General features: G+C 36.7%; 5 protein-coding genes and 2 long non-coding RNA genes across 23 annotated transcripts; 4 read left to right on the top strand and 3 right to left on the bottom strand.

Moving 5' to 3' along the window:
- Positions 1-5324: 5324 nt before the first annotated feature.
- LOC112273051 (aquaporin TIP1-2) lies at positions 5325-6918 on the bottom strand. The gene is made up of 2 exons (XM_024501388.3): positions 6428-6918; positions 5325-5964 (listed from the first exon to the last, which is right to left on the bottom strand). Exons 1-2 carry the CDS (start codon positions 6762-6764, stop codon positions 5549-5551), a joined length of 753 nt encoding a protein of 250 aa, XP_024357156.1. The 5' UTR covers positions 6765-6918; the 3' UTR covers positions 5325-5548.
- Positions 6919-32582: 25664 nt separating this feature from the next.
- On the top strand, positions 32583-37042 carry LOC112273631 (uncharacterized). 7 transcript variants are annotated; one of them, XM_024502609.3, is made up of 7 exons: positions 32583-33095; positions 33247-33367; positions 33908-35166; positions 35362-35487; positions 35761-35874; positions 36034-36324; positions 36539-37042. In XM_024502609.3, exons 3-7 carry the CDS (start codon positions 33997-33999, stop codon positions 36713-36715), a joined length of 1878 nt encoding a protein of 625 aa, XP_024358377.1. In that variant the 5' UTR covers positions 32583-33095; positions 33247-33367; positions 33908-33996; the 3' UTR covers positions 36716-37042. The 7 variants fall into 7 exon arrangements, with proteins under 7 accessions (XP_024358377.1, XP_024358374.1, XP_090101485.1 ...); XM_024502606.3 differs by having other exon boundaries at positions 33247-33346; XM_090245359.1 differs by lacking the exon at positions 32583-33095 and having other exon boundaries at positions 33143-33346.
- A 200-nt stretch (positions 37043-37242) lies between these two features.
- On the bottom strand, positions 37243-41538 carry LOC149987293 (uncharacterized). 3 transcript variants are annotated; one of them, XR_016499063.1, is made up of 6 exons: positions 40762-41538; positions 40230-40274; positions 39671-39955; positions 39338-39452; positions 38681-38782; positions 37243-38313 (listed from the first exon to the last, which is right to left on the bottom strand). It is a non-coding gene; the product is annotated as an uncharacterized LOC149987293 (long non-coding RNA). The 3 variants fall into 3 exon arrangements; XR_016499064.1 differs by lacking the exon at positions 40230-40274 and having other exon boundaries at positions 40762-41537; XR_016499062.1 differs by having other exon boundaries at positions 40230-41532.
- A 672-nt stretch (positions 41539-42210) lies between these two features.
- LOC112273508 (uncharacterized) lies at positions 42211-44548 on the top strand. The gene is made up of 2 exons (XM_024502402.3): positions 42211-43469; positions 43685-44548. Exons 1-2 carry the CDS (start codon positions 43149-43151, stop codon positions 43886-43888), a joined length of 525 nt encoding a protein of 174 aa, XP_024358170.1. The 5' UTR covers positions 42211-43148; the 3' UTR covers positions 43889-44548.
- Positions 44549-45246: 698 nt separating this feature from the next.
- Positions 45247-49607, bottom strand: LOC112273509 (uncharacterized). Its single transcript, XR_002967046.3, has 3 exons — positions 47713-49607; positions 46287-47459; positions 45247-45924 (listed from the first exon to the last, which is right to left on the bottom strand). It is a non-coding gene; the product is annotated as an uncharacterized LOC112273509 (long non-coding RNA).
- Positions 49608-49781: 174 nt separating this feature from the next.
- On the top strand, positions 49782-56571 carry LOC112273507 (uncharacterized). 6 transcript variants are annotated; one of them, XR_016499059.1, is made up of 11 exons: positions 49802-50428; positions 50832-51716; positions 51827-52002; positions 52182-52350; positions 52541-52593; positions 52799-52942; positions 53084-53188; positions 53407-53733; positions 53913-54182; positions 54408-55600; positions 56243-56571. XR_016499059.1 is itself a non-coding variant. In XM_024502400.3 (10 exons), the coding sequence occupies exons 1-10, from the start codon at positions 50212-50214 to the stop codon at positions 55362-55364; spliced, it is 3300 nt and encodes a 1099-aa protein (XP_024358168.1). In that variant the 5' UTR covers positions 49782-50211; the 3' UTR covers positions 55365-56164. The 6 variants fall into 6 exon arrangements, 2 of the variants coding, with proteins under 2 accessions (XP_024358168.1, XP_024358167.1); XR_016499058.1 differs by having other exon boundaries at positions 56390-56571; XR_016499061.1 differs by having other exon boundaries at positions 50835-51716.
- Positions 56572-59176: 2605 nt separating this feature from the next.
- LOC112273686 (uncharacterized) lies at positions 59177-62094 on the top strand. Of its 4 annotated transcripts, none has more exons than XM_090245205.1 (2): positions 59177-59459; positions 60035-62094. In XM_090245205.1, the coding sequence occupies exon 2, from the start codon at positions 60182-60184 to the stop codon at positions 61820-61822; it is 1641 nt and encodes a 546-aa protein (XP_090101331.1). In that variant the 5' UTR covers positions 59177-59459; positions 60035-60181; the 3' UTR covers positions 61823-62094. The 4 variants fall into 4 exon arrangements, with proteins under 4 accessions (XP_090101331.1, XP_090101333.1, XP_090101332.1 ...); XM_090245207.1 differs by having other exon boundaries at positions 59180-59420; XM_090245206.1 differs by having other exon boundaries at positions 59182-59459; positions 60049-62094.
- Positions 62095-71281: the final 9187 nt, after the last annotated feature.

The following is a 71281-nucleotide window of genomic DNA, read 5'->3' on the forward strand; positions in this document are numbered from 1 at the left end:
AATTATTTTTTATGCAATATTCTTATTTAAATAAAAAAATTCATTGTTGCCATAAAAATTAAAATTTAATTACCTCTTCGATATGATAATATGATCTTTAGCTTTAAATATAAATAATTTTTCTTTTAAAGTATATACTATATTCTTGGTATAATGGAACTTTATTAATAACTTGCTCATAGAATATAATGTTACTATAACAAATTATGCACCTATATATGCATACATACTTAAGCTATTTTTTGCATTAACATGTCTACTTTATGATATATATTTATGTTACTTTAAGATATACATTTATATTTTCTTACATATCTATGAATTATTTAATTATTTGATATCCAAAATAGATCTATTAACCATATAGTAACAATTGGTATACACAAATTAAATCATTTTATACTTAATCAAGTTTTTAAATTATATCTATCAATTATAGTTTTTAAAATTTTATAAGCTCACTAAAGCATTTTAGAGTTGTCTAAATGCTTAAATTGACTATATATATATATATATATATATATAGCTAAAATATATCTATTTTTATATTAATTTTAAAAATATTCTAGATTATAAATTTTTCTATTTTTGATTCTCATTTGTTGGATATGACACTTTTTAAGGTTTCAAATGATGCCTACTTTTTTCTTTGATTTAGCATAATCTTCTTGAACCTTGCAATGTTTTTTTATACTACTAATTTAAGCTGTGTGTTGACCATCTAATAACTGTAAGATTACTCATTAATTTTTTTTATTTTTGAATTTGAATTTGCCTAAAACTTTAAAAATTTATCAATATAAAATACTATAAAATTAAATAATTTCCGAAATAATAATTATTTTTTATAAAATATATATTTTTAGTAAATAAAAAAATATATTAATAAAAATATCATTTCTGTATGAATCATGAAATATTTTTTGAAACTGAAATTTATTTTAAACTCTAAAATTTTATTTTTATTTATTTAAAATTTTAAAATTTAACTTTTTGTTAATAAGTAATTTTTTTGTTAGTCTAGTTTGTTGAAGTACTTTACGGCAAAGTACAAACTACAAATGTTTTGTTTATTCAGCTTTCTATGTGTACTTTAGTTTTTGAATATCTAAGACAAGTTTTTAATTTTATATTTTTTTGTAAGAAGTAAATTTTTTTTAAAATCACATATAAATTAATCAATCTATCATTGGATTTTCTAATTTAAAGTACAAAATGTTTAAAAATTATAAAATTTACAGAAATTTGGATGATGCTAAAAATTATATATTTTATGTTATAATGTTTTTATCCGGTAAAAAGATCGATGAAAATTCTATATAAGTAAAAATAAATCAAGTACAAGTTTTATGCGGTTTTGTTCTAACTTAATAGATAATACATCTAGTTTAATTAGCATGTTAATATTTTAGGTTGCATTTTGCACTTAAAAAGCTTCTACCACCTTGGTTGGACCATAAATTTGTCAAGACGAGATGAAGTAGGTAAAAAAATATTATATTATTAACTAAAAGACAAATTTAATACTAATGTTATACAAAATTAAGCATAAAATAGTAGAATTGATATTTAAGAGACAATGTTTTGTATGACAAGGTCAAAATGTAATGTTGACACACAAAAATAAGAGCTAAAGAAAAATGAAGTTTTCTTTTTTGGAGAGGTGTGGTTAGAAAGTTGATTTTAAAGAATTTCCAAAAGTATAAAACTTGTAAAAAATTATGACATAGAAAAAATTTCAAAAAGACAATCAAGGTCGTGATTTTAGATGTAATATTGATTTAAAAGAAACAAAGTTTTATTGTTAATTCTAGATTAATTTGTGGTATTTTTTATATAAGCTATAGTTAAATTTTTATGGTTTTGTAGATATTTGTGGATGCCATATTCTTAACAAGTTTTTTATTAGTTTGATATTAACATTAAAAGATACTCAATTATATATACAATAAGGTATGAAAATTTGGCAATTTGAAGTTGGTTGAGATTTCTAAGATATTTAGAGATTTCTAAATTTTATGAAGTTGAAATATAAGGTACCAATATAAGACATTAAAAAAAAAATTATGTACTAAATTTTAATAGAAGTTAAAATATTTATTTTAGAGATCTAATAGTTTAAAAAAAAACTAAAAAAGGGAATATATTTAGAGGTTTTTAGAATCTTATAACATGCACAAGAAATGAATTAATCTTTGCTATATATAACAAATTTTACTTTTACAGAAAAACCTTGTTCAACACATTAAATATATTTGAAACAAATATTTATTTATTTATTTATTTATTTATATAAATGGATTATATCAATCTACTTTTTTCACATTTCCATCATAAATATACCAATTGAGTAATTATTCTAGAAATATCTTGTATTTCATCTAATTGATGTATACATAGTATAGCAAGATTGCTTGCCATTTAATGAATATCCCATGGAAATTTTAAAAGGGAGGATGCTTATTCAGTCTTCTGTGGTGAAAAGAGGGTAGCACAGACCGACATCATAAAGTACAACCTATTTGATGAACATCCAAAAACAACTTTCAAAAAACTTAGAGGCTCTAATATTCACCCAAATAGAACTGCAATTCCTACTCAGTATTAACAAATCTAGTGTTATTACCATTACAAGATAGTTAGATATTAATTACTAAAGTACTTCAAACTTCTTCTTCTTCTTCTTTCCTATGGAAAAATATAAGACGCACACAATTATTCCATATTGACATATTGTTCTTGTATATTAAATATTATTCCTGTAAGATTGGTCATTTGCATCATGGCCCAGTAAAAGGCCCGGCCACATGGAGTGATAGCCCAAGTGGGAAAGGCCACATGAGGCTTCATTCATTTTGGGATTATGTCCAGGCCACATGCTTCACAATTCTCACTGCAAAGCCCCCTTTTGCTGCAAATTCATTGTTAAGAAAATGAGTCTTGTCAGGATATATCATATGACTGCCCCATCTCCTACTTTCTTCATATCAGGGCCTTGCATTCAATTTCCAAATAGGTTGGTTATGTTTCATCAGACAAGAGAATTTTTTTATTTTTTATTTGCACAGCCGAAGGATTGAACGTGCAAAAACTATGTGCACATGAAGTTATATATATATATATAGATAGATAGATAGATAGATAGATAGATATAACTTCACTTCTATGGGGGCTATTGAACCAAAAGAAGTCAAAATAAGAAAAATATTTTGTCAGCTCGAATTGATGTTATCTATTCTACTCACATGTTGGTTTCTTGTACCCAAAAACCAATATTTTACATGTTTTCATTGTTGTTTTAATAATTTTTAGAAAACATTTTCCTAAAGCTACAATTTTTGGCTTGTAAAAGGAAAACAATATATATATATATATATATATATATATTTGTGCAACTACAAGCACCACAATATCTAAATTTTAATAAAGTAACATCTAAAAGTTTATACATTAGTGTTGTAAAAATACATGACCAGAAACAAGAAATAATTAGGAATTTTGTTAGTAATCAAGATTTTTTTTGAAATGATTTCTAATCTCAACTAATTCAATACAATAAGGAATTTATATTTAAAATATTAAAATTGAATCACACTCTTAAAAATATCTGATATCTCAATAATAGAAAGTCAATGCAAAAAATTCTATTGATTTATTATCTATTTCTAAAAACAAAATATAGATGTATTTAAAAATTCATTGAAATTAAAGTATTGGTTGTTTTAAAATATTTATTTTATTGAATTTTTTTTATTAACATAAATATTTCCGAGGAAAAAAAATAGTGGTATTTTATTTACAAAAATATGAATATCTTCTTGAATGTTCTCTTGAGGTTTGCAATTATAATCATTTAGGCTTTTATATCATTTTATAATATTTTTATTTCTGGATATTGATTTTTATATTTCTTTGATTGAACTATTTTTATTATAATTGAAGTGTTAATTTGTAATTTTAAGAATTTTTAATTTTATATTTTTAAAATTTATATACTCAAAGACATGTTTCCTACCTCAGTTAACATTGGGTCATTAGATAAGAAAAATTTGCTAAATATTTGTACAATAATATTATAGAGATGCATAAATTAGATGCTTCAAATTACTATATCATTCTAAATATATATAGTTTAGAATGTTTTTAGTAAATTTTATGCTTTTGATTGTATTTTAAAATAATACAATATAACATAAACCATCATTATGCAAGAATATTTCATGATTTCTTTGGTTGTTGTTTTATGTTAATAAAGTAATGAAATAAATAAAACCTATTAGCTCCCACGTAAAACATAGTCAAAAGCACTTCACACATCTCACACGTTGATTCAAAAATTCATGCATCATTCGTTATGTCTGTTTTTTTCATGATTTTTTGTTGGTTTTGTTAATCCAATGACTTCTTCCACATGTGCTGCCACCACAAATTCCATACTATGAAACAACGCCACTTGGCTCCAAACGCGTGCAACCCATAACTCCACTTGGCTCCAAACGAAGACACGCCCCAATAGAAATATGCGACTGACAACTGGATTTGGATATTTACATTTATATATATATATATATATTCTTGTCTTCGCTACATGCTGTTTGGATATGTATTCGGCACAAAATGGATGCAAGCTTCCAGGTTCTAGAAGCTTTGCCAATAACTCATTCTCAAGGCCTTTGTTTACCCAAAATTCAACACTGCACTCTGGATTCAGATGTGGTGCGCACTACGCAATAATTCCATGAAGCCATTAATTAACGTGTGCTGGTTTCTGAGCTCAATTGCAGTCCCATGATACCAGCATCTCATGGCCAAGTCTTGCACAGATTGCTTCAAACACCGTCGCCATCACCACCAATTGGGCTCTTTCCGAGGAGGCTGACAGGGAATCTGGAGGCGTTTTTCGGGTTGAGAAAATGGCTCCGATTCGTGACTCTCGTGAGGGTGAATGCTCATGCTGACAAGCGGTGTCGATTTCTGGGCCTGGGTGACATTCCACCACCAGACCAATGCATACAAAAATGGTGTGAAGAAAATTATGTGGGAAGAGGTGTTGGCAGCTCCTTGAATGACTGTGCTAATGCTGTGAAGTTTGGAGTGAACACGGGGAGCAGATACGATTTTTGTGATGTGAAAAGTGTTTCGAGATGCGGCGCTAGCATTCATCACATAACAACCTTGCAGTGAGTCCAGAGCAAAGTGCACATTGTCACATGAGAAAATGCGGAAGTTCTGATGCACTGTTGATTTAAGTAACAGCGAGTCAGCCAAGGAGTGGAAGCAGGGTGCAAAACGCATCACCAGCACAAGTCTGTGGACAGGGAGTGTACAAGAAAAACGTGTGTAATTACACTTGATGATGATGAACATGTATAATGAAACACGGATATATGAGAGAAACTTGCTGTGCACTTGAACATTCACCTCTGCCACGAAACCTTCATACTTACAATGCGATCTCCGAGTGTACACTAGAGTTTTCTGGGTAAGTTTTCCGCAAGGAGAGTGGAGAATGGATATTAGACTGTTAAACGTTTTGGTGATGAGCACTCTAGAACTCGGTAGGGACGGGCTGGTGGCCGGCCGGGGGGGCGGGGGAAATGAAGACACCGTCGTAGATGAGCGCGGCGAGCGCAGCGCCGACGAGAGGGCCGACCCAGTATACCCAGTGATTTTTGAAGTCCCAGGCTACCACGGCAGGGCCGAAGGATCTCCCGGGATTCATCGACGCGCCGGAGAAAGGGGCGCCCACGAAGATCTGGGCCAGGACTGTGAAGCCGATGGCGAGCGGCGCGATCACCCCGACCGTGCCCTTGTTGGGATCCACGGCGGTGGCGAATACGACGAACATGAGGGTGAAGGTGAGCACAATCTCCATCAACATGGCGGAGAAGCCGGTCATGTTTGCACCGATTGCATGGCGTGCGACGTCCTCACCCGTGGTTACGGCTTTCAAAACCCAGGCACCTGCACACATAGCTACTTAGTACTCCGGCAAAACATAGCGAGACAGAACCTCGAATACTGCCTGTTCTCACAGTGTTCCTACGCTACAATTTGTCTGTGTATCATCGGCGATAGAAGCTAGCTATTCGTGACGGCAACCGAGGATGCCCAAAAACATGATCCGACCATGACATATGTGTCTTTTGCCACATTTGAAGCTGCAGAGGGTTAGAGACTACATCGATCACTGCTTCTGCGAAAAATTACCCCGGACTAAAGTGCAGCAAGACTCTTCCTCGCAGACAGTATGATGATTTCAGAAAGAAACTTTTCTGCGTTGCCACCGAGTATCTTCCACGACTGCAACATACGGTCCCAGACCACTTCCTGACTCTTCAAACTCGGAGCTAGAACACCACAAATACCACGAACAACGCTACGAAACCTGGTGGACGGTAAACTCGGGAGAGATACGATGCCACACCTGCGACAGCGCCCAAAAGCTGGGCAACCCAGTAGAGCACGAGCCGGATGATGGTGATCTTTCCTGCGAGCGCGAGGCCGAGCGACACAGCCGGATTCACATGCCCGCCGCTGATATTCGCCGTGGCAGCCACCAGAACTGCGATGGCCAAGCCGTGGGCGATGGCGATCATGAGCAGACCTGCAGCATCCAAGTCACCCACATGGATCTTCTCGTAGGCCATAACCGATCCAACGCCGATGAAGACGAACAGGAACAGCGAGATGAACTCCGCCACGGCGCCCTTGATCGCGTCGGGGCTCGACGCCTCGTCTGCTTCGCCGAATGCGATCTTCATGGTGAAGACGATTCCAGCGGCGCCAACAAAAACAGCAACAGCTACACGGACACGGCGATGATGCTTCGAAAGGCGTTACGATGCTTGCAATCTGCACACCAACGCTGCTTGGAGTATGACTGCAGTACAGGGGACGGCACAAGAGTGAAGCAACCTACAAGGCTTGTGACGGAGTAGTGGCCGAGGCTCTTATTATACATACTTCTGGGACTGTGCCTGCAAAGCTTTTGGAGTTTCTGTGTGTTTATATATACTATGTGAGATTTCTTTACTAAGCAGTTCCATTGAGTTATTCGTTTTTTTCCCATTTAGTGATAATGGTGTTGCTAATTTACATAACGGAGAAACTTAAATAAATCAATCAATCAATTAATACCGAATCATATTTAAAAGACTCACAACATGTCAAACAAATTTCAAAACAGTTGAAGTTTTTTTTGAGTTTTATGATTTGCTATGATAGATTTTTATCATTGTTTCAAATTTTTAAAATATTAACTTCGTGTAAAAAGCAACTATCAATTATGAATTATAGCTTTAGTATTCTTTAAAATATTTATATATTCTTAAAAGTACAAAAATAAGAGAGAAGAAGTTAAATAAATAATTAATTAATTAAAAAAAGAAAAACAGAAACAAATTAGTTGTAGGCTAATGTTTTTACAACTGTAATTTTCACTGCATTCTTTTAATTTGATTATCACAAATGAACAAACAAAAAAAATTGAAAAAAGTAATTCTGTTTAAAAAGTTAAAGAATCAAATTGAGATATTTGGTATGTTGGTGTGGTTATAATACTAAAAGTTATACATAAAAATAAACCATAAGAAAGGTATTAACTTTATATATAACTGTTTCCTAAATTTCTAAAAACACATGCCTTACAACCAATTTTACAAATATTTGTACCCAAATTATACCTTCTTTTTCATGTTTAAGATAAAAATGAAATAAAATAAAAATGATTCCCTTATACACTTGTTGTAAATTGTTGTAGCAACTGAAGACTAAAAAACAACAATTATTTTGCAGAGGTACTAATTTTTCAATTCTCTACAAGGAATTGCAAGATTTTCTAGTCTTCAAACAACATACTTGAAATGAGAAAAGTCCTAGAAAAATAAATGAACCTCGAACCAAATTCTAAAGTTTGATGTACTATTACAATCAATATATTCCAACTTATTTTTCAATGGGTTTATTGATTTCATTGATTTTATTATTTTTTGATGAATCCTCACAAGTGTTTTATATCAACACTAATTACATCAATTGTGAATCTCATCAACTTCAAATTCAGAATCATTACTTTAAAAAGTCACAAAAACTATGGCAGTACAGGAAAACAGGAAATTGTATTTGTGGATTTCTATGACGCCATTAGTAAAATAATACAGAATTTACATAAAGTTCACAATTTTTTAAAAGACTTGCAGCATTTCAGAAATATTGAAGAACATGTAGAAGTAAATTAATGTATGAAGAATAACTTCAAAACAAAACGAAATAATAATAATAATAATAGTGAAAGCAATCTATAATCTTACACAACCAAAAAAAATAAAAAGAGAATAAATTAAAGATAAATTGGTGAGTTGCACTACAAATGGTAATTGAGAGAAATAATAAAAATAATCATAACAATAACAAGTAAATATTTAAAATTCAACATAAAAACGTAATATTTAAAATCGTTTTCAAAATTCAAAATTCAAAATTTTAAAAATATATAAATATATCTGTTTATTTCTACGAAAAACAATTATGAGAATAGACATACAAACTGTTATTTCCAAAAAAAGAAAATAAAAAGTATAGTATAGTTTATGTTACCACTATATAATCGATAATTTGTAAGCTTAATTTTTTCTCATCTTGTGTTAACTTATTTCAATATACTAGATTTGAAAATACAAGGTTTATCAGCCAGAATAGACTAGTTTCACATGCAGGATCCCAATTCATTGTTTGTCCAATAATCAGATTGCGTTTACAATCTTGACTCAATTTCTAGAAATTTTTATTTTAAACTAAAATTTTATGTTTAAAAGTTTTATACTCAGAAATTGTCCAATTTTATGTATATATATATATATATATATATATATATATTATTTATAAATAAATAGATACTGGTTCCTTAACCATTAAGTTCATATCTTATTCCTATCACACACCTAGAAAATCCACTGAAAATAATACTATTTCAAAAATGAATTTCAATCAAAACACTTTTCTATGAATAGAAATCCTTTGCAATCACGAACATTTTTTAACTTATAAAATAATACATATACATATAATAATAATAAATAATAAAATAGGCTACGATAATTGGAGATTGGGGTACCCAATCCAGGTCAGCTGTTCCACGTGGCAAGCCAGGTGCCAAAATGTCGAGCTGGAAAGGCTGCCTTGGATTGGCCAATCAGTGGTCCTCTCTCTCATTCTCTCCCACGTAAGCCACATGGTGCATGATAAGGGCATCTCTTGGACGATGAATCCCATAAACCCCATTTTGCATCTTTGGCTTTCATGAAACATTCTTTAGTTTATTAGTCTATTAGATTTTAACTTTTTATTTAATGTTTCTATTATTCCACTAACTATATGTAAGAATAAAAAACAAAAAAACAAAACAAATGATCTATAATAGTTGTTTGTGAGTTCAACTTTGTAAACGAGTGATACACAATATGTGTTTAAGCTAAAATTTATCTTATTGTTTTTACTCCTATTTTGTAGTGTTAATAATATAAGGTGTTTGTAAAATAACATAAGTTTGGAGTACAGATTTTAGATGTACTTGGTTGTTTTATTTTTAATAAGGATTTCTTGTTATATGAAAAAATAAAATACTTCAATTTTTTTAAAATATGTATCGATAAATATTCTATATTAGGGAAAAAAATGGATTTGTGCATAATCAAGATTATATGTTATTAGATCACTTCTTGGTGAATTTATTATTTAATTCGTATCATAATCTATAGATTAAATTTATATAGAGAATAATCTCCTTTCATATTAAGGAATTTTAAATTAAGAAATAAAAATTTAAAAAATTAACTATTAAATGCTAAGATAGATCTTTATGATAAGTATTTTTTTTAGAATCAATTTTTTTTGTATTTTATAGTTAAAATAGCAATGAAGAGACTTTTTAAACGGTTTGAGATTAATTCTATGTGGACTTTAAAACTTTACATGTACAATGTAGTTATCTTTAAATATTTTTGAGATTAACAATACTTAAGAATTTATTCTAAATAATTCAATGTTTCAACTTTAGAATAAAATAGAGAAAATACAAAAATCATTACTATAAAATTTTCTTTGATATAGATTTTATTTCACCATCATTATTTTTAAAAGGTAATAAAAATATTAATACATCATTCATTTATTAAATTTTTTATAGAATTTTGAAAAAACATGATAATCACTAAGAGAAATCTCGGAATAAAAAAAAAAAAAAAAAAAAAAAAAAATTAATACATCTTATAAGATTATAAGAAAAAACATATAAATAATAGAATGTTTAATAAAGCTTTAATGAAGAAAATCTCCTTTCAATAAGTATAATAAAGAAGCAACAACAGATTTTTTATATGAAAGGATTAATTACCTTGAGGTAATTATATGTTGTAATCGTGTTATATTTTTTTTATGGTATTCCTAAAAATATATTACAAAAAGCCTACATTTTCTTCTAGTAGAAATAATGAATTTTCATTAAAAATAACTTCTAATTTCTTAATATTGATCCTTAAAATATATTCATAATATAAATACTATCAATTAGAAAAATATTCTAAATAAATATACAACTATTAGACCTAGAATTTTTCAAAATATATTACAAAACATTATAGAAATTAACTTTTTAAAATTTAAATTAGATGTATTTTTTTAAAGTATGTGTCAAAGACAAGAACTCGATAAAAAAGAAATTCAGACAAGTGAGCCTTCACTCAAAGAAAGGTAACAAAATATAAATAAACAAGTATGTATATTGAAAGAGAAACTAGAATGGCTGTTACAAAAAGACAAGAAAACTAGAGACCCTTGAAATTAGACTGGAAGCAAGAAAGGAGTTGAGAAAAGTGAGAAAGGCTTCATTCTTGTCTCTATATATACTATCTAATTAGGGGCTACGTAGCAACGTTCTATAGGACCTCCAATATGTGTTGACTTTGTAGGACACATGCCTTGACTTGCAAGGCAAGTTTTTCTACGTGTGAACTACATTATTAGCTTGGTCTTCAAGCTAACATGTATGGCACATGGCCAACTTGTTGACTACGTTTCTAATCCAAAAAGTCAATTAAAAACACCTATGAAGTCAAAGCGACATCTATGAAGCTTCTAGGAAGCTTCCATATCAAATACTATAGAATTAACTTACTTTTATCTACTTTTACTTACTTCTACCTATTTGCATATATAATTATTGGCTTACATGAGTATGTCCGTGACATTACCCCCCCTTCTAGGGATGAGTTCTACGAAGAGCGGTCATCATATGTTGACGAAATCTATGATGCGATGAATTATATTCACCACATACTCTGATCTTTGTTCTCTTCGAAGATGATTGATAGGGCCTCTCAACCATTGGTAGTGTTCCATACCAGGGCGGAAAGACCACTCAATTATTTGATCATTGTTGAGGCCTTCATAACTTCCTTCCAATAGAACATTTGGAATACCATTAGGAGTTGTTCCTACCTCTAGCAAAATCACCAAACATCGGGAGTCCCTTCCCAAGTCGTGATACTAAACGTGTTGTATCTCGCCATCTATTCGAAGAAGAACATGTCGTTCTTGAAGATCTTCATCTCGATTGCATTGACGTGAAGATTGTGACAATTGTAATGTCTCGTCCAGCAGGTCAGCAAATGAAGGCTCTTGAGTCAAATCCGCTGGTTGTTGGTTCTCCATCTCCTGAGCGTCACAACTACAAAGAAGCTACAAACAAAATTTGAAAGTAGAATGTTATCTTGCCTAGATGTTTTTTCTTTTATAAAGAAGGTTTTCATCTTGATTTTGATGGATGTCGTTGATGAAAAGCCTTTATCACCTTTGCTGCATTTATAAGATTCTTTACTGGCTCCCATGTGCGTTCACTAATATCATATCCGCGCCAATGGACAAGATATTTCAATTTATTTCGGCACCGCCTTGAATCTAAGACTTCTTTTAATTCAAACTCTTCATTATTGTCTACTTCTATAGGAGAAGATGGAGCTTGTCATCTTTTAGGTATGTCCACTATCTTGTATGGTTCAAGAAGAGACACATGGAATACTAGATGGATTTTCATTGACTCCGATAGATGTAAATAATATGCAACTGGATTAATTTGTGTAGAAATAGAAAATGATCTAAGCCTTGGATAGTCCAACTTTTCACAAGGATGAGTGGTCTTGATATTGCAAGGAAGTAGCCATACCTTATCACCCAAGAGGAATGGTGGTTGTTCCTTTTGATAGACATCCGTATTGACTTTTTGTTGTTCTTGAGCCTCTTTTAACTGCGCGTTCATCATTGCATGTAGCTCTGACAAATGAATTGCCAAATCTTTCGCAACAGGATTATCAACTTTTGAAAAGTCAAAAGTATCAAGTCGTGGATGATAACCATATTTAACAAAGAAAGGTATTTGTTTTGTAGAAGAATGTACCGTGTTATTGTAAGCAAACTTTGCCAATGGCAAAAGAGTTGTCTAATCATCTTGTTGGTAGTTAATGGTACATCTTAAATATTATTCCAAAATTTGATAAATATGCTGTGTTTGTCCATCAGTTTGAGGATGGAATGCTGAAGATAGTTTTATATCCACTTTTAGAATCTTGAAAAGAGTCCGCCAAAATCTTGATACAAATTGAATTCCCCTATCTAATATAATATCCTTGGATAATCCATGATAGCGATAGATATTGTTAAGAAAGAGCTTAGCTATTTCTTCACCTGTGATAGATTTTGTACATGGTATAAAATGTGCCATCTTCGTAAAACGATCTACTATCATGAATATAGAGTCATAAGAACTTGAGATTAGAAGATCCATGATGAAGTCCATAGAAACAGAAGACCATGGTTGTTCTTGAATGGGTAATGGCTGAAGAAGTCCAAAAGGTCAATGACAAGGAGTTTTTGATCTTGAGCAAATATCACATGATTGTACAAAATCTTTGATTGCCTTCCACATTTGAGACCACCAAAAATCCCTAGATATCAGCTCCTATGTCTTATTGTATCCAAAATGTCCTGGTGTTGGAAAGTCATGACGAGCTTGAAGAATACGTAAACGTGCTTCTCCTTCTTGAACATATGAGCATCTTTCAAAATAGAGTAGGTTGTTCTTGAACTCGAATTTAGAGGGATCATGAGATTTAGAAGAATTATTCTTGATATCATGAACAAGAAGATCTGAAGACATACTTAACTAGACTTGCTTGAGAAAAGTTAAATCAACAGTCAATGTTGATTTTATTGCTCGAATATGAAATTACTCCGGCTTCAAAAGAACCATTCTTTGTTGCTTAAAAGCTGCATCTTTTGATGCAAGATAAGAACGTCTAGACAAGGCATCGGACAAACCTTATTATTTTTCTGGTCGATAAACAATGATGAACTCAAATCTTGATAAAGACATGCTCCAACAAGCTTGACGATGATTTAATACGCAAACTGACATGAAATATTTGAAGTTCTTGTGATTTGTATATATGGTGACTGGACTGGAAGCGTGTTCTAGATAATGATGCCATTCTTGAAAAGAATCCACAATTGCAAGAAGTTCTTTGTCATAGATCTCATAATTGATTTCTGCAGCTGAGAATTTTCTTGAATGAAAGGCTATTAGATGAAGTTTGTAATCTTCTCCTATTTGTGATAAAACCGCACGTAGAGCAAAGTCTGATGCATCTGTTTCCATAAAGAACGCTTTGGAAAAATCAACTAGATACAAGATTAGTGCAGAAACAAACGTTGTCTTCAAATATTCAAAAGCAACTTTCGCTTCTTGATTCCATTGGAGTTTGTCTTTACAAGTCAAACGTATAAGTAGAGCTGCAACTCGAGAGAAGTCTTTGATGAAGATCCGATAGTAGTTGGCAAATTCCAAAAAACATTGGACATCTCTTACCATTTTTGGAATCTTCCAATCTATAATAGTTTAAACTTTCTTAGGATCCATCATAAGTCCATCATTTGAAATGATGTAACCTAAGAAATCGTCTTGAGTAGTGTGGAATACACACTTTTCTATCTTGGCATAGAGTCCTGCATCTCTTAATTTTTGTAACACACGACGAACATGAAGTTCATATTCTTCTAGATTCTTAGAATAGATCAAGATGTCGTTTAGACAACAGACTACAAAATCATCCAAAAACTCTCGAAAAACATCATTCATTAGATGTTGAAAAGCTGTTGAAGCATTTATAAGTCCAAAAGGCATGACGTTGTACTCAAAATGTCCATATCTAGTTTGAAACGCAGTCTTTCATTCATCTCCTTCTTTGATGCATACTAGATTGTATGCTCCTCGAAGATCTATTTTTGTACAGATCTTAGCTTGATTCAGCTGATCAAGAAGTCCAAATATTAAAGGTAGTGGATACCTTTTCTTGATGGTAATCTTGTTGAGTCCTCGATAATCAACACACATCCGTAATAATCCATCTTTTTTCTTCACAAATAGAATTGGAGCTCCTGTCGGAGATTTAGAATGACGTATGAAATTCTTAGCTATATTTTCTTCAATATACTCCTTGAGTTCAGTCAACTCATTTTGTGATAAACTATAGATTGGTCTAAATGGCAGTTGTGGTCCTTCTTGAAGGCTAATTGAGCAATCATAGGGACGATGTTCCAGGAGTGTATCTACATTTTTTTTTCAAATACATCTTGAAATTCTTGATATTGGCTTGGAATGCCACTTGAAGTCTTTCCACCAGTAGAAACAGGTGTGGCATAAATAATATATGGTGATTCTTTCATAGCAGCATGCAAGAAAGCTTTTGCACCTATAAATACGGATTTAATTGAATTGGACTTATGACTCTCTACTTGATTAATTACACTGTTAGTTATACTTTTAGAGAAAGTAAGAGTTCGGGAAATCCAATCTATTTGAGGATTGTATTTTTTTAACCACGATAAACCTAAAATGATTGGATTAGAGGGAGATCTAATGATATTAAATACTACAAAACTATTATGACCATTGATTATTACTTCTATAGGAAGGATTTCATGAGTAATATCTCCAGAAGACAATGGACGATCATCTATGACTTCTACATGAACAGGTTTAGTTTTCGTTACTAGATATATGCTATGTCTTTTAGTAAATTCTTCATCTAAGAAACACGCTGAGGCTCTTGAATCTAACAAGGCAGAGGCTTTGTAATGTTTAGGTCCTAAAATAACATTTAATGTAAAACAAGGAGAAGGCTCTGAGGAGAGAATTGGACCTTTACTAGATGTTGGGCAAGGTTCCAGCAGCACGGTCCCTATTGTAGCTGGACAAACTCGTTTTCTGACATATTGTCTTCTTTGACAGCCATACTCCTCATTTTGTAGTTGCGTCGTTTCTTTGGACAATATTGAACAATGTGTTTTGGTTCTCCACAATATAAACATAATCCTTCTTGACAATGACGAGTCTTTTCTTGTTCAATAAGAGGTTTAAAACGTACTGCATCAATTTACATATCCTCTACTTCTGAATGTATGTGTTGAAGAGGTGTTGGTGTTGCCATTGAATTATAGTAACGTTGAGGTCGACTTATACGATTCTTAGATTGAAATTCCAAAAGGCGATTGTCGCATTTCACAACAAAGTCAATTGCTTGACTCAATGTTTGAGGATCAAGTAAGTTAAGCATTAATTTTTTTACCTCATATTATAATCCGTAGAAAAATTGGCTAATAAGTGCAGCATCATTCCACTTGATATCAGTTGCAAGTTATCAAAATTGTGAAGCATACAACATTACTGATCAATTGCCTTGTCGTAAAATATGGATCTTATTGGTTGCAATACGAATTGCATCATGTTCTCCATACATGGATCACAACTCCGCCAAAAAAGCCTCTAGATTATCCAATATTGGATCTCGTCATTCAAGAAAAGATGAAAACCACGATAGTATTGAACCTGAAAGAAGCGTACCAATGAATCTAACTTGTAACCTTGCAGTTGGATAGCTTTGAGGTTGAAGTTCAATCACAAGTTGTACTTGATTGATAAATCCTCGAAACTTGGATTTGGTGCCATCAAACTGCTCGGATAGGGCAATTCTTGGTTCTCTAACACTGATAGGGTGTTCGACCACAAGAAAAATGACATGATTTGGTGCAGATGTTGAAACAGATCCAACTATTTCTATATCTTCACTTCCTGCCAATCTTGTTGCTCCTTGAGGTGGTAAATTGAATTGATGCATCGCAAGCATTAACTCCCTCAATGGCTCTTGCATTTGTGCCATTGCACTCTTCATTTCAACAAGTTCTGTCATAATAATACTTAGAAAAGAAAAGATGTCTAATATCGCTCAAGACAAATAGAAGAGAGGACTTGAGAACAAAGAAAATACAAAGGGCAATATCAGTTTAGAAGAGAGTAATCCGCAACTTCTAATATGCTTATATCGTATCAAGAAAAAGAAATAATCCACTCTTAATCAAGATTAGACAAAGCTTTGATATTGTAGGTGTACTCTTGTCAATCTGTCAAGGACAAGAACTCGATGAAAAAGTAATTCAGACAAGTGAGCCTTCACTCAAAGAAAGGTAACAAAATATAAATATACAAGTATGTATGTTGAAAGAGAAATTGGAATGGCTATTGCCAAAAGATAAGAAAATAAGAGACCCTTGAAACTAGATTGGAAGCAAGAAAGGAGTTGACAAAAGTGAGAAAGGCTTCACTCTTGTCTCTATATATACTATCTAACTAGGGGCTACGTGGTGACATTGTCGTGTTGTAATATGACTATATGGTGAAAGATGATAATATGGATCTTATTATAGAAGAGCCAAGTTAAAAGAAAAGATAGAAAAATATGGATAAAAGATAGGAAGGTAGTAAAACTTTTAGTAGTAATGTTGCCCTTTAAGAAAAAATAGCTTCTACTTTGTAGGGCCAAAAATAAGGAAAAACAAGGCAGATTAGAAAAATAAAGGATAAAAGCATATTAAAGGAGGAGTTAAGAGTGCAAATTAGTAAAAATTTCATCAAGAAGACGAAAGTTGATACCCAAGAAGGACCGGTTATGAACCTGGGTCGAAATCAGACCCCGAGGCACAAAACCGTGCTCTGACAGCGACTCAAGGACTCTTTGGCAGATCGGAGAGTGGGGTTTGATAGAAGATTGAATAGAATTTCTAAAAGTGTTCATTTTGGGTGATTTGGAACTGTATTGACTTTGTAATAGCTTTGCAAAGTCAAGGTTTGTTTTGGATGACTTGGGTTTTATGAAATAAAATAGGGTTTATGTTTTGGGTGATTTCAAGAGTTTTGTAATAGAACTACAGATAAAAATTTTTGGGTTTATGGTTTTATTTGTTTTTAATATGTGTTGTAAATTTGAGCTCGATCTAACGGTTAAATTGAGGGATATTGAGGTTTAAGTAGATCAAGGTCTCACAAAGTAGAATTTTAGGTCTAGTAGGGGTTTTTAAGATTTCGTGCAATCTACTATTTGGATTGGAGTGAAACTTATGTGAGAGGATATTAGACTTGTTTTTCTATATGTATTAGAATTTTGAGATCAATCGAATGGTATAAAAGAGAGATATTGGCTTTGGAAGATTGACATCAAGATTGGAGAAGGAGGCCGGCCAATACCCAAGCACATTTTTGAGATTATCGTCAATTTTGTAACTCCGATCCTTTTCAACTTCTTTGTGCTTATTTTGAACTTAGTTTTTAAGAAGTGTAAAAAATTTGAGTTAAGATCAATGGTTTATTCATTAATTTTTGAGATTTAAATCTGTTGTAGGAATTACTAGGGTTTGGTTTAGGGTTTGGTTAGGATTTGGTTTAGGATTTGGTTTAAGGTTTGATTAGGATTTGAATTAGGGTTTGATTTAGGGTTTAGGATTTAGGATTTGGTTAGGGTTTGATTTAGGATTTAGGATTTTGATTAGGATTTGATTTAGGATTTAGGGTTTGATTAGGATTTGGTTTAGGATTTAGGGTTTGGATTAGGATTTGATTAGGGTTTATTTAGAGTTTAGGATTTAGAATTTTATTAGGATTTAAGATTCAATTAATTTTGGCCTAAAGTTTTAATGAAGTTCAATAAGATTTTAATTAGAATTAAATGAAGATTGAATTGAGATATATTTGAGTGATATTTTTGATCCTTCTAATATTTATTTAAGAATTCTTATTGTTTGTTTGAAATTTCTTTGAGGTTTTTTTGAATTTGATTAAGCTTGCTTAGCATTATTATGATCTAATTAGAGCATTGTTAGTATTCTATTAGAATTAAGATTTTATTATTGCAATTTCTATTCTTTCTTCCACAGCCAAGTGCCCGGAGCATTCTCAAGCAAGACTTCTTGTATTATAACATATTTGGTGAATCCAACATGAAACGCTTCAAATGGAAGGAATTTGGTTTTCTTGGATTATTTGAATTTTGGAGAAGAAATATAAGAAAGTTGAAAGAAGAACTTTGGGTGATATGTGAATTGGAGCTTTTGAATTCTTGGAGCTTTGGAGTCTATCTTAAAATACAATGGCAATATTTAGATTATCATGGAGTTTTATAAGACTTTATAGATATGTTGGAGCATTTTGAAGTATCATAAGGTATTTATTGGAGTATTTCAAGGAACATTTTTGATCCTTGTAGAATAAAATGGAAGATTTATCATCAAGGTTTTTAGATAGGTCGAATATTATGGATGGGTCAAATATTATTGAGTTTTTTAAGGCTTTCTATATATTCATGGAAGAACAAGAAAGAATGCAAGCTATTGAAAAAGATATCACAAGGGCATTGCAAGGAATCATCAACAAATTTGGGAGGTTTGAAGGATGCAACATCACTAAGTTTTTACAAGTTTATACATGTGAGATGGAGACATGCCAAATCCCTGAGGCAAAGATGATCTCAAGCTTATATTTAGCTATTGAACCTAGATTTCATAAACAAGTGAAGAAATTGCTTGGAGGAGGTGTAGAAACATGGTCAAAATTTCAAGAACTTTTGAAGAAAGAATTTATTGATAGAAATGAGGATAAGATTACCAAGCAAAAGTTTTTGGATTGGGTAGAGTTGCAATCAAGCAAGCATATGGATCTTTATGAATTCTTAGAAGAATTTGATAGGAGATTTTATCAACTCTCATCCTTGGAGAGACGATCATTGGGTGCTTTAAAGGTAGATTTGTTTTTACATGGTTTTGATGATACCTTGGGAGATGAGGTTTTCATGCTTCTTGAAGATGAGTGTACGGAGAGTGATTATACTAATAATTGGAAGAAGTTGAAGGAAGTAGTGGTTATTTTAGCAAGGCAACAAGAAGAAAAAGCTAAAGAAGTTTCAATATAGCCTAAGAAATCTTCTACTTTGGCTTCTATGTCATCTTTATCAATGCAAGGAACTAATCTAAAAAAAAGAGAAATGGAAGAGCAAGTAGGGGATTTTAATAGAGAAGCCAATTCTTTACAGATGAAAGAAATTGGATCTTATACCAAAGGTGGTGAAGGAGAGAAGAAAGATTCTTTTCAAACTATTACTATAGAAGGCCAAGGTATTCAAAAATTTAAAGGTAATGTGAAGATTAAGGATTTGGAAACTAATGACAATGCAGTTGGAAGCTATGGCTAGTCTATATTGAATAAGTTTATACAAGTTGGTGATGGCAATTTGGATGAAAAATTTTTTGGTGATAAAAGGGCATTTTCTACATTTGAAGGAGGTAAGGATGCTTTGCCTAATACTTTGGATTATGTTGAAGAATTTAAGGTTGAACCTTTACAAAAAAATGGATTATGGATCTATTGAAGGTTATAATCATGAAGATTGTATGAATTCACAATATTATGATGTGAGAAGTGGTGGGATTATGCATGGATCTGATGATGAAAGTCAAATTACATATGGCTATGAGACCACATATGAGTTGGGTGAAAGAAATTATGAGTTTTCACATGATTATTATAAAGAGGGTTATGAGATTGCACAAGGTTATGATACTAAATGTGGTTGTGAAACTACAAAGGATTATTGTGAAAGTTATGAGACTTTTCAAGAACATGAGATTTCGAAAGGGCATGAGATTTTCAATATTATGAGGTTATACAATACTTTGACACAACAAAAGATTATGATATTTTACAAGGATGCATTCAAGAAGATATAAAGGATGTTATACAAGATTATGTGACAAATGAAGATTATGGGACAAAAGATAAGGATGATAAGTCATTGACTATGATAAAGTTAATTGTAAGCACTTCTCTTTTGGACCAAGGTCAAAGTTACATAGATAATGCACATGTAATGGGGACACAATTGGATTTTGACAAAGATAAGGTTTATCATCAAGTATGGAATTCAAGGGTTGAAAATCTAAAAATCTTCAAATATAAAGACGAGAGAAATGGATTTAAAGATTACCTGGACATCATAAATGGGACTTGGAATCAAAGAAATAAGAAAAAAGATACAAACAAGATATATGTGGCTATGTGGAAGAGGTTTCAATTCAATCTTTTTATTTCAAATTTTGTACCTCGTCAATAGTTTGGTCATGTGCAAATGAGGATATTTGCAAACTACTTGCATATGAGGAGTAAATAGAAATATTGGCATTAATTATGGAGGTATAAAAAGAAGGAGGATATTCTTACAAGATATTGATGCCTTTAATTTCAATTCTATTGAAAAAAAATAAAAATAAAAATAAAAAAAAATGGAGAAGTATCATTGTAAAGCAAGACTATGGAGTTATAAAAAAGGAGGTACATTTATAAGATATAGATGCCTTTGATTTAAGTTTTATTCAAAAAAAAAAAAAAAAAAAAGATTTTGGAGAAGTATTATTGTAAAGCAAGACTATGAAGGTATGAAAAGGAAGATACATTTATAAGATATAGATGCCTTTGATTTCAATTTTATTGGGAAAAAGAAAAAAAGTTTTAGAGAAGTATCATTGTAAAGCAAGACTATGGAGGTATAAAAAGGGAGGTACATTTACAAGATATAAATTCCATTGATTTAAGTTTTATTGGAAAAAAAAAAAAAAAAAATTAAAGAAGTATCATTGTAAAGCAAGACTATGGAGGTATAAAAAAAAAGGAGGTACTCTTATAAGATATAGATGCCTTTGATTTAAGTTTTATTGAAAAAACAAAAAAAAAACAAAAAAACAAAAAAAAAAAAAAACAAAATGATTGAGAAAGAATTATATGAGTTGGAAACATTAGAAGATGATAAAAGATTTTTGGTATTTATCAAGAGAATGGATTGGAAGATTCTTGGAAAAAATTGCATATATTAGATTAAAGGATGATGACAATAGATTTTTGGATTTATGGTTTTATTTGTTTTTAATATGTGTTGTAAATTTGAGCTCGATCTAACGGTTAAATTAAGGGATATTGAGGTTTAAGTAGATCAAGGTCTCACAAAGTAGAATTTTAGGTCTAGTAGGGGTTTTTAAGATTTCGTGCAATCTACTATTTGGATTGGAGTGAAACTTATGTGAGAGGATATTAGACTTGTTTTTCTATATGTATTAGAATTTTGAGATCAATCGAATGGTATAAAAGAGAGATATTGGCTTTGGAAGATTGGCATCAAGATTGGAGAAGGAGGCCGGCCAATACCCAAGCACATTTTTGAGATTATCGTCAATTTTGTAACTCCGATCCTTTTCAACTTCTTTGTGCTTATTTTGAACTTAGTTTTTAAGAAGTGTAAAAAATTTGAGTTAAGATCAACAGTTTATTCATTAATTTTTGACGTTTAAATCTGTTGTAGGAATTACTAGGGTTTGGTTTAGGGTTTGGTTAGGATTTGGTTTAGGATTTGGTTTAAGGTTTGATTAGGGTTTAGGATTTGATTTAAAGTTTGATTAGGGTTTGGATTAGGGTTTGATTTAGGGTTTAGGGTTTAGGATTTGATTTAGGGTTTAGGGTTTAGGGTTTGGTTAGGGTTTGATTTAGGATTTAGGATTTTGATTAGGATTTGATTTAGGATTTAGGGTTTGATTAGGATTTGGTTTAGGATTTAGGGTTTGGATTAGGATTTGATTAGGATTTATTTAGAGTTTAGGATTTGATTAGGGTTTGGTTTAGGATTTAGAATTTTATTAGGATTTAAGATTCAATTAATTTTGGCCTAAAGTTTTAATGAAGTTCAATAAGATTTTAATTAGAATTAAATGAAGATTGAATTGAGATATATTTGAGTGATATTTTTGATCCTTCTAATATTTATTTAAGAATTCTTATTGTTTGTTTGAAATTTCTTTGAGGTTTTTTTGAATTTGATTAAGCTTGCTTAGCATTATTATGATCTAATTAGAGCATTGTTAGTATTCTATTAGAATTAAGATTTTATTATTGCAATTTCTATTCTTCCTTCCACAGCCAAGTGCCCGGAGCATTCTCAAGCAAGACTTCACGTATTATGACAACGTTCTATAGGACCTCCAATATGTGTTGACTTTGTAGGACACATGCCTTGACTTACAAGGCAAGTTTTTCTACGTGTGGGCCACATTGTTTGCTTGGTCTTCAAATTAACAACATGTGCGGCACATGGCCAACTTGTTGATTACATTTCTAATCCAAAAAGTCAATTAAAGACACCTAGGAAGTCAAAGTGGCATCTATAAAGCTTCTAGAAAGCTTCCATATCAAATACTATAGAATTAACTTACTTTTATCTACTTTTACTTACTTCTACCTATTTGTATATGTAATTATTGGCTTACATGAGTATGTTCGTGACAAAATGAAGATGACAAAGATCAAGAATAAGAAATAACTATAGACATTACTTATAAATATAATACTAAAAATAGAAAAATTACTAATAACCATTATTTTTTTATTATTCAAAATATCCCAAATATATATTTTTTGGTTATTTGGATAAATTAAAAAAAAATCTCCAAATAGAGACAAATCACAAGGCTAAAATTACTTAATCAATCACAAGGCTAAAATTACATGCACAAAAATAGAGACAAATCACAAGGCTAAAATTATTTTTAATCTCAAATACTTTTTAATAGAAAAATTATAATTTAGTCCTATAAGAATTTAAGTCCGAATAACATCATTTAAAAAAAATAAAAAATTAACAACTTCAATTACATATAAATACTAAATGATTATCTTTTATTCTATCCTATTTCAACTTCAAAAATTTCTAAAACATCAAATTTGATAAAAAAAATAAGTAGTAAACATAACTCCTAATTGACTATTAAATTAACATCAAAGCTTTTAAGATAATTTTACTCTAATTCTTTTATGTACTCACAAATATTATAATAATAATAATAATAATAATAATATATAAAATATTATTAATCTTTCAAGACTAATTGTATTAATGCCACTTCCCTTCTTGCTTTTTTTTTATAAAAGAATTCTAACAACTAGATCTCTACATGTAATCATTGTGTTTTGCTTAAACTTTGTAGTTAATTCAATTTTACCATCTATAAAAAACAACAACAAAAAAAAAACAAAAAAAAAAATCAGCTAATTCGTTCTATTACTATTTAGATATTTTAAAACTCCTAATTCACCACAAATTACCAACTTCCAATACTTCTTCATAAATATAGTCAAATATCTCTTTATAAAACTATTAAAATAAGATATTTTTGCCAAAAAAACTTTATTTTATTGTTTTTTTAAGGTCTTTTTTAGGTCTTTTTTAGGTCATAAACCACTAAATGACGTATCTTCAAAAATATTTTAGAAACCACATAGTTTTATCTTTAAAAAGTCATGTTTTTTCTACTCTGAGTTGTTTTAGTACCTCAAGATCAAACTTTACCCTTGCCTTATAAACAATTGTCTTCTAGATATCAATTTTAAAGTTTTAGAGCTTTATTTGTACAACTTTGATCTTAAATTTCCCTAAAATCACAAATAATTTTTTATTTCAATTATTTTAATCTTCTTTATGTTATCTTCACTAAATTATAGTCCTATTAAGGTAGTGGATTTATTATTTTTTTTTTAATAAAAAATTATTAAAAGTTTTGTAAAATATGAACATGTTAGCTAGAATTAAGTTATAAGCTACTGAGACATGTAAAAAATCCACAAATCTTGTATATGATTTATCTTCACATATCTTGGATTTCTGTAAAAGTAAAAGTAAAAGTAATGATTAAGTAAAAGTAATAAAATTAATACACTCACACACACACACACACGTGTATATATATATATATATATATATATGTATTGTTTTACTAACTAGCCATATTACAAAATGACAGCATGAAAATGGCCACAAAGCTAAAGAGAGAATTCGTTTTGAGTAAGAATAAAAGAAAATTTGATTCTCTCATAAAAATGCCAGATCTTTGAGAAAACTCTGTCCAATAATAATATTTATTATTATTTATCTCTTTTCTTATTTTTATTTTAAGAAAAAAAAAAAAAAAAAAAAAAAAAAAAAAAAACTTTACAATCTATATTATAAATCTAGACAAACACTACAATATTAGACTTGTTAAAAATTTATTGCAAAAATTAAATTTTGATATAAACATTAAAATAAAAAATTAAAAGTAAAACATATTATACTTTTTCAAAATTAGAATGAAGTTTCAAAGTTGAAGCAAAATATACAGTGACAAAAAAAATTAAAAAGTGATCCTTGTTAATATTTTGTTTTTCCTTATTTATATTTTTTTTGATTTCAATGCAACAAAAGACCAATTATATTGAAGAAATATAAATAAATTACAAATATCCTTACTACATTATTCAGATAGTATAATTGTTTAAAAGTAGATGATATCTCATATATAATCCATCTCTTATAGGTCATGTTGTTCTTTTACAAAGTACTTATTAATACAATAGAATGAAAATATCATATATTTATATGTCAACATAATTAGAGATTTAAAAAAAACAGAATAATAGAAGTAAAATCTAATATTTATTGTAATTTAAAATGTAATATTATCTTTTACTTGACAAATAAAAATAAAAAATACAATTTCTTGATAGTTTTATAAAAATCTTATCTTGTACCATAACAATGACCATATTTTCTACTTAATTTAATCTAATTGCATGTTTTTTTTTCTAATTATAATTTAAAAATTCAAAAATTCAAAAATTCAAAATCAAATATTGTGTCTATATTTACACAATAAACTAGAATCTTATTGTTATGTCTATTACATTTCATTTACATTCTATTCAAGTACAACTTATACTTAATAATTAAAAGAATTATATCTAAATTGAGTACCATCAACCACAAACATCCTCAAATGAGTGTCTTCTAAACTAATATAAACTATTTTTAATATCTTCATAGATTTAAAGCCAAAAGCTAGTCTTTATATCTTAAAATGAACAATTAGAGGTATTTATATTTAAATAGATGATTATTTTGTTTAATTAAATCCAATCATTTTAATTATACTAAATTTCTAAAGAACTTTAAATAGCTATAGATTTGTAAGATTCAACTAAATATCCAATTTTGAGATTTATCTATGGTACCACTATTACAATTAATTAGAAGTTAGTTGCTCATCAACCATATGTAATTCCTTTCACATGTAATTCCTTTCATATAGAGGATCTTCTATGGTAAGTTAAAAATAATATATTTTTTAATTATTAAGTTATAAACTATTATTTATAATCTAATTTAATAAACATGATTTTTTATATCTCATTCGAAAAGATTATAAATTAGTTATAAATATATTATTTTAAAATAATTATTATTTTTTTGAAGTATTTATAGAGTAAAAAAAAAATGGAGATATGTCACGGACATACATATAATTACCTATATGAATAGATAAAAGTATGTAAAAGTAGATAAAAGTAGGTTAATTGTGTAATATCTTCTAGAGAAGCTTCTTAGAAGCTTCATAGACGCTGCTTTGACTTTATAGGAGTCTATAGTTGACTTTTAGGCTAGAAACTTGGTCAACAAGTTAGCCATGTGCCACACATGTTGGAAGCTTAAAGAACAAGCTAACTACGGGGTCCATCCATAGAAAACTTGCCTTGTAAGCAAAGGCATGTGGCCTAGAAAGTCAACATATATTGGAGGTCTTATAGAACATCGCCATGTGGCTTCTAGTTAGATAGTATATATAGAGGCAAGAGTGAAGCCCTCTTCACTCTTGTCAACTCCTTTCTTGCTTCTAGTCCAGGTTCAAGAGTCTTTAGTTTCTTGTCTTGTGGCAATAGCCATTCCAGTTTCCTTTTAATATACCTATTTGTTTATATTATATCGAGATAGCCTTTTGGTGTATATTTTTCCTCATCGAGTCTTTGTCCTTGACAGATTGACAAGAGTACACTTACAATATCAGAGCTTTGTTTTTTCTTGAGTAAGAGTGGATTACCCCTTTCTCTTGACAAGACATAAGCGTATTAGAAGTTTGCGGATTACCCACTTCTAAACTGATATTGTTCTTAGTATCTTCTTTGTTATCAAGTCTTTCTTTTCTTTTGTCTTGAGCAATATCAAACAAATTTTTCTTCTTAGTGTCATTATGGCAGAGCTTGTTGAAATGAAGAGCGCAATGGCACAAATGCAAGAGCAAATGAGGGAGTTAATGCTTGCGATGCATCAACTCAATTCACCAACACAGGAAAGAACAAGAATAGCAGAAAGTGGAGATATAGAGATGATCGGAGCTGCTTCAACATCTACAACAAATCACGTTCCTTCTCCAATTGTACAACACCCTATAAGCACTAGAAAACCAAGAATTGCCTTACTTGAGAAATTTGATGGTACGAGATCAAAGTTTCGAGGGTTCATCAATCAAGTACAATTGGCAATTGAACTTCAACCGCAAAGCTATCCAACTCCAGGATCACAAGTCAGGTTTATTGGCACTCTACTTTCTGGTTCTGCATTATCGTGGTTTTCGTCTTTTCTTGAATAACGAAATCCAATATTGGACAATTTGGAAGCTTTTTTGGCGGAGTTTCGATCTATGTATGGTGAACACGATGCAACTCGTGTTGCAACAAATAAGATCCGAATTCTGCAACAAGGAAATCGCTCAGTAACAGTATATGCTTCACAATTTCGACAACTTGCAATTGACATCAAGTGGGATGATGCTGCACTCATCAGTCAATTTCTTTATGGATTGCAATACGAAGTAAAGAAATTGATGCTCAACTTACCTGATCCTCAAACTTTGAGTCAAGCAATCGATTTTGCGGTAAAATGTGATAATCGACTTTTCGAATTTCGATCCGAGAATCATTCACGGAAACCTCAACGTTATTACTCAATGGCAACATCAACATCTTTGCCAAACGTACATTCGGAAGTAGAAGACATGCAAATTGACGCGGTACGTTTTAAACCTCTAACTGAGCAAGAAAAGATTCGTCGTCGTCAAGAAGGATTATGTTTATATTGCGGAGAACCTAAGCACACTGCTCAACATTGTCCAAAGAAATGACGCAACTATAAAATGAGGGGTACGACGGTCAAAGAAGACAACATGTCGGAAAACGGATTCGTCCAGCTACAATAGGGACCGTGCAGCTGGAACCTTGTACAATTCCTAATGAAGGTCCTATCCTCTCCTCAGAACCCTCTCCTTGTTTTATAATAGACTTATATTTAGGACCTAAGAATTACAAAGCCTCTGCTTTATTAGATTCGGGAGCCTCATCATGTTTTTTAGATGAACAATTTGTTAAAAGTCGTAAAATACCCTATGTACAGAAACCTAAACCAGTACATGTAGAAGTCATAGATGGTCGTCCCTTGTCTTCTGGAGATGTCACTCATGAAACTCATCCTATAAAAGTAACAATAGACGGTCATGATAGCTACATAGCTTTTAACATAATTAAATCCCCGTCCAATCCAGTTATTTTAGGTTTATCCTGCCTAGAAAAATATAACCCTCGAATAGATTGGAATTCACGTAAACTTGACTTTTCCAAAAGCGTTATTAATAGTTCTACGAACCAAGTAAAAAATTATAAGTCTAGTACAGTAAAACCCGTACTGATAGGTGCAAAAGCATTTATACACGCAGCAAAAGAAGGATCAACTTTTGCTATTTATGCTGCACCTATTTCTGAAAACATAAAGACTTCAAGTGGCATTCCAAGTCAATATCAGGAGTATCAAGACGTTTTTGAGAAAAAGAATGCAGATATTCTTCCTGAGCATCGTCCATATGATTGTTCAATCGACCTCAAGGAAGGAACTCAGCCACCATTTGGACCAATTTACAGTTTATCGCAAGATGAGATGGCTGAACTCAAGACATATATTGACGAGAATTTAGCGAAGAATTTCATACGCCATTCAAAATCTCCAGCAGGAGCTCCAATTCTATTCGTAAAGAAAAAAGATGGATCTTTACGAATGTGTGTTGATTATCGAGGACTCAACAAGATCACAATCAAGAACAGGTATCCATTACCTTTGATATCAGGACTCCTTGACCAGTTGAATCAAGCTAAGATCTATACAAAAATAGATCTAAGAGGAGCATATAATCTAGTACGGATCAAAGAAGGAGATGAATGGAAGACTGCGTTTCGAACCAGGTATGGACATTTCGAATATAATGTCATGCCCTTTGGACTCACGAATGCACCAGCTGCTTTTCAACATCTCATGAATGATGTATTTCGTGAATTCTTAGACAATTTTGTCGTCTGCTATCTAGACGATATCCTGATCTATTCCAAGAACGTCGAAGAACATGAAATACATGTTCGTCAAGTATTACAAAAACTTAGAGATGCAAGATTGTACGCCAAGATGGAAAAGTGTGTATTTCACACTACTCAAGTTGACTTTTTAGGATACATCATTTCAAATGATGGTCTCATGATGGATTCTAAGAAAGTCCAAACAATCGTGGATTGGAAGATTCCAAGGACAGTAAGAGATGTTCAATGTTTCTTGGGATTTGCCAATTACTATCGGATCTTCATCAAAGATTTCTCACGAGTTGCAGCTCCACTTACACGCTTGACTAGTAAAGATAAATTTCAATGGAATCAAGAAGCGGAAGCAGCATTTGAAGCCTTGAAGACATCGTTTGTCTCTGCACCAGTCTTATATCGTGTTGACTTTTCCAAGGCATTTTTTATGGAAACAGATGCATCAGATTTTGCCTTGGATGCAGTTTTATCACAAATGGGAACAGATGACAAACTCCATCCGATAGCTTTTCATTCAAGAAAATTCTCAGCAGCCGAGATCAATTATGAGATCCACGATAAAGAACTTCTTGCGATCGTGGATTCCTTTCAAGAATGGCGTCATTATCTAGAAGGCGCTTCTAGTCCAGTCACTGTGTATACAGATCACAAGAACCTCGAGTATTTCATGTCAGCACGCATGTTGAATCGTCGTCAAGCTCGTTGGAGTATGTCTTTGTCAAGATTCGAGTTCATTATCACTTATCGGCCAGGAAAACAACAAGGTTTATCCGATGCCCTATCTAGACGTTCTTATTTTGCACCAAAAGAAGGAGATGCAGCTTTTGAGCAACAAAGAACGGTCCTCTTGAAACCGGAGCAATTTCATCTCCGAGCAATGAAATCAACATTGACTGTTGATTCAACTTTTCTCAAGCAAATCCAGTCCAGTATGTCCTCAGACCCTCTTGTTTATGATATCGAGAATAATTCTTCCAAGTCTCATGATCCTTCTAAGTTTGAGTTCAAGAATAATCTATTATATTTTGAAGGACGCCTATATGTTCCAGAAGGAGAAGCACGTTTATGTGTTCTTCAAGCACGTCATGACTTTCCAGCAGCAGGGCACTTTGGATATAATAAGACTTTGGAACTCATATCAAGAGATTTTTGGTGGCCACAAATGTGGAAGTCAGTCAAAGACTTTGTACAATCATGTGATATTTGTTCAAGATCAAAAATTCCTCGTCATCGACCTTACGGACTTCTTCAGCCATTACCTATACCAAAACAACCATGGTCTTCTGTTTCTATGGATTTCATCACAGATCTTCCAAGCTCAAGATCTTATGATTCTATATTTGTGATAGTAGATCGTTTCACCAAGACGGCACATTTTGTGCCATGTACAAAATCTATCACAGGTGAAGAAACAGCTAAGCTTTTCATTGATAATATCTATCGCTATCATGGATTACCTAAAGATATCATATCGGATAGGGGAACTCAATTTGTGTCAAGATTTTGGAGGACCCTTTTCAAGATTTTAAAAGTGGACATAAAACTATCTTCGGCTTTTCATCCTCAAACTGATGGACAAACAGAGCGCGTAAACCAAGTCTTGGAGCAATATTTAAGGTGTACTATCAACTACCAACAAGATGATTGGACAACCCTTCTGCCATTGGCAGAGTTTGCTTATAATAATACGGTACATTCTTCCACGCAACAAACACCTTTCTTTGCCAATTATGGCTATCATCCACGACTTGATACTTTTGATTTTTCAAAAGTTGATAATCCTGCAGCAGAAGATATGGCAAATCGGTTGTCAGAGTTACATGCAATAATGAAGACACAATTGAAGGAAGCTCAAGAACGACAAAAGATAAACGCAGATCTATATCGTAAGGAGCAACCACAGATCAACGTCGGTGATAAGGTATGGCTACTTCGTCGCAATATCAAGACTACTCGACCTTGTGACAAGTTGGACTATCGTAGGCTTGGCCCCTTTTCTGTTTCTGAACAGATCAACCCAGTTGCATATCGGTTACATCTACCAGAGTCAATGAAGATCCATCCTGTATTCCACGTATCTCTTCTTGAACCATATAAGACAGTGGATATACAAGGAAGAAGACAAATGCCACCGCCTCCTATAGAAGTAGATAATAATGAAGAATTTGAGGTGGAAGAGATATTAGACTCAAGGCAGCGCCGAAATAAGCTGAAATATCTTGTTCATTGGCGCGGATATGATATTAGTGAACGCACATGGGAGCCATCCAGGAATCTAGCAAATGCATCAACTAAAGTCAAAGTTTTTCATCAACGACATCTATCAAAACCAAGATGAAAATCTCTCTTATAAAAGAGACAAGATTGAGGCAAGATAACATTCAATTTCCTATCCTTGTTTGTAACTTCTTTGAATTTGTGACGCTAATTAGATGGAGAGCCAACAACCAGCACATTCAACTCAAGAACCTTCGTTTGCTGACCTGCCGGACGAGACATTGCGATTGTCACAACCTTCAAGACGACGCAACCGAGATGAAGACCCTCAAGAACGACATGTTCTTCCTCGAATAGATGGTGAGATACAACGCATTTGGTATCACGACCTTGGAAGAGATTCTCGATGTTTGGTGATATTATTGGAGATAGGAACGACTCCTGATGGTGTTTCAAATGTATTATTTGAAGGAAGTTATGAAGGCCTCAACAGTGATCAAATAACAGGGTGGTCTTCTCGCCCTGGAATGGGACACTATCGATGGCTAAGAGGACCCATCAACTATCTTCGTAGAGAACAAAGATTAGAGTATGTAGCAAATACAATTCGCCGCATATTAGATTTTCTCAATATATAATCACCGCTCCTCGTGGAACTCGTCCCTAGAAGGGGAGGTAATGTCACGGACATACATATAATTACCTATATGAATAGATAAAAGTATGTAAAAGTAGATAAAAGTAGGTTAATTGTGTAATATCTTCTAGAGAAGCTTCTTAGAAGCTTCATAGACGCTGCTTTGACTTTATAGGAGTCTATAGTTGATTTTTAGGCTAGAAACTTGGTCAACAAGTTAGCCATGTGCCACACATGTTGGAAGCTTAAAGAACAAGCTAATTACGTGGTCCATCTATAGAAAACTTGCCTTGTAAGCAAAGGCATGTGGCCTAGAAAGTCAACATATATTGGAGGTCTTATAGAACATCGCCATGTGGCTTCTAGTTAGATAGTATATATAGAGGCAAGAGTGAAGCCCTCTTCACTCTTGTCAACTCCTTTCTTGCTTCTAGTCCAGGTTCAAGAGTCTTTAGTTTCTTGTCTTGTGGCAATAGCCATTCCAGTTTCCTTTTAATATACCTACTTGTTTATATTATATCGAGATAGCCTTTTGGTGTATATTTTTCCTCATCGAGTCTTTGTCCTTGACAAGATATCAAGAAGATAGTAGATCTATAAATTAACCATGCATCAATTAGTAAGGTCCTACATGTAGTGGAGCCATATATTATTCAAATAAGACCATTTAAAAGTGAATACTAAAAAACATGCATTATAAAAGTACAAACTTCATATTTTTTTTTAATTAAAGACTTTAGAAATAAACTTATTACTACAACAATTATTATTCTAAATATCTCTAAGGAATTATATTATATACTATTCTAACTTTTAACAACCTAATCAAACTAAGAAATTATATTTACAAAAAGAAAACGATAAGTTATCAAATAATAATGTATATCTAATAATGAAATCCAAAAAAAACTAAATTTTAAACTTGTAATTTTTTAAGGTTATCAATGGTTACTAGTAAAACAAATAACAAGATTAATAGAACATTTTTATATATTATTACTATATAATACATAATATTACTTTAATTCTATATATATATATATATATATATTCACAATATGTCTTTCTTTTTTTTCTTTTTTTTCCAATCATAACTTTAAAGCTGCATCGGAGAAGAAAAAGCAAAAGTAAGCAGCCCAGATCCCTCCGACGTCGGCGTCGCCCAATCGAGCACACGTTTCGGATTGTGTCGCGGCGCACCAGAAACTCACGCACCGCACAACAGCAAAGTAAATCAAAGGACGATGGATGATGGAGTCACCCAAAAAAATATTAAAAGAATAAAATAAAAACCCATATCACAGTCCCGCCAAAGATATCAGAGAAGCAGGTCACGGTGGACCCAAATCTCGCGTCACACTGGCCCCGCATCGTTGCGAGCAGCGACGCCGCCAGCGGATCGGTGGCGAGTTCCATTGAGAGGTGTTGGATCACGACGCGTGCACTGTGTTGTGGCGCAAGGACTGTCATGGGAGGACAGAGGAGTGAGATATTACCCCAGCTGTGCTTTACATAGCTTCCTGTGGTGGTGCTGCTATTGGGGCTCTGCAGGTGCGCGAATGAGCGTCCTTATTGGCTTTTTGAATCCGTTTTGTTTCGCCTTTTCTTCCTTGCCGCGGGGGATGTAATTTTGCGTTGTGGGTTCGGTTAGGCTCCACGTTGCCTTTCTGGTTACGGGGCCCCCCTGTTCTGGAATGTGCAGAGAAATTTACCCACGGAGTACTTGGTCGTGGCGTTTGCACCGCAGTGTTGGATTTTCAGGATTTGACTTGCAGACCGGCTTACTCACCTCCTGATTACTGGTTAGTTTTCCTCGGTCGCGGGTATGCTCAATTTTGCTGGACGTTGTTGAATTTTTTGCGAGAGTCGGAAGTTTGTTGGAAGTTTTATATTTGTGGGATTCAAGTTGAAATTTCCGTTTCGAGAGACTGGGTTAGTTTCTGCTTAGAATTGCCTCGTGTCTGTATTTCGCATGCAAGTTGTTTGATCAATCGCAGTGGCGGCTTGGAAGTGTTTATGTCTGAAATGATTGCGAGTGTGTAGTGAGTAATCTTGAAATTCTAATGTTCCCCTAATGCTGCTGAAATCTCTTGCAATATCTCCACGAATTGCTTGGACCTCACTAGCGTCTAGTATGGGGGTTTGCAACTTGGGTGTTGTTACCTCTTTGCGTAGTGGGACAGTTGGTTTGTTCAGAACCGTTTCGGGTGAGGTGTGATGTCTTCACTTCTTATCCTCGTTTCTATGAGAGCTTAGGTTTAACTGATATAAGGAAAGTCTATCTGCTAGGCTGTCGCTCTTCTGTTTAAGGTCAATTGGTATGTGACAAACTCTCACCATTTTCTGGAATTGTGTTCTTGTAGGCCGTGAATGCTGCAGCTGAAATTCAGCTAGTGAATTTTGGACATTGAAAGATTGGATTTCATTTGGATAGTCTGTTTCCAGCAGAGTGATGATGGGAGCTTCGGCCATTTCGGGTGTTTGCAATTTGGCTCCACCAATCCTACCCAATCACCGTGAGCGAGACCACAGGAAGCTCAGTGTTTGTGACCATGAGATACTCAACCGGATGTTGAAGCATGGGAGAAACTCGGAGTCGACGTTGCCCGAGGTACATCATGTGGACCAAGCAACTCATTGCGATATGCATACGAATGTGAACGAAAGGGTTTGCAGCTGTGGGATGGAGAGCGCGTCGTCGCACTTTGTGTCAACTTCGGGGCAGTCACGGCAAGTTTCCGTGGCCATGAGTGGGGACAGCTTGGCAAGCACACACAGGAAACTACAGAAAACTCTCCACATGATGAAGGATGGGAAAAAGTCTGGTTTGAGGCCCACTCCTGTTCAAAATATTTCTAAAGAGCAGAGATACCGAGGACCATCAAAGAAATGGGGCACGGATGAGCACATGGATGGTACAGAGGATGTCACAAGGATGCTCAAGCGAAGGGCAGCCCTTGTGGCATTGGCTGCAGCAGGTTTCGTTTCACTATCACAACCTCTAGCGTCAGCTACGGAGCTTTCCAGGGTTGATTTTTTAGCTCCCATGACTGGCGTGGAGGCTCTGGAAGCGAAATTTAACGAGAGCATATACAAACAACTTCAGAATGAGATACAGATTCAACGGAAGGAATGGGGGTTGACAAGTGTTAGTACAACAGCTCCATCCCCGACTCAAAACCAACAATCGCAATACGTTGCATCAGTGTCGACTTCTGGTGATGACACTGATGCAACTGAATTAAAAGAAGAGGATCCGTTTCATGCTTGGAAGCAAGTGCAGAAAGAGATTGAATTTGAGGGTGAGAAATGTGCCGTGCCTGTGACTCGACCACCAGTGCAGAAACCCACGCTAGTTAAGAAGGTTGTGGCTGCGTCAGTGGCGGTGGCGGTGGCCGGATCTGTCGCTGGAGCAGCGTCTCACGTTGCTACACATGGAGGTTCTGCTGTTGCAACATCGCTGACAGTGTTGCAGCATTCTGGCCCACCTTATCTACCTGGTTCGAGCTTGTTGGGTAAAATTATACAGCATTTGGGGGGTGGGGGTGTGGCTGGTGCGGTGGGGGCAACGGTCGTTTATCCCTTGGATACCATTAAGACTCGAATGCAAGCTCAGAGCACGGTATTTGCCTCATTGCACATTAATATACACCAGGCTAGTTTGTTTTATTTTTCATCAGTGAATTTTGTATATGCTTTGTGGTGCATCTAAGCCATCCATTAATCTGCCTTCTCCTATACAAATTAAGGCATTCTAGAAATATTATATCTTGGAATCATGCTCTAGAATATTTACCAAGGATCTTGCGTTTGACAGGAAGAAGGCGTGGAACCTCTGTACAAGGACGAGATTGACTGCTTAAAGCAGCTCGTTGTAAAGGAAGGACCAGCATCTCTTTACAGCGGTCTGGTGCCACAGCTCATAGGCATAGCGCCAGAGAAGGTAGTAAGAGTTCCACGGATCTGTACATCTTGTCATTCTCTTAGACCTCTTTACTGTGCATGTCTCTGTCAGTTGTGCGATTTTGTGCGCAAACACTGCTATTACAAATAGGTAACTATGAAGGTGGAAGCTTCTAACGTACATGTATATTCCAGCTCCTAAAACCTCTCGGAAAGCTGCTAGCTTTTAGAGCCTCTTAAGTGTTCAAATTACTAATGTTGATGCATACATCTGGCTTTTCTTGCTGAACTTTTCTCTCGGACGATCTGTTAGGCCATGAAGTTAACAGTCAACGAAGCCTTGTTGAGCAGTCTTGAAGCGATGATGCCTGGTGCGCGGGTGTGGGCACTAGAATTCATTGCTGGGGGAGGTGGAGGTGCTTCCCAGGTATCTGAGCTTAATCTTATAAACTCTTTCACTACAATTGTTACTGGAAATCAGCGGCTTTGTCATTCATATGTATGAACGTAGTGGAAGTTTCTCCTCGTAAATGCCAAATACACGATACAGGAGTTAATGTATTTATGCTTTTTTGCTGGAATGTAGGTGGTGTTCACGAACCCAATGGAGATAGTGAAAGTTCGGCTGCAAACTCAGAAAGAGGGGCTCCCGAAGAAGGCCTTGTGGACGATTGTGAAAGAGCTTGGTGTTAAAGGTCTTTACGAAGGCGCGGGTGTTACCTTAGCCCGTGATGTTCCAAGCTCAGCAATCTTCTTCGCTTGTTACACGCTGTTACGTCAATACTATCCTGATCAGAGCTTCCTCGCTGGAGCTATTGCTTCCATACCTGCCACTATTGTAGTAACTCCTATGGACATCATCAAAACAAGGCTTCAGGTATGCTTTTGGAAAGGCACCCATTCATCTGACTAAAGCTTTGGCATCAGATTCGATTCTTTAACCTTTCATTAGGGATATCCAAAGCTGAGACATTAATTATCCACGGCTTTTTAGCTTCAGATATCATTCACATTTAGTAGAGTTCTCCTACTGTGAGGTCGGATTGTTTTCTTTGATGACTTACGAATATGTGCTTTGTAACTTTTTTCAGAAAGAACCTGCACCAGGAGAGCTAAAATATACCGACTGGTGGGAATGCTTGCAAGACATTGTAAACAATGAAGGACCGCAGGCTCTGTTCAAAGGCAGCCTCCTCCGTGTTCTACGAACAAGCCCACAGTTCGGCATTACACTGATGCTTTATGGGATGATATGCGAAGGTTCGTAAACCCATGATTTCATGCTGATTGTTGTTCCCATTCATTCACAGTCTAGCACATGTATTATCTCGAGAATTATAGTTCATATGAGCACTTCAGACGCCTACAATCGACTGCATTTGGCGAGCATACATAGAGGCGGTATTGACTAGCGGCCTGTGTGCCACTGGGAAAGACTCCTCAAAGTGCAGTCAAAAAATCTTCCAAAAACAGGGAAGCAACTTTTTTTTTTTTTTTTTTTTTTTTTTTTTTTCCATTATTGACCTTTACTGTAGTATAAGGATCCAATTTTGTTGTATATTATTTTTCCTCGATGAAAATCAGCCATTACTTTACTTGCTGGTGGTTCATTCTCGGATCTAGTGTTTTCAATGTCTCGCTCTTGCCTATTTCTGTTGTACAAAAAAACTTGCTATCTATTTTGTTTTGATTTCGGGACATGCTACATCACCAGAAAGCTTTGGACGAGATTTGTTGACAGAAATACATCAAATTCAAAAAGGTTATTGCAAATACTCAGACATTCCAGCTCAAATTTTGCGTCGGTACTATCGGATTTACCAACATGATTCCTGTTATTTTAGGCAACAGGGTTTCATAAATGTGGTATCCTATATTGAAAAGCTTTCAACACTGAAGACCAAACCACAGAACTTAATCACTGACCTCTAGAAGTGGTCATTTCCAATGGTTGGATCTTTAACTGAAAGCTGCCCTAGCTTGGGGATCTACTTGCTGAAACCCCCTTACCTTGAAAAGGAAGCTTAGTAACCATTTTTTATGTATCCTAGACCCCAAAATCCACACACCAGAAACTTGTAGTTTGCAGTCCTTGGCAATTTGTAATAGGATTGAATCTGCCCATGAAACAAATTTTCACTGAAATGTCCTCACTTCGCTACCAATCTAATTAATCAACAGGCCACGTAATGAAAACATGCTGAAAGGAGTAATCTCGGATATGCTCTGTGGATGTACATGGACCTTTGCTAATTCGAAATCTATGTGAGGTGGACACTTTGAAGGTACTCCCGCCTCTTCAGCAAATTTCTAACACTGGTTACGAGTTAGCCCTATTCAGCATGTCGCCCTCGACCTGCGCGTCCAAGAGGATCATCTTTCATTTCTCACCAAACATTGTGAGCAGGGAGCAAAACTCAGTCACTGAAAACGTACCTAATCTGAGTTTATCTGGTGCAGTCATATTGAGCGATTTCTACTTTAGCCACCTATTTCCTCGACTCGATAGTAGGGTTATCGCCGCCTCGTGCAATGCTACGTCGAGGGAGTAGTTGTCACGAGGATGGGTCCATCATCTTCATAGCTTGAGCAGGCACAGCTGACTAGGTGCATGTTGTCGCCAACTTAAACTCAATATTGATTGCTGAGCCGGCAAAATGCCACAGATTCATGACTCCTCAAATCGTTCAGGACGGGGGGGGGGTGTCACATGTGCTCGAGCTAGTGCACGATGTTGTCAAGCTGCTTCTCAAGCCAGTTTCCAATCCAAACTAGGGCCACAAACACCTGCGCTACTTGTTCACCACCATCTCTCACATGCTTCCTGTTTTCCACACTCTGCAGTAACAAACCACCTGCTGCCCATCTGCTCGTCACAAAACAAAACATCACTGGATGTTGAATTCGGCTGATATCATCAGCTCAAAAACCCACAACAAAAGTGATAACAACCCACTTTTCACTCCATACAATTAGGCTGACCAAACTCGCAGTACTGTGAGAACAGATTGGCTGTTTGTGTAGTTGTCATAGTGTTGGCCAATGAAGAATAGAAAGTGGGATAGTGTTGGTATGTGTGTGTTTTTTGACAGTGTGGATGCATCCGAAAAGGAGGGACAAGGTAGATCCTGGTGGGAGTCTACTGGAGCTAAGTACCCAGTATTCTGGCTTGTTGGATCAGCTCAATTGTTGGCACAAGATTTGAAGACCAAGGAGAAGGGAATAGGAAATACATGTCAACTCTCTGATGCATTCCCTTGGAAACCCTGTCACTTCTCTGGAATCATTCCTTGGGGTGCTGCATGGAATTATTCTCCCTTCGAGCATTGCTCAAACTGGAAAAAAAAATGTTGTGTTATTTACATGTGGGTTTGTGCATGTACTGATTATAAAGTTTGGTCTTATTAATCCTCAACTTCTTCGTTGGAAGGTTTTTGGTCTATTTGAAAACTTGTAATGAAATGTTGTATTTTAAAACAAGTAAGACTACAGTTGTATTAATGAATCCATCTTGTGTGAAGTTGGATATCTTTGTACATTTTGAGAAGTTTCACAAAATTTCATTTTATTTATTTGTTTTAAATGCACCAAGTTAATTATTTACATTTATGGGGAAAAGAGAAAAATGAAATACAATAGTAATTATAAATATTTCAAGTCCTGTCCTTTCTATTATTGTTGATTGTTCAGGAATTTGGTATAACTGTAAGTGATGTTTGATTGATATAAGCAATAGTTCTCTTAACAACAATATGCCATTATATATATATATATATATATATATATTTTTTGAAATAAATAAAATCATGTTCATAAAATTATAATCTACTGTGAATATGTACAAATTGAAACCAGTGGTATTTTATTTTTATTTTATTTTATTTTCTTACCAAAGTACAACTTCAAATAGATACGAAGTGAAAATAAACTTTTACAATCACATGTTGCACTAAATTTGAGATAAAAAAAGTAAGAGTTCTCCTCCTTCCTTCCCAACAACCAGATCTGAACTCCAGTGTAAATAAAGATTTGGTTTTCATACCCATTACATCAAACAAACAAATGTTCTGGAAGCCACACAAAGTAGAGGCCCCACACATCCACACACACACACACACACATATATATATATATATATATATATATCTCTTCAACAAGATTAAATTTTTCAAAAAATAGAAATCCTATTTTCAAATGAAATGGCTCATGTTCAGGAAGTTGACCTCAAGCCTTGGTGGGGGTGATGGCAACAGACACAATTAGGGTTTTGGCAAGCCACCCACAATCCAGAGTGAAGTTAGCAAGGCTTGCATGATGATCATCTGCTTTGCAAACACTTACATTTCCACTCCTTCCTTTTCGATTACATACGTACATACTTACAGCTAAACATGCACATGTGTAAAACTTGGGTCTCATTTGTTGGTTGTGTTGCAGAGGATTCTTGGGAGACCATCCTCTCTCTCAATCCATTCCATTTTGAGAAAATGGACGACAATTCACTTCATCTGCAAGACAGATGCATGAAGAGTGTAACTCTTCACAACTTTTGACCACCACCATGTCACTTTCTTTCTTCATCTTCATATTGGAATTTAAAAAAAATAAAAAATAAGTGAAGAAGAGAGAAAGACATGGGACTATATGTGTTTGTGGGAGGGTGAGGATCAGGTAAGGGAGTGTTTTGCCATAGCTTGAGTATGCTAAAACATTCTTACAGAGAAATGTGAAATAAATAAATAATTAAATAAATATGACCAGTAGGAGTTTGACCTAACTTACCTTTGCATACAGAAGCAAGGGAACTGAATACATATGCTTCACCAACTTTGCAGCAGAAGTAAAGAAAGTGTTAAGGATGGATGTATACATACACTCAAAAATAAATAAATAAATAAATAAACAAAGCACAAATAGTAGAGAAAGTACAGTAGTTGAAGCAACCAGAAAAAAGCCATAAAAATTCATTTATCACCTAAGGAATGACGATATGAACTTGAGGCTAGTCCTTGAAGATAAAATTATGATTATGATTATTATTCTAGATTCATTCATGCATTCATTCATTCATACACACATACAATAAGTAGGCAAATATAGTGATTGACCTAGGAATGCAGCCCTTCAACAAAGAAATGAATGATGTGAGTGTAAGACTTTGATGCACATTCATCCTTTCCATGGGGTGACGTAAGAAGACAAGCAAGCGAGTTAAAGCAAGAGAGAGCGAGAGCAAGTGTGAGAGAGAGTGAGAGCGAGTGTGAGAGAGAGCAAGCAATAGGGATGGATCTATCACATCTGCCAATCATCGAACCTTGCATCACATCGCAACATTCTTTGCATGATATGAAGAATCTGAGCGACATGACTCATCTGCGTCCAGGTCCTTGTTGTTGTCCCTCCATCGCATATGAATTGGAAGCCACCATCATGGCCTTTGCGCATTCAACCTCCTTGTTAAGGTGGGTGGTTTTCTAATAGCCTCAAAGGCCATGAAGGCTCGCTCCAATCCTTCCATGGCACTCATCCCTCCCCTATGAGGGGCGCACAAGAGCCCCTTGATTTCACTTGACAGAAGGGTCTGATTACTTCACTGCAACATCAATGCATTTTTGTATTGGTGATTTGATACTTCATGCACAATTTGATAGCTCTCCTTCCTCTTTACATTCTTGTGATATCTCTTTTTCTTTTCCATGGTACTGTCCACCACCTCTTGGGCCAATGTGTGCATGAGATGATGGAGTTGGGTGATGAGTTCGTTTGTTTGTTTTTTTGTTTGTTATTTTGGTTTGGTTCACAAAAGGATGCCATTTTGCAGTTCAACTCTGAGTTGTAATTTTTCACTCTTACTCTATCCTTGGCTCTTGAAGTCATTTGTTGGTTTGTCCATTAAACTAATATTGAACATCTCAGTAATGAACATTTGATTGCATATCAATTTAGTGTCATCATAATTGATCAGAAGAGTTGTGTTCATTTGCAAATGCATTATATATATATATATATATATATGTTTTTTCTATGATATATTTCAATAATTTTTTAATGGTAAACATTGAGATCATGTGCAATAATCAGTTGTTTGATAGGACATCCTTACAATTCTCTCATAGTGGACAATCCACACAATGAACATTACCAAGTACATTCATCCATTTGGATCATGAGCAGCTTGTTGTTACCCAAGGTACAGGAAGAAATTATTACACATTTAAAAATAAATAAATTAACACACTACATTTGTGACTAGGATTTGTGATCTGAGATTTAGATTAAAACGGTTAAAATTATGGGGGATTAGGGTTTAAGTCAATGAATCAAAAAATTGAGGGAGTGAGGCAATTGCTGCCAACCCATTTGCCTTGAATGAACGTTTGATATCGTCTATCCAAAAAGGACATCCCATCCTACAGAAAGCACATCAGAAGGGCCGCCCATAAACTAAGGCTCCAGAGAGACGCTGAAGCTTGTGAGGAAACTTTTAAGTTCGAAAGCGACTTTATCAAGCGCCGTCGCCGTCTTCTTCGTCGTCGACGGCGCATCCTGGTCAGCGACTCCATGCTCGCCGCCCGTTGAAGAGATGGGCAGCCATGGCCAGGCCACAGTGGAGGGGGCCACTGCCACGGGCGACGACGCCAGGGCCCAACCTCACCTCCACTCACGTTACTTCACCCGGCGCTAAAATCTAGCTGCCTGCGGTAATTACTGGTCCTGGCGCCGCTTCTGTCTGGAAACATCTGCAGGAAGAGGAGCAAGGAGTAGAAGGAGCGAGGAGGAGGAATAGTGGACGTCGTCATGGGATCGCCGTGCCCTGGATTCGCGTAATTGTCTTATGCTCTTGTCCCATGGACTATATCTATGGATCGCCATTGTCAGGTCCCCTGCTAAGTTGTGTGTGTGTCCATGTCGGCAGTCGCTCTGAAGAGTCATAAGACTGCGCGACGGTCGGCTGTCTGAGAACTGGGCGTTGTACTTACTGCACCGATTGGAGTATGGAGTAGGTGCAATTGTTGCGCCTGTTGTTGCGATGTTCAAGAGTTCCATGCGTTGTAGTTACGGTACCCCACTGTTGTCGAGTTTTTACGGTGGTTGATGGTTGTCTAGCGGGGGATTTGTCGCAGTTTCCGATCGCTGAGCAGGAACCGATTGTTTGTGTCGTCCGTGTTCTCGTGTGTCGACTTCTACAGAGCATAAGTCCACAGAGCTTGCCGTATTGGCAGCTGTCGCGGAGTTTGAGTGGCTCGAAGCACGGAGAAAGCCTATGCTCGGATATTGTCTTGTGTTGCGAGCTCACTTGCAAGCAGCCAGCTGAATAATTTATATATATATCAGCCAGTTGTTTTACATCGAAGGCCTACGCACTAAAAGCTCTGCACCACACCCACAATTCTCTTTCTTGAGGATCAGGTGGATCAGTGGCTAACAACATGATCGCCTATTACGTATCTGGCATGGTTTGCTGTGAGCTGAGTATCGTGGCGTACTGAGTTATGACGTTTGTGCAGTTCAATTGCTACGGTTTTGCCACTGTCTACCAGAAATGGAATAAATTAATTGTCAGTGGTATCTAGTAAGCTCTGTCGGAGTTGCGAAATCCTTCTCAGGATACAAACATTTATATACATACATAAACACACACACAAAATAGTCACACACGACTCAACGAGTCTTGAAAATAGTTCAAGTGACGGTTTTACAATGGCCAGATGGCTGGTTGCAAGTGCACATGGAGTGGTATCCGCTCAGAGTTTCCAAGTTGCAGCCTTGCTCTCCATGGTCGTCGTCTTCTTAGTCTGCGTGACAACGCTGGTGGGCTTGTGCGCCGCTCACAGCAACCCCAAAGTGCTCAACCGAGAATCCGAGCCTGAAGGCGAACTGGTGGCCGAGATCAAAAAGGAAAGCCAGCGCTTCAGCCCCTCCGACTTGAAGTCCAAACTCGGCTCCTTCAGAATATCGTCCTTCCGAAACCCATCTAGTTTCTCAAATTCCAGCTCTTTTCGAATTGACTGCAAATCTCAGGTAACCATTCAATCCAAACTTCACGCCTCTTATCGCTGAAAGCTTGTCACATCATGTTCTGACATAAAACCATGCTGTAGAGTTTCAGGCTTCTGTTTTGTTTTGGTAAGTTTCTTAAAACTGTTTTTGGTTAATTGTCATTGGAAAGTCCCTGAAGCTACCAGTTCAACACATCCTTCTCACATCCTGTCCTCGGCATTTTGTATCCGGATCAGGTGGACGTAGTGGACGCTCTCCGGAAAGGCTGTCAAGCGGAGGAAGATCCGAACGCAGAACCCGCGGTTTGGCAAAGATCAATTATGCGCGGTGAACGTTGCGCCCCTCTCTCATTCTCCGGGCTCATTCTGTACGACGAGAAGGGCAATCCTTTGAACCCAGAAGTGGTGCACAACAATCCGCGTTCGATGGCTTCGTGTTAACAATGCCTTCATGTTTTGCATCTGGGTTCTGCATCAAATCAGACGATTTCGCGGCGCTCTGTGCAAATCCCAGAATTCCAACAAGTCTTCGTAACTAAGGCGACGCATATCGACTTATCGCATTTGAGCTTGTAAAATAGGGGTTATGGAGCAACTCAGTTTTGTTGCACACAAACCATTTCTCCGAGAACGCGACTGAATCCAACGGAAACCAACCATGTAGTTGCAAACACGATGCTCAATGGTTGTATTTCTTATTACTCGTGAAAATCGGTGGAGTTAGGGTCTTTTTTATTCAGGAGGATAAGAAGCAAAAACGGCGATCAATAATCGGGGTTGTATGCTGCAAAATAACTGAATGTCAGAATCTATAGATTTCTCACTCAGGGTTTATAGCGCAGTGCCACACAGATGTGGAGGCAGTGACGTTATCCATGAGTATAAATGCTGGATTATGCTTAGCACAGTCCATTATCAAGTCTAGATTTTTGCGTGTGGAACAACGAGGAGAGTGATAAGAAACTTTGGAGCTCAGAGCAGCTCAGGTTTTGTTCACATTCGCGGCATTAGTAGCGGACAAAATTGAACTATTTGTGGATTCGAAACTGCAGTGCAGCAGTTCTGCAATGAAAAATAAATACGCGCTCCGTGTCAAAGAAATTTACAGAGAAGAGAAAGGTGAACATCATTCTCGTCTCATTAACAATGCTTCTACTTCATGGGTCAGAAACTGGCTATCATCTTCTTCTTCTGCTGTGGATTTGCATTCCTCGTTCTTAGCTTTGTGTTTGATGCTCTCGAGAGATGCCTGTAACATTACAGCATTGTATTGTTGCTGCAACTTCTGCTGCTGCTGTTTTCTGGTATTCACGTGGAGCTAGAAAACTGGAACTGCCTACAGTCTTCTCAGCATATTTTGAGGAATCTAGCCCTTTGAATATGATTATGTGTGCGGTACGGCAGAAAGCGATAGGGGACAAAACTTACATTGAAGTGGGACACTGCAATCGGAGTCCCACCTTCATATTTGCATCAGTTTCTTCCCTTCGTGTAAACTCTTTATTTAGAATTCTTTTAGTATTCAATATCTTATTTTTCTATTCTGTTCCTTGTCAACGACGTATTTCAAATTATAATACTTGGAGGTTTAAATGTACGTAGTGTCTACATAAGTGATATACACTGTGTATCAAATGCTGAAAAGACTGTGATTTCACTGGAATGTTGAAGAATCTTAGTCCTGTGTTGGAGATATAGCTGGCAGTCCAAACAGTGTAATTAAATACATATTAAATATATTTCAAGTAACCTTTTCTTTTATGATGGATCTGAAATGCTTGAATAGGTTGAAATTTCAAAACTTTGCAAAAGTTGTAAAGTTTAAACCTTTGATTAATGAGTTATTTTTAATTAAAAAGCCCAACTTGACGTATTCTATTGGTTGAGAGAATTCATACAATTGTACTGAGGAAAACTGTATTGTAGCGAATTCATTTAACATACCACAATGATACCCACCAAAATTAAAAAAAATGATCCCCACCTCACCTTCCAAGCCATGAATGAAGGGAGATGTTACATTCTGCACTGCTCAATAATGTTTCGATGTATCCTCTCCATAAAAAGTCTTATGCTACTGCTCCAGGAACTGATCAAACGTCTGCTTTAGCTTTATCTCCATGCAGAAACTTTTCCATGAAACTTGTGGCAAAGCGGCTGAAACGCAGCATGTTGCGCCATGAACCAACAAAGTTTATCAATGCAGCTCATACGCACATCTCGCTCACCGACCTCGAGATGAGCTAGGCTATCCAAGTTCACAACTCATTTGCTCTTTTTTGCCCTGTCCATGTTTCGACCACACACACGTTCGTGCACAAATCTTGATGCAAAGGTTTCTCTTTCTCTCGGTTGTGGGGCACATACTGCTCTTCTCCCTGCCATGTCTTCTTCCAACCCCACAGAACACATCTCTTACGCTGCTGCTGATGTAGCGATAGAAGGTTGTGACGTTGGTACCTGATTTTAAGACGAGCCTGATCCACCCCCGGAAATAATTAGGACATTGTGGTGAAATATAGGCTCACGATTGTTTATCAATGTTACCATATCCTTGAGCGTCACACCACACCTGGACAAATACAGCTGCCAAACAGAGCTTTTCAGCCTGTTAAATTGCAACCTAGGGTGCCATATCCAGACCTAAACAAAACTCCGTCTTTTTCAAGATTATCGAAGACCACGGGTTTACCTTCAATCTTATGTTTCAGTGTTATCGGTGAGCTCTAACCTATGGCTCTATCTACCCACTACCCACTTCCCCCACTCAAGGCGCATCCAAGTCAAGCTTATTTGATTTACAAAGTTTTTTTTCACTATGTCATGCCAATGATCCCACCTGGAGTAAAGTATTGAAATGTTACAGCGGATGTGGTAGAGAGTAAGGACTCCACAGCACGAATCTTCTTAGATTTTTTAATTTCCTGATTTGTTTGAGTTGATGGCACCTTCTCGCTTGACACTATCGTCAACCTTCAAAAGGATTGGAAATTGTAAATTATTGATCCTTTGGTCTTTTCCTAAAGCGCTTTTGGCAGCTTTCCAATGGACTATGTCATCTCGATCTTGCTGCCGAAACAGTAAATTCACAGTTTAATACTTCATTCATCACCGACGTACGCAGCAAGCCTCAAGAGTATTGGTGCCTCTCCGTGTGCATTTAAAGCATTGCCCTTCATCATTGTGTCGAGTCCATGTGAAACTAGGAGCTCGGCGAAATCCTTGGCAGAATACAAAACTTAAGAATCTTTAGTCACCCAACTCTAGAACCGCTCACGCGTTAGTTTACTCGAAGATTCTATCTGATGGCTCATCGTCAGCATTATAGAACACGGTGGGTCCATATCATAGATATAACATTTGAAGGAAAATCAAAGTAAGGAATCCAACCTAAATTAACATTGAGGCGTATTAATGAGGAGTGTCACAAGACACAGGAAACCAGATATTATAAAAGTATAAGGAAATTGACCGTTAATAATGAGCAGCGCGGACAGAATAGGACAACCACGTCAGTCAGTTGATTTTCTGATCTAGAGCGACTGCGATGTGAGTATCGTTATCTCACTATGTCCATTGATGCCTAAGATTGTTATCAGCTTCAAATATCGTAGACTCAAATTGGGCATTGGTCTGCGCAGCAATTCTAAACGATGATCCTGCCGTACAATGGATTGAGTGACCTGCTAGTGCAGCACATGTGCCATTCTTCACTAGAAAAATGCTAAAGAAAATTCGAACAGAGTACAGAACGAAATGGTGGACTCAGAAGGCAAATTTGAATCCTCCAGTTATTGAATCAGCAGCATTGACTCATATTCAAATATTGGCCTTTTAGAGGGCGTCTTCCCGCTCTTCTGTTATCTTCTTCATAACCCATTTTGACCTGGGGTTTAGAGAATCAAAACTGGGTCAGAATTTTTCGTGCAAGTCGATTCGATCTTTTACTCCAGATAACAAGTGCTGGGAATTTGGTCTGCTCAGAAACTCCAGCACAGTACTCATGTTGCTCCTGTAACACGACCATATACCCAGGTGAGAAATAGTGATGGAAGAGTATAATCTGCTGCAGCAATTTTGGCATAAAGGCTGAGCAGAAAAAGCTCAAAAAGCTATTAAAAATTTGGATAAAAATCCAAAGAAGGATCTAACATACAGATACTTGCATACGATATCAGCTTCAAGATCGGATGATGTCCTTGAGGCCTAATTCCACATGCTTCTGTCCAGGTTGGGAGTTAGAAAGTGCAAACAAGGGTATGCACCTGATAACACCTTATTTCTGCTTGGAAAATTTTGGGTGAGAGCATCGGATCCCTCCAGATTAATCAGAATGTGCTACCATCCACGTAGCGCAGACACGAATTCTCCTTTTTCGGCATGTACACTTCACAGATCTTTCCACCCACTGCTTGGTCTCGCTACGGAAGTTCATAAACCCTTCTGTCGTGGATTGGTTAGGTGCCATAGCGCATTGACACTGTTCAAATTCAAATATGACCCCCACCTTACCTTTTATGTCATGAATGAAGAGAGATGTTAGACTCTCCACTGCTCAGTAATGTTGCGAGTTATACCCTCCATAACAAGTACAGAGGACGCTCCTCTTCCACAGCATCTGCTTACTTACAGAAATAACTAAATTTGAGGTGGATAGAACCAGCAGCAAAATCGATATCTCCAGAGTGCTTTAAAAGGTACATGTAGTCCCACTCTGTCAATGCTGGCAAGGATTCCATTACATCACGAAGGAGAACAACCTTGTTCCGCTGCTCAAAATACCTTATAAATTCATCGGAAGACAGATTCTCACGCATCTCAATGTTAACAACCCAGGCTTAATCTTGAGACATGCACACAGCCAGTTCTGGAAGAGGTAGTCCGAGTAGAAGTCAATCACATGCTGAACAATATAGACATAGTGAACAGAACGAAGTAAGAATTTAATGTGACAGGAGTACCTGAGGAGAACAAATATCGTAATGCAAAATTGCAAATTCTAAAGAAATCTTACACATCGGCTCTGCTTCCGTTACGTTACTCATCTTAAGTCGTATCGGTGGCGTAACCAATGTGGGAAAAGGATCCAGACGTGCTAAGTAACGCCAATCCAAGTTGTTCATAAAATCATAAATTGTGTTGGTCAGTACATGCAATGCTCCAGGTCCCACATCCCTCACGCAACAACTGGAAGTGCTTAGAAGAAGAATTCCTAATGATTGAATGCAATAGCTGTGGGAATTCCTTTGAAGACCATGGTGATCATTCTGATCTTCACCCTCATCATCTCTGCAATTCATTTCCACTTTAGCCCGTTGACCATTAGATCAAGAACTTTTCTTAGATGCCCTACCTTGCTTGCTCTTCCGCTTCGGTTCTTATTCACCCAGATCTTGAATACGGTCACATTCGACATCTGGATAACTTATCTCAACTACTGAGTGAAGAAACCATACACGAAGAAGACCATAATCGTGAGATACACCAAATGGTGAATAGACGAGGTGCTTTTTCAAGTAGATTGAATTAGAACCTTCGTTAAAACCCTAAATTCCAAACGGTACACTTATTATGCTCTGAAACCTAGCTCAGGCTGCTGCAAAACTTACTATGCCGCAGCGCACAGATAACGTAGCCTGGCGATCAAACACGAGCACAAACCTTCAAATTCCTGTTCGTAGACTCTAGTTACTGTACACAACACTCTCCACAAAAAATCTGGACAAGCACAAAATAGTACAAGATGTTGGAAGTTAATGGCAAATAGCAACCCAACCGCTGCAACAACTACGTGCAGTCTCCAATTGAAATGTTGTTCAGAAATGTGCTTTCAAAATATGCTGCTTCACTTTGAAATTGACTGCAGCTTGAGTCCCTGGCATAGATGCGGGACAATCAGCTGCACTCTCTGCACTCTTAGCTCATGTGAAACTCATCGGCAGAGCCACACTATCTCTGCAAAGCCAACTAGCAAAGCAGAGCAATTAAGACAGATCACGTATTCGTCGTGAAAATATACTCCCACGAGAATCTCCAAACCCTAAACTAGGATGTGTGTTGGGCTCATGATACAACCCAACATGGCCAAAGAGTAGGTACTTCTAGTCCAATGAGTGTCCGAGCATTGAGCTGAAACAAGCGCCATGTGACAAACAATGGAACGAAGAAGAGAGGTTTTTCATCCAGAAACCCAACTTGTGGCTGTTGCTGTCTAGCGTGGGACCACTCCGCCAGCGCCACGGACCGCGATTGAATGTGAAGATTTCGACCACACCAGCTCCGCCAATCCAAGAGCAACCGACTTCACCTCAATCTCATGAACTTCTTTCCCCTCTTCCTAAAATCATGACCTACGAGATTGCTCTGATGTTCTCTTAGTAGTATACCGTAGCTTTCCTGGGACTCGGCCACGTAGTGCTCTTTGTTGTCCCCACTGTTGTAGATTCTTGAGTGGTCCTTGGAGCTCCGTAGTTCCAAAGTTTTTGAAGCAGGTGGTTGTTTATTCAGCAATTGGGGGGTTTTGGGAGAGTTTATAGCGCCGAGGGATTTCTGTGTATTGATAAGAAAGACGGGGGGTTTTTTTTTTGAATTTTTTGTAAGAGGATTGATTTTCTCATGTTTTGTTGAGGTATTTGGGGCTCGTCCATGTGTTTTGGGGTTGGTTTTGGGAGCCATGATTGTGGCTCGATAGTTGAGCGTCGAAGAGGAATTTGTTTCGCAGCAGTGCGGTGAGGTGGTGAGGTCGGTGCGGCGGTGGTGGAACCATGGCTGCATCCATAACGCCCGGGAGTAACCCCAGCGTTGCTATGAATTGTGTTGCGAGTGGTGCGAAAGGATGCGCTGATGTAGAGGTAGGGTTTCCTCGCCTGTATGCTAGGGCGCAGGGTTTGATGAAAGTACGTGGAGGCAGTTCTTGCCTTGGCTGGAGCTCCAGAGGCAATAGCTTCATTGGCGGGCAGGTCGTGTCCATGCTCAAACAAGGTATTTAAATCGACTCTCTGCTTCTGAGATTCCTCTTGGTTGCCGAAATTCTACACAGCACTTTGACCGGCAGGCTGTGCGCGTGTGTGTGAGCGGTATAAAAATGAGATATCAAATTGATACAGTGTATTTTTTATGAGAGATCATGGATTAATCTAGTACATCAGTATTCAATGTCTAAACGACTAGATTGTGGGAATGATGAACTATTTACCTGTTAGATTGAATCATAGATCTTAAATGTTAATAGTTTTTAAAATAGTTGTATTTTTCAAGGTTTTTGTAAGAGTTATTGTTCTTGATGTTAATAATATTGATGAACAGAGAAGTTTGAGGAGTCATACTGATCAATGCATGCCTGAATCTGGTCAAATTGGGATTAGAATGACAATATTTTGTTTAGCAGGTGCGGGAAGTCGGAATCGTATGAGTAAGGCAGGCAACACGCAGGCGATTCTGAAAACAAATTCTAAAGAGACACCTCTCATTTCTGTCGAAATCCAAAGGAATTATGACAGTCCATTTGAAACTGTGGACAAGGCGTGGCTGCTGGACCGGGAGCCTAACCTCGATGAACTTCGCAGAGATGTGATGGATTCTGGCATGGTTGAACCCATACTCGAAGAGAATGCTGGAGGAAAAGTCCATTCAGAAGTTACACTTGCAACGGAAAAGGACATAGAAATGGCCATGGCAAAGACAGCGGGTATCCTACGTGATGGGAAGAGTTCGCTTGGAACAAAAGGGGTTGACAAAGATGAATTTCAGTCGTCGAATTTCGAAGATTGCTCTGCACGAACTGATGATGACATTTTGGAGGAAGCAGTAGCTGAGGCGGCCAAAGTTCTACATGAAAAGCGCAGAACATTCGGGCGAAAACTAGTTCACAATGAAGTTGAGATGGAGGTACAGGATGCCCTAATGGAAACCGTGCAGGTGTTACGGAGTGGACAGTCTTCGTTTCTTCGAAAGTCACCTTCTAATGCACAGAAGCGTAAACAGTTCTGGGACAAGCTCAAGAATTCTGATTTTGGAAAAACCTTGGAGAAGGATGGAACCGCGATCAAGTCTTGGCTTCAAGCTGTCACATCTAAAAGGACTGCTACACCTCACAAAAAAGGTGTGGCTAACATAGTAGCAAACGATATTGACTTCATCAAGAGCAAATCTACTCGCGTGAGGCCTTCACTGAGAAAGAAAATTGGAGAAATTGTTGCTCTAAAGATTATCGAAGACGAGAATAGTGTGCCGGCTGGCCCTGCATTTTGGCCGGAGCCCTACTATCCTGGTAAACCTTAATCACGAACACCCATATGTATGTAATGTTATTCTTAATTGCAATTGGTTTAGTAAGAAAATTAGATAATGTCCACTTAGAATCCGTTTCACTTTTTGCAGAGTTGCGAGGTAAAGATCTCTTGGATGCTGACTTGAGAACTCTGGAGAGTTACTCGAGCTTTGTACAAGGTGTATTTCAAAGTTTCAAAGTACCCCTTCAAAACGAGTATGATCCTGATCAAGTTGCAGCCTACTTCCATCGTCGACCGCATGTTCTCCTCCTCCGTTTTCTGGAGGTACATTACTTCACCTGTATAGTAAACTATGGAGAGTAATTGGTCTTGTTTGATCAATCGTCTCTAGTGTGCATGTTTTCTATGACGGTCTTACCTTTTGCATCTTCCTCTACATCAGGACTTACGCTGGATTTTTCATGAAGAAGAAAAGCGATATTGATGAATTATTCTGTTGCTAGGTTGGTGCTGCATTTGGGTCAGTAGCATTGGAACGCAACATGCGAATGGCGGCATTGAAGAGGAACAAAATGGGCGAAATTTCGGAGGCAGATAAGCTCAAAGTCACGTTACAGACAGCTGAGTCTTTGAAGAAAACTCTGCTTGGGCTGGGCACCACTTTCATCAAAGGTTTTCCTTGTCTCCATTCCCCTCTTCTTTTGCTGTGAAGGTCTTCATCAAAAGAAATACTGTTCTTTAGTCAATGGGTTTTTTAAAATTCAGCTCCTAGAAATAAAATCTAACTAGTTTTATTTAATTCTTAATTAATTAAGTTTTTGGTGAGATTGAATCTTACAACATCATTTGAATTTGAATGCAGTTGCACAGTCACTCTCTTCCAGACCTGACTTGATTGGCGCAGAAACTGCCAAGGTAATATCTTGATCGGAATATTTCCTTAAATAATTTGAGTTTGTTATAGATCGGATTTTGACAAGATGAATGGATTTGAATTTCACACAACATTACAAACTAGCAGTAGCACAATCGCTCACAAGTTGCAGTTATTCCATCGTAGATTGTCAGCAGAAGAATCGCTATTATGTATGGTATAGTAAAGTGCATCCTTTCTTTGTAGGTTCTTTCCGAGCTCCAAGATCGTCTGCCTCCCTTCCCTAAAGATGAAGCTATAGAAATTATAGAGGAGGAGTTAGGATGTAAGGTATCAGAGGCATTCTCCTTCTTGTCGGATGAACCAGTCGCTGCAGCTTCGTTTGGCCAGGTATGGATCTATCTTTTGGACTAGGACTAGTATTTTAGTGAAATGTTATTTGCAGTCCAACTTAGCGGATGAGTTCTTGTTCTTCGGTAAGAGAATAATTGAATGTATGGCTATAACCTGCTGGGATCTTGTTTTGTACAGGTGTATCGAGGGCGCACTAAGTGTGGAGAAGATGTAGCGGTAAAGGTTCAGAGACGCAACTTACAATTTAATGTCGCACGAGACGTCTACATCCTTCGTATTGGGGTAAATACCTGAAGCTTTTAGGTGCAATTCATTTTTCATGATTGCTTTATTCATCAATTCCCGTGTTTTGGAAGAATACTGTGTGCATTCGGATGCTTAGAAGTCTCCTGCGATGCGTTTAGAATTAGATATGCCCAGTTGAATGTTTTAATAGCTATGTTAGCAGAGCTTTTGCCGATTTAATTGTCTTAACCCAAGGCAGGCGCGTTGAAATGCAGTTCATGATATTGGGGAAAGTTGCCAAGTTAAATAACAACTATACGATTTTAGCAGACGAGATTGGGCAAGGCTTGTACGGGGAACTAAATTACAGACAGGAAGCTGCAAACGCTGCCGAGTTTGCTATGGCTCATAAGCACATACCATGGTTATATGTTCCAAAGACTCTGCCGCATATGACTAAACGGAAGGTCTTAGTCATGGAGTGGTTGAACGGGGATCGCCCATTTGATTTGTTATGCATTTCCAAAGGATTGCCTAGCGCGGATGGAACCCTCCCTAGCCAGGATGTGCAGCAGGAAGCAAGGCGGCGACTTTTGAACATGGTTTGTACTCTTATCCTACCCGTTGCTAATTCTGTTCAAAGAGCAACTAGTTAGATTTTTGAAGTTTTTATTTCTTTGAAGAATATATATAAAAGGACCTTTATTATATTGAATCACAAGATAGTATTAAATTTTAAATTCCGAAACTCATAGAAGATATGCCTGGTTGATGTTCTCAGGTGAACAAAGGAACAGAGGCTGCTTTGACTCAGCTGTTAGAGACAGGAGTAATGCATGCTGATCCCCACCCAGGAAACATTCTGTTAGGCCGAGATGGGAAGTTGCAGTTTATTGACTTTGGGCTTATTACCCGTATGGACAAGATTCATCAGGGCGCGATGCTTGCTGCTATTGCTCACTTGGTTAATGGAGACTGGCAAAGCTTGACAGATGATTTGGCCGACATGGATGTCTTGAAGCCTAGAACGGATCGTTTCGCACTTCGACTGGTATGTCACAGTCATTGAGTTTTCGCTTTTGAAGTTACTACAATTATTTTGGGTGTTATTTGTCACAATTACTGTCGATGCTTGTGATTAGCTGTTTGAAATTTGTTCGATTACTGGAGGCCAACTGTTAGGAATATGTTCTCATTTACAGCTCAGCCCATCTCAGGCTTTCGTTCTTCATTTTTGTTTCGCCAACAAGTTAGCTTGTCATTTGTGATTGGACAGGCGCTGGAACGAGCATTCGGAGAGGGCTCCAACGCAATTGTAAAAGACGGCGTGCCGAATCCAAACTTTAGTTTCAACAAAGTAGTGAACGAGTTCTTTAAAATCGCATATAAGTTCCGTTTCCGGCTCCCTCCCTACTACATCCTAGTGCTCCGCTCACTCGCCTCATTGGAAGGATTTGGTCTAGCCGTAGATCCGAATTTTAAAACATTTGGAGCTGCTTACCCTTACGCAGTGCGGCGCATTCTCTTGCACTACAGCCCCATCACCCAGCGCGTATTGAGGTCTCTTCTGCTGACAGAGAAGCGCGAGTTCAAGTGGGACCGTATCTCATCGCTCATCGCTATTAGCCAGAAGTCAGCTGCGCAGCGTGCAGCTTTGGAGACGGTCACATTCATCTCAAATGAGCCTAAAGTTGAGCCTGTCAAGTCGGAGGCACCGGCGACCACAGACGCTTCCGAATTAAGTATTAGGATGTTTTCAGGGTTATTACTATCAAAAGAAGGTGTTGGAATTCGCCGTGTGATGTATGAGGCAGATGCTCGGGATTTGGCGTGCACACTTATCTCTGCTCGTGCCGCCAAAGTTCGGCGAACTGTTGCAGAGCGTCTTGGGGAGACCTTATTCAGCATATTGAAAGAGAGATGCAACGTTTTTAATGGCAAAACCAAGTTTGAGGCAGTTCCGCTATCGAAGACATTCGCGCATCGTATTACGAAGGATAGACGTTTACAGTTAATTTTGAAGTCGATGGTGGGACGGTTGCGGTCTCAGCCTATTTTATTGGCCAGAGTTGGTTGGGCCTCCTTTACAGTTGCATTATGGGCTATGGCTCTTGCCTTCCATGACCTCGCAATTTGTCTTTGTTACGAGTATCTCAAGAAAGCAGAAGCTGATGCCAAACGAAAAGCTCAGATCAGAACTACAAAAATGAAGACAGCAACTGCTGCAGTGTAATTTGGCTTTTTGTGAAGTCTACGCCCAAGCTAGAGGGTCGCAAAAGGACTCAGTTAAGCCACAAGTTGGAGAGGACCATTAACGATGAGTAGGATCTTTCAAAAATCGACTCCACGACCTGACTTGAGGAAATTGGCTGGAGCATCTGATGTAATATTGTTGGGGTTCTCTTCCAAGCTCAGTTGGCACTTTGTACAGCAGATATGGGTAACCCTGATCAATTCTTTCAAGAAAAGGTGTGAAATATCACTACCATCCATTTATTTCATTTGTAAACTCGTTGAATCCCTGAAAGTCTTGGTAAACTATTTCAAGTTGGGCACATTTGACGCATTTCCTAAGCTGACCCTCTCTGGTCAATATATTATGTTATTCCTTTTTGTAATTTATCACCAGGGACCTAGCTAACTGAGGGAACGGCTTGTTAGTCCAAACATTAGACAGCAGAATCTGACCATCTTGTCATCTGCACCCTATAGTGCATATTTTGAGTTAAATTTGCGTTTGGCTCGGCGGCCAGTAGAAAATCTTAATGAGCAGGGACACCCTTCGGTTAGTGAATAGATTCAAAATCGAATCTTTAGGAAAACACCGAGTGCATGCTTTCTTAATTTCCATTCGTAGTAACAGCTGTAGTAACCGAGACAATGCAGCCCGATTGTTAAGGAAAACCCAGGACCCTGTGTGGTTCTGTCTAAATTTCTTTTGCATTCCCATTAAGTCCTTACTGGGGCATTATCAAGTTCATAATGCGAAGTTATTTTGAAAGCTTTGAGTGATCGATAGACGCTCATTTTGCACATGCCAGTCCTCGCCCTTGAGATGTCTAGTTTGACTGATACTTTGGTGCTTGATGTTCTTGTTTTGTTGTGACACAGCTTTGTGAGCTTATTGAAACGTCTAACCAGCTATGGGTATTTCAATATAATATTTTTTATTAGAGTTATATTATCAGATTTACAATGGATTTGGTGACCTGCATAGAATAAAGAATTCAGTTACATTGTTTCTCCTTGTGGTAACAGAACTGGGATCTGAAATTCTCGCTGTGGAGTGAATATCGCAATGTGATATTACAGTTCGAAGGCAACTTCACCTCAGAAGATATTAACTCAAAGTATCAGTTAAATAGATTCCAAATTTTGAAAATTTCAACATGTAATTATTGATGGTTCTCTATCATGAACAGTTTGAGGTACTGCCTTCATTCGATTCTTACAGAAACTGTGCATGTTGTGGAATATCGGGTAACTTAATCCCATTAATTTGTTTGATATTGTTCAGAAGCCTTTGTGAACAACTAAATATAATATCTGCCGTCAACAAAACCACATCAAACTCTTCCTCTCTAAACAATTATACTTGTCAAGGTGCCCTCATATATAATAGCACAGCAACATTTATAACGTTAGAAAAAAGATAACCAGGTAGTTTTATAAAATGTAGCTTAAAGCTTATTTAGACAACGATAGCATGTTTACCACACCATACAATTCATATGTTTTTAGTATCTAACATGATTCATATGAGGGCTACATCTACTAAATACATCACATAATATTAGTCAACATATATAGCGCATGATTTTCTTTTTATTAATTGACATAATAAAGAAGGAATGTGCAACGCACGTTGTACTATAATTCACTCAAACACGGGTCACAGTGATAAACTCCGCTTCAGGAGCTGCTTGATAATACAATCAAAGACCTTACAAAGACACGGGGACATTGTCTGCATTGCAGGTTTGTGGAGGTCTGCTTCAAAGGTGCTGTCGAAGCTCCAGCCAAGCCCGGGAACAAAACAAGACAGGCACCAAAGTCGCAAGCACGAACTCATCGCGTGCCGATTCACAACGACAAAGTCCTCAGCTCTACACAACAAAATGAATGAGGCACTTCTTAAACATGCCAGTTAAAACCTGTGGAAGAGTGTATAGTTAGATCCTGCACTGCCCAAGAATCCTTCTACACATAAACCTTGGGATGTTCGGCACTCTTGGACTACTGTACTAAGAATCTACTCAGTTCGATTACAGGGATTTCAACGGTGTGTTTCGAAGCCGGATCCGGGACTGTGGTGGAGTTATCGAGCTCAGAGTTTGAGGATTGTGTAATCAAAGATGGTTATGTCACGTGGGTGATTTTTTCAACTGCAATAGACTTGCCAAGTCATTGCGTCCAGTTTTTATTTTACTACCTGTTGCTGGTTACTAAGATGTTAGTTTATCGATTACTTGCTTGGACCATTAGATCTGCAGAAATCTTAAACATCAAAACGTGCAATTACTGTTGCAGAAAATCGTGGTTGTCTGGTATTTTAGTGGGAGGTAAATCCAGATATTCGCTGCAAAGTAGTGGTGTAGTGAGGCTTGAGAACAAAATCTTCGAATGGGGGGGGGGGGAGGGGGGGGGGTGGTTCCTGGTATGGAAGATCTTTGGATGTGATTTGTGCACACCGTGTGTATGAAAGAATGGCTTGACGCCGCCGCCGCTGCTTGTGAGCCTTGACGTGGAGAGGGAATTGCTTTAGTTCTTCCCCACAAGTCAACTTGTCTATTCTGCCTACGTTTTGTGACGTAGTAAACATAAACTCTTCCATTTTTATTATAAGTTTTTTTTCATTTTTAGTAATGATTTGCAAAATTTACCCTGGATGTTCATATGTCTACCAACTGACGATCGCAACAAGTCTTCGAAAGCATCACAGACTGATCGCCGATGAGCGCGTATCTCCGGCTACCTATTTATCTAGGTCCTCAGCCACAGAATGCGATAAACTACTGTAACCGGTGTGCAGTTTCAAACTGACCTGGTTGTAGTTGTCTCCCACATTCGTATCCTTTGCGGCGTTGCAGCTGCGCCGTTAGATTCCGGATGATTTCTAGCGGAGGCCCTGTAGGTGGACCGCATCGACAGCCAGTGGCCGGTCCCCGTGGTGGTCTAGCCAGGGATGGGATGCATGTCGAAGAAATTTTGCGTAACAGTTAAATTAAGTTTGGGTTGGCTTAGAATCAAGTGTTGCGGGAACCATGCGGAGTTCACTGGGGAATGAATTCATCCCTTGGTGACGAGATCCACCTATTCCCAGGGGTTGTCGATCCGGTCGCTAATGCGGATTTGATCCTCGGTGTTTGACGACTGATTTGAGGAGCTTACAGACAATCGGATGTCACCGCGACATCACCGATCTTTCTTAAACTGGCCAGTCCATGCAGATCACAGCTTATCAGCTGCCCACTCTTTCACCTCCGGAGGGTTACTCTATCGGCAACACTAGCTCGATATCACCGGTTTTAAAAACAAGGTGCTACAGATCTCCTGGACAAAATTTCAACTTTTGATCATCACCGCAATTAAAACTCTCCGAAAGCAAAGTCTTCCACTCCGCCCATGCCTGCCTCATTCAAAAGGAATTTTGTGATGTTCAGGCTCTTCCGGGCCTTTTCGAGTTACGTTCCTGCACAGTTGGGGCTAGGCTGGACCCACACTGCTAGGTGGAGCCGACCCTGCCATTTCTCGCGCCGTCATTTGCGGAGACCTACGCTGAAGAAAAATTGGCCGCCAACGACTATTTCACACGCTTACGCCTCTGTAGTAGACTCGACTGACATTTTACATAAAAATTGGATGGACCTTCAGGGACTATAGCTAACATTAGCACTACTCAAGATCCGAGCAAGGCATATCACGCCGTACGCATGATCGGCGTGGACAATGGGTGGTCATCTCTGACCATTTCAGTGGCCACGTCAGGCCAAAAAAATGTTAAGCATTTAAGAGCAGTGAACATGCGTCATGTAACAAAATGCAGCAATTGTGATCTTTCGGTTCGCGTTTGGAGGTCAATCGTCTACTCCAACCTTTTCGGTTACAAATACGTTCTGTGGAGACCAAAATGACCTAACCCGCCCGGGATTGATTCCTGCAGAACCTTCCCCGACCTCTCAGCTTGCTGGTTCTAGTCTATCAGTAATGTCTGTGAGGAGCGTGCTGTGGTGCAACGCCAAGTCTGCTGCAGGAGTCGCTGTTGGAGCGGCGTGATTTTCATTTCATGGTAGCGACGCCCACAATTAAAATCTAGTTCTGAAATGAGGTGTGTGAGATTTGGACAATTTCTTCAGGTTTGGCAGTGGTTAGAGGGAAGACCACGCCTCATGCATGCGTGTGGTGATCCTAGCTGGAGAGTCTTAAAATAGAGGGACAGATTGTTGTCCAATGTTCCAGGAGGGAGCTTGTGCAAATAAAATCCGCCAGGCTAGCCTTTCTCTATCTCGCATTTCGCGAGCAAAAATGTGAAATGAGAGGCTGAATGGACGGAACTGAATGAAAAAGAGTAGCGGCATGTTTTTTCTGGGTTGTTCCATGCTGCATGAAAGACCGTGATAAGAGGGTTGAGTGAAGCCTCCGTGTCTTCTTGTTTCAACGTATTTCTGTAGTTGTGAGTAGAAGTTAGAACTGGCTAGAAACCAACACTCGTATTGGCAGATTCGTTTTTTTTTTTTTTTTTTTTTTTTTTTCTGTCAAAGCTGATCACGTTGTACTCCAACGGTGTGATATTCTGTTACGTTGATTGTTTAGGAAAACATTGAAGACTGCAAGGTTGCGGAATTCCCCACCTTCGATTACTAGTTGTCGAATTGAAGAAGAATCCTAACTTATTCTGTGCAGATTTACTCCTGCAGGTACTGGAACTGTGGGGTTTGAAAGTAGACCCTGACTTGCACATACTTCTTTATGCACCATTTCCTACAGCGACTTTGCTCGAGCGGCTGAATTCTTTGAAAGCAGCCTCCTCCAAGTTTCGACGTTGTCGAAATGCCGATCACAGTAGACGAGAGTGAGCAGAAGTCGAGTAACATACTGGTGCGCTTGTTGGTGCGACACTGGACTGTAAAGCCAAATGAGAAGACGGCAGCTCGAGAAGAGCGAGAGAAGTATCTCTTTCTTTACTGGAAAGCAGTTCCGTTTAACAGATGGATGCTTTTCATTTCCTCCTTTCTAATCCAATTCTGCTGCGGATCGCTCTACTCGTGGTCTAACTTCAATGCCCCTATCGACATCCTCATCTATGGAACCAAAACGGCTAATAAAGCACCGAACACTTTCTACATTGCCGTCGGCATGTTCGGGACAACTGCCATGATCATGGGACCATGGCTGGAGCGTCATGGACCGCGCAGAGGATTGCTGCTTGGATCCACCGTGTTTGGAATTGGCCAAGGCATCGCCGCGCTCTCGCTTTACAAGAAGTCCATTGCCGGTGTGTACGTCGGGTATGGTGTACTTGGAGGTTTCGGGCTTGGGTTGAACTACATCTCTCCTGTATCTGCGCTGCAGAAATATTTCCCCGACTACAGGGGCGTTGCCTCAGGTTTCGCCGTCGCGGGATTTGGTGCTGGATCTATAGTATGGAGTAAAGTCTACCTCCCTCTCATCGATCGGTACCACTTAGCTGAAACGTTTGCGATCCTCGGCGCGGTTCTTACTGGGGCCATGTTATTCGCTGCAATATTCATGCGCACGCCTCCGAACGACTTCACTGCTGGTGGGTTGAACGTCCGCGGGGAGAAAGTAAGTCAGAAGGATATTGAACTTGACAAAGTTCTCGAGGAGGGCAATGTCAAAGACTTAGAACAAAACAAGTCTTTGGCTCCTGTAGTCGGGGCTCCCATAGTCATGACACTGATCCAGTCTATCTTCTCTCCGGATTTCTTCTTCATGTATCTCATGTTCTTTGCCAACCAGCTCTTTGGTCTCGTCGCTCTTTCTCGCCTTGCCAACATGGCACAGGATTTATTTGGCCAGACGAGATCGGAAGCAGCAAACGTAGTCTCCATCAATGGCGTCTTCAATTGCCTGGGCAGACTCCTTCTTCCTATGTCTGCCGACCTGGCCATCAAAACGTTGAGAGTGAACCCCCCGTTCGCTCGCAAGCTCATCTTTTATTTCAATCTAACGATCCAGGTCGTTATCGTTGCCGTTCTCCCAAGCCTAATCAAATCCAACAACTATGGCGGATTCCGCGCTGTCATGTGGCTGCTTACCTTTGCCTACGGTGGTGGATTCGGCACCATTCCGTGTTTCCTGACGGATATGTTTGGGCCTTACAACATCGGTGCACTTCACGGCATGATCTTGACCGCATGGTCAATTGGCGGAGTCGGTGGAGGGCTGGGATTCACCTCCATCTTCGACAGACATAAGCCTTCTACACAAAATGCGTCCGTTCCTGGTGCTTTCGACAAAGCTTACGAATCCAATTTCAAATGGATTCTTGGAGTGCTCATTTTCGGCCTTGTCATGCTCTTCTTTGTTCGCACTGATCTCCTTGATCGAATGTCCTCAGGGTGGCGGTACAGCATTTTCGGGAAGAAGATTGTGCATTTGAAGCGGAAGGAGGTACCTGATAGTGGCAAAGTAATCGACCACCAGAATGGTACCTCACCCAAATTGTGAGTGTAAATGAGGGTTAATGTCGATCCGTAGGGTAGAGCTTAACGTCCATGTTTGTTGATTTAGCTAAGACAGCACTTACACATACTGTACATTCTTGGTAGTTTCTGGAATAATCAAGAGTCTTCTTTGAGACGGTCACCATATATTATGGCCTGCGAAGTAGAAGCTTACGGAACAATTGGTGAAAAATGTTCTGAGTAGAGAAATATGTGAGATCTGTACCTAGGATTTTGGATATAAAGTTTAGAAAACGAATGATGCCTACTAGCTTTCATCAGGAGTTCATGGGTACCAGAACAAAACTGGGACAACTTTGGAATCTGCGTAGGATAACTTGTACAAAGTTCAACGAAAGGCACAAGAATCTTATCGAATGGCAACTCTGTAATGAACTCTTTTCAACTCAACAAGAGTGGGTTTTACGGCAGTGGACTTTCATGACAGTACTATTTTTCGGCAAATGAGTCCAATACCGGCCTCCAATAGTAACACTCTTTACCACTTTTTTCCAATGTGGGGACACCGATGGCTATGAAATCACTCATGGCTGGTCACTGATGTCGACTAGTCATACACTTGGTCCATTTACAAGAGCCTTGAAAACATAACTAGTGGGCCGATGGAAGTACCTCTAGGCTACATGCAAGTCTCAGGAAAAAAAAAAAAAAAAAAAAAAAAAAAAGCTCAAGTATAGGAGAAAATTCAGGCTATACTCCTGATATTTAAGTCTTGGCGTTTCCAATGCTTTGGCCACTTCTATTTCTATATGATGGCATCTACAGACAAATAAAATCAACAGAATCCTAACCTACAGTGTGTCCAAATAGGGCGAATTTCGTAAACCGACCATGTTATTTACCAATGAAAATTCCACTGAACGTTGAATTCTTGATTCACCAAACACGACTTGTGTGATCGTCCGCAAAATCCAAAATGTTCCGCTGCTCCCAAGGTCACATGTTGCCAAAACCTAGTGCGTCGCCGAGGAGAAATATCTTCGACACCAGTGAGAAGTCAGGAGTGGGGGTCTGTTCAGAAGCCAACGGGGAGGACAGGATCAATTTGTAATACTAACGTGCAGAATTAGATTGTAATAACGTATCAGACGAGTGCCGAGGGCCACCTCCATAATGATATATATATATATATATATATATACATAGATATACCAATCAGGCCTGTGCAATAGAAAATGAGAGTATGCCTTCAGGTTTGTGCCAAAGCCTTGGTGATGAGCACGAGGTGCTTCAGGTGCTTCGCAATAGATGAATCTTCTGTAACCTCGAATTGCTCTCTGTCGATGAAGCATCCGAGTAGATAATGAAGCCTGTGCTCCCCCAGATCTAACTCTCTACATACAGAAAGTCGAGGCAAACCAGGATGAACCTGCCAAAACATGTATGGACAAGGAAAACATCGTGCAAGGAGTTCAACACTACCTGCGGTGTTCGCATCTTCCTCAAGTGTTCTCAATCTTAAGTTTGCAACACAAAATCTTTGCTGCCTGTTCAGCTCGTCGAATCTTGTCAAGTTCGAATTCAGCAACAAAGAGCATTGCATACAAAGTGCTTCTAAACAATGTGATTCAAACAATGAATAATGAGAATGGAGGAACTAAAATAACATCTTTAGTGGTGGCCTTCGCAAATACACCAAGAACCACAGCATCATGAATTGCAGCATCTTTCAAAACCTGAAACATATTGGAAATGGTTTTGCAAACTTTCGCATGATGACACTAGAAGCTTCAAGGACAGAGAGTAAACCTTTCTACAGTCCCTTCATGAAATGGCATCGAAAAAAGTGTTGTATAAGGAATACTGTCTTCGCTTTCCTGGTATGCCAAACTTCACCAGCTTCTAAATACAATTCACTGCTTCTGCACCACAATATTACTAATCGGAAACATTAACCGATGAACTAATAGCAACTCAAATTTTTGAATTACTAGCTTTTATAAACAAAGACAAGATTTAATACAGAGATCTCCTGATCTTATTGTTGAAAACAAACTGGAATAAGTGGATCATAAGTGTGTACTGATTTGGATGTAACAAAATATAAAAACAATCTTTTATGTTTGTAAGGAGATACTTTGCAAAAGCAAGTAACCTCTATCCAAGACCAAAAAAAATTATTGATAAATAAATGTTAATAGGGAATAAATTTTGCATTTGATTTTGTCACAAGAACTAGAAATATGGAGATTTAAAGAAAACGTCATGTTAAACAAAATGATCTTGAATTTGGTTTTTTAAATTATATTTTTTTAAAATTAAGTAATAGATTTGTTTTTTTTAAAGTAAAAATGATTAGTATCTTTTAAGTTAAAAAATTAATAAAATAAAAATAAAAATTAATATTCATTTATAAAATTCAAATGTTTTAATGTTAGAGTTTTTAATCTTACAAGAACATTCATAATCCTTAAAGGATATAAAACAATTCAATTTAGTTTAGTTTAATTTTTTAATTTTTAATTTTTTTCACACCAAATATTGGATTTTGACAACATTGTAAGAATAATTTTTTTTTAATTTATAGTTGCAAAAAAATATATTTTTGTAGTCTTTATAGTAGAAAAATACTAATTATACTTCACCAATATTACAAAGAACCTATGTATTAAAATATTGAAGAAACAAATATATTTCATGTTATTATATACATATTACTTTCATACTACAATAATTTTTTTCATTTTTCAAATATGACATGCAACATATGAATCTAGTTATACGTAAATACTTTAAAATGTCAAAAGATGAGAGCAATTAATTGATCACTATTTTCTTATTTATTTCTTCTATTAAAACTTATAGTTTAAAAGTTTAAAATTTTAATTTTAATACTATATTTATTCAAAAAATATACACAAATATTCTGCACAACTTTAGATGTTCAAGATATTTTTAAGAGAGTCCTAAAGAAAAGAAAAGAAGCTCATTGTAGATTTTGCTAGTTAGGTCAAACCTATTCAAATTTTGTTGCAAATATTTTATTATATTTTTCTTCCAAAGATCTCTAACCTTCTATCTACCTCTTCTTAGACATAATACAAAATTCATCTCAATAAGTGATTATTAAGTGCCATTACATATATAAGAAAGAATATCTTTATTTCAAGAATGAGAGTCAGTATGAGATAAGCCTTATTTACTAATATGTTTTTAAGACTACAAAATGGAATGGCCAAATCAGAGATGCATGGTACTATGTTCATATGAGGCTCCAAACCTAGTCTTAACATTAATATGACTTGTAGGAAACTATAATCTTTATTACATATTTATAAATCTATAAATGAGATCTTTTGCAAAACAAAGTAATGAGATATGTAGACAAAACATATCAATTGTAATCTATTTGTATTCCGCAATTGTCATGATGTACTTAATTTAAGTCCATCAAAGATATTTAGAGCATAATTAATTTTACTTGTAGGAGGAGGAGAAATATAATACTAATATATTTATAAATTTGAATAGAATTTAGAATATGAAATTGTTGTCTTGAATGGATTATTTGATCTTGAGAGTATTGTCTTTAGGATAAATATCAAGCTTTATAATAGTTCAAGATGGATATTGGGAGAAGGTTAGGAATAGGGGTTTTCGAATTAAAGATTTTAATCTTAATTTAATTCTAATATTAAAGATTTTAATCTTTTTTTTGGAATTAAGGATTTTAATCTTTTTTTTGGAAGAGGGGGGGAGGAGGAAGGAGAGGCTGGAGGTCAAAAGGAGGAAAAATAAGGGATTACAAAAAAAATTGGAGGAGGGATAAGATTCAAGCCTAGTTTGAGGTTTTAAAGGCCATTTATGGAATTTTCATCTTTTTGTTTTGAAGTTTTGAGGTAAATTTGATTGTGTTGTTAGCTTTCCAATAAGCTATAGCACATAAGAAATAGAGCTATGAGGAGAGATAACCATACAAATTTATGAAAAGAGAGTCACTAGAGTTTTTGAGCAGCGAGATTCAAGATTAATTTAAGTTTTTCTATTAAATTTTTTGAATTTTTATCTTTTTGTTTTGAAATTTTGAATAAAGCTAGATATTTTTGTTAGATTTTCAATAAGCTATTTTATGTAAGAAAAAGAGCTTTGATGAGGGAGATTTACATGAATTTATTAGAGGAGGTTTGTTGGAATTTTCAAGCGGTAGAATTCAAGATTGATTTGGTACTTTCTATGCCATTTATAGGATTTTTTTTCTTTTTATTTTGAAAATTTAAAAGAAGCTAGAGCTTATTATTAGCTTTCTAATAAGCTTTAGTAAGTGAGAAGAAAAGCTATACTAAAGGAGATCTAAGCTAATTTATAGATAGGGGTTTTGAGGTAGCGACTATAATAAGCAAGTAATTTTTTTCTTCCTTAGTTTGGCTCTCATTTTTTCAAGATTTTGTTTATGGATTTTAAAAGTTTGAAGATTTGAGCATGAATTAAGCTCAAAAAGCTAAACTTCACCTAAATTGGATTAATAATAAGTGAATTATAGGTATTTTTAATAAGATGAGGTTTAGATTTAAGATTTGAGTTAGAGGTTGGATATATCTTGACATAAAAAAGAAATTAGTCTAAATTTTGTACTTAGCATTTGGCTATCTTTTTATACTTAACTTCATTTAGATAATATTATACTTTTTACAATCCATTTGCAATCAAGGAGCTTATATTCTCTTAAGAAGGATTATCATCTTAATATAAATTTGGTGCTTTCACTAAGGGCATCTTTGGAGCAATTGGGAGTATAAATAGAGCATAATGGAGTTATAGAGTTAGGATACAAACTTGGAGCATGAAAAAGAAAGCAAGAGTAGAAAGAGAGAAGTGAGGTTTTTTGACATTCAAAGATGATGGGTAATTTTAAAGGGACCGATATAAGTAGTTGTAGAATAGATATTAATTTATTTTTGAAAGATATTGATAAAATATATTAATAGTCTATATAATAGGAAATTCAGAAGGACGGATGAGTGATTTAGTTATTAAAAGTAGTTAATTACAGAATTAATATTAAAATCTGGAGAATCAGGGGAAAATATATAGGAGTTGTAGAAGTTAATTAGATGGCCAGACTATGAGAGTCGTAAGCCGAGGGCCATCGCTGTGATAGTGTGAGCCGGAGTAAGCTTGGTCCTACCTCTTTTCTTTTGTTTGTTATTTTTTTTGAATAAGAGGATTGAGAGTTTCTGAATATTATGAAGTGAATTATGGAATAGAAATGTGATTGATATTATTTGAAAAGAAGAAAGATTGAATGCTGAAATTTCATTGTAGTTTAGCAGAGAGAATGAGTCTGTGTTTGTGTGAAACACTGTAATGTGAATGGCAGTTATGTGTGAAGAATTCCAGTGATTGGAACGAAGGTAATTGTGTGCCGAAAGCTATGAGGGCGCAGTATTACAGTTGGAGATTATGAGGGTGAATATATTGGTGGAAATAGCAGTTATTGGTATGACTGAATTGATGTAAGGAAGAGACTGATAAGGTGAAGGAGGAGATTATAGTTTCCTTGTGTGTTCAGATATTGAAAATAGAGACGATACATTCAGGAGGTAATTGATTGTGTGACCGTAACATAAACGCTTAAGCAACTAGTCATTCCCCGTGTTCAAATCCTCCTATGCGGGTTTATTCTGGGAGGTTTCTTTCAAAATAAGTAAAATGAGCAATCACATTTTGGCGCCGCTGTCGGGGATTCACAACATTATTGAGTGTTAGGAATTAATTGTCGAAGCAGTAAAGGAGATTAGGAAGCAAACTCAGTAGAAATAATGAAAGAGTATGGTTATTAAGAATGAGAATTTAACAGCAAAGAGAATAAAGTAATCAAAGAAAAGAACAGAGCGATTGCAAGTAAGAAATTTGTTGCATAATGAGCGAGATCGCAAATTGAAAAAGAAGCATCAACAAAGTTAGATTAAACTGTGGTTGCATGCCTATTGACATATTCGATCGTACCAAGAAGATGATCGATCTCTAATATTTTAGAAATACATACCGTTAAAGAAATTGCCAAAAATACTAGTAGGGAGCGCTGCTTATAGTCCAACATACCTCTCGAAGGTGTTAACGGAAGGCGAGGAAGGCACAGAGGAATTAGGTACTCCATTAGGTATTTTTTCAATTGGAAATATATCCGATTCTAACAAGACTGGTTTTGAAGATCGGCATAAATCACTTGTCAATAAAGACCAATTCAGAGTATATCAAAACTTATCATTTTTACCTAATATTCAACTAGTAAAATTATTTGGGGATAATAATAGTCAATCGGGAAGGCTTGGAAGTCCAAAAAAGACTTTTGCGGGAGATAGTTTTTATTTTAATAAGAAATTGAGCGAAACACCAGCATCTTTAATGACGTCCAGACGACCAGCAGTTCCAATTGCAGCTCAAATGGGTATAGTGGGTGATCGAACAACTAGCGTTGCGCCATTACCTACTTTTCGAGATTTGCCAGGTGCGATCTAGATCAACATTTGTCTCAATTCTTGACGACGTGTGTAGCCAATAATGGAAGAACAGAAGATATTTGGCTGAGATGGCTGCCAACGATATTGAAAGACATAGCATTTGAGTGGTATAACCGCCAACCTATGGGACAATTTATCAATTGGGAGGCATTGAAAAATACATTTTTAGTCCATTTTTGACCAATTAGTTTTGAAGAACGTCTTAGAGAAAAATTAATGAACAACAAAATGCTACCAGGGGAAGCGGTATAGTCATATTATGGTCGTGTAGTAGATATACTTCGAAAATGGCCAAATAACCAAATGCCAAAATCATTTGTATTGTCCATATTGGTTAATGGACTACACCCACTAGAATTGAAGATATTTGTAAAAGAGGCCCAATCAGCCACCATTGCATCATCTCTTGAGCGAGCAAAAGTATGGGAGGAATGTCACTATGATCAGAACTTAATGGTTGGAGCCATGATGATTCCATCTCAAGGAGATTATCAAATGACAAATTGGAATGACGCATCGGAAAGTTATATAGGAAGGAATGATTATGGTACAATTCCACAGGAAATAGTGGATTCCGTTCCATTGCAAGTTATACCACCATCATCATCACACCCGTATGCACCTTATTTCGTGTATCAAAAACCAACACCTACAAAGGCATTGCCAAATATATTAGTATCAAAGAATCTCAATGAATCATTGTTGTTAATATTGACAAAAAAAATGGATGAATTAGTTGTGAATCTAGCCAAGGATAAAGAAAAAAAGTATAAACCAACCAATATGCGTCCCAATGTCTAGTGCAGCAATTGTAAGGGGCAAGGTCATTTAGTAACAGAATGTCCTTCACCTCCCCAAATGACTGTACAATATACCTTTTGCTGAGACAAGCATATTACCACCAACTGTTGGAATTTACAGAAGCAACAACAACTCAATAACCAGATATTGACTCAATCAACTTTGTGGGATGTCAATCAAGTACAAACGAATAATAGGTTTGGCTGGAATAGAAATCGAGTGAATAAATAAAATAAGAATTATTTCAATTTTCTAAACTCTGAATTTCACCAAGAAGGTATATCCAATACTCATGGATTGGCGATGAACCAACCAGGATACCATCAATATCTACCCATGACGAAGCTAATGCCAGACTCTACAGTAATAATGGGTCAATCAGGATCCTTTACTCATCCGACATGGAACAGACCTAGCCATTATATACCAGTAGAGATACCCAATATCCCTGAAGGAGTTGGTAGGAGACCACTTCGTTGCTATCGTTGCAGACAAATCAGACATTATGCAAGTGAATGTCCTAATCCAAGGGCCAGTGATGACTATGCTCCAATATATGGAAATTATAAGCAGTTTGGTTACACTTATCAGCAATGCAATGCACCCTTTAATTATAATAACTGAGACCAGCAAATACAAACAAGCCAATCGACGGAGGACAAAGGCCCTGTTCAACAAGACTCACCAGTACATCGTGTCGAGGTGGTGCACGTAGTGCTTACTAGAGGCCAACAAAAAGACAAGAATCTAATTCAAGACCTCGATGAACCAATTGCAGGAGAGCAAGTAGCACCATCCACAAGGCTAAACGAACCAATATCAGTATTAGGACGTATCCCAATATTGAGACTTCAATAGATTGAGGAATCCAATTCGATTCCATGTGCCAATTTTCTTGGACCATCCAATCCAGGTCCTGTTATGAGCTTCATACGTAATATGAAACCTGAATCGGTGGCAGAATCCAATGAGGTCCCAATTACGGAGGCTTCGGTTCTCTTCCAAGCAGTTCTAATTTCTACGCAATTCCGAGAAATATCCTATGTGTTGAAAGATCCTTTCGGGGGCGGCAATTCTAAAGAAGCCCCGGTTGCTATTCCAATTCCGAGTCCAGGGCAAAAGAATATCTTACCTCATGGAGTTAAACTCAAACCAATGAAACACAAAAGAGCATTGGAAATTACTCTCAATATGGAACCCTACGATATTCTGAAGGATTTGGATGTTATTCAACCTTCAATTACAATGAAGCAACTTTTGGCTGTAGTATCGGAATGTCGATCTACATTAAATTCAGTGCTAATATGATGAAGATCCCACATTAAATAAATTCATGAAATTAACTTAAATCTAGATCTAGGAGCACCAACAATCGATGTATCAATCGATGGCATTTTAATTCTAGGGGTACAAGTCAATAGTCGCTCCAGTGTGAATTTAATGAACGCAGATACAATGGAGGACTTGGATCTAAAGTAATTGCTACCTACAACATTAGGCTTGCGAATGGCAGATGATAGTCGGGTAAAGCCAATGGAAATCTTACACAATATTGCCATTGTAATTGTGGGATTGACATACAAAATCAATTATATTGTATTTCGATTACAGAGTTCTACATTATCGTATCCCATTTTATTGGGCAGACCTTGGCTTTATCAAGCCAAAGCTAAGAACAATTGGAGCGGAGGCACATTGACAATTGAAAAAGGTCGTGACCAAATTATTTTACAGATATATCCAGTACAATATCATGGAGAATCTCAATTGCTAGAATCAAAATTTATATCGGACAATGAGAGTCAATCGATTGAGGTAGATGATGATGCTATAAGTTCACCGCAATCTGGAGTAGGACAAAACTCTTCAATAGCAAAGGCAAGATTCTACCAATGTGGAGGTCCCGGTGAATATTTACTGCATCAAGAGGATGCGACTTACTTGGATCATGCTATTGCTAAATGGATGAATAATTCCACAGTCAATAGAGTCAGTACATTGGAACCAGATTTGGATGGTTTCCATATGTCACATAATACAAGATATTTAGATCAAGAGAAGATAATTAAATCAGAGGTTGTTGAAAATCCTGTGTATCAATCCATTAACCTGGGCACCAACAAAATGCCACAGCTAATTAAAATATATGCCGATATTATAGATACAAAATTGGATGCTTG

Source organism: Physcomitrium patens, chromosome 20 (genome assembly GCF_059467195.1).
Source record: "Physcomitrium patens ecotype Gransden chromosome 20, ASM5946719v1, whole genome shotgun sequence".
Classification (NCBI taxonomy): Eukaryota; Viridiplantae; Streptophyta; class Bryopsida; order Funariales; family Funariaceae; genus Physcomitrium; species Physcomitrium patens.

Excerpts from the sequence above, each read along its gene's own strand:
- LOC112273051 (XM_024501388.3), bottom strand. The coding sequence starts at position 6,764 with ATGAAGATCGCATTCGGCGAAGCAGACGAGGCGTCGAGCCCCGACGCG. Across the intron at positions 5,965-6,427 it reads GCTTTTGGGCGCTGTCGCAG|GTGCCTGGGTTTTGAAAGCC; the intron begins GTGTGGCATCGT and ends CTATGTGTGCAG.
- LOC112273631 (XM_024502609.3), top strand. The coding sequence starts at position 33,997 with ATGATGGGAGCTTCGGCCATTTCGGGTGTTTGCAATTTGGCTCCACCA. Across the intron at positions 35,167-35,361 it reads GAATGCAAGCTCAGAGCACG|GAAGAAGGCGTGGAACCTCT; the intron begins GTATTTGCCTCA and ends TGCGTTTGACAG. Across the intron at positions 35,875-36,033 it reads GAGGTGGAGGTGCTTCCCAG|GTGGTGTTCACGAACCCAAT; the intron begins GTATCTGAGCTT and ends GCTGGAATGTAG.
- LOC112273508 (XM_024502402.3), top strand. The coding sequence starts at position 43,149 with ATGGCCAGATGGCTGGTTGCAAGTGCACATGGAGTGGTATCCGCTCAG. Across the intron at positions 43,470-43,684 it reads GAATTGACTGCAAATCTCAG|GTGGACGTAGTGGACGCTCT; the intron begins GTAACCATTCAA and ends TATCCGGATCAG.
- LOC112273507 (XM_024502399.3), top strand. The coding sequence starts at position 50,212 with ATGGCTGCATCCATAACGCCCGGGAGTAACCCCAGCGTTGCTATGAAT. Across the intron at positions 52,003-52,181 it reads TCCTCCTCCGTTTTCTGGAG|GTTGGTGCTGCATTTGGGTC; the intron begins GTACATTACTTC and ends TTCTGTTGCTAG. Across the intron at positions 53,189-53,406 it reads TCTACATCCTTCGTATTGGG|TTCATGATATTGGGGAAAGT; the intron begins GTAAATACCTGA and ends GTTGAAATGCAG.
- LOC112273686 (XM_090245205.1), top strand. The coding sequence starts at position 60,182 with ATGCCGATCACAGTAGACGAGAGTGAGCAGAAGTCGAGTAACATACTG.